Raw genomic sequence first — 72,089 nt, forward strand, 5'->3', positions numbered from 1 at the left:
CTTCTTCTTCTTTTTTTTTTTTTTAACATATAATGTATTATTTGTTTCAGAGGTACAGGTCTGTGATTCAACAGTCTCACACAATTCACAGCGCTCACCATAGCACACCTCTCCATATAAACTTTAGAAACAGGTTATTGATATGCATAAAATGACTTTTTGGAATTTTGATGGGAATTGCGATTGGATTGGAATTTTCATTGGAATCTATAGATCAAATTGGGAAGAACTGAGTCTTGAAAATAATGAGTCTTCCTACCCATGAAAATGGAGTATACTCTCTTTCTTTAGTTCTGTGATTTTTTTCATCAGTTTTGTAGTTTCCTCATATAAATATAATTCAATATATACAAGATCTATAGCTAAATATTTCACTTTTTGGGGTGGTAATGTAAATGGATATTGTGATACCACTTGTTCATTGCTGTTTTGGGGGATTTAAAAATTTTTTATTATTTATTTAAATTCAATTAATTAACATATGATGTATTGGTTTCAGAGGTAGAGGTCAGTGATTCATCACTTTGGGGATTTTTAAAACTGGAAAATATTGGTGACCAATGACCTTGATTACTTCTTTGAACCATAATGCATGAAAATCTAACTTCTGGTTTACCAAAAAGAATCTACAATCTTACTCCATATTAAAAATTAGATAATGCCAAACAGCAAAGTTCCAACTAATTACTGACAGAATTTTATCATTTCTTTCATGTATTCTGTATGTTTATTCAACATCATCAAAAAATCACTTGTCAGAAGTTAGCAGACACTTTAGTAATATATACAGTTTAATTCATATAAGTTTAATTTTAAGTACTTTTAGTGTACATAAAGTATCATAAGACTGTATTTATTTTTTTGTCCATCCTTAGTATAAATAACATATATTATTTTCCCTATTATATTTCTAATTGAATGAATGATATTTATGTTTTTATAGTTATGGCATATATATTTGGAATTTTTTTAGGTAAATCTGGAGAATAGTAAATATACTAATAGTTTTTAAGGATTGTATGAGTCAACTTTATTTTGCTCTTTGTTCATTTGGATTAATTAAAAGTAGATATATCTCAACTATTCTTTGTAATTAAAACATAAAAATCTAGTTCCCAAATGAAACTCAAGGCTTTTATGAAGACAAGGAGAATATAACGTCCCTGTTAATGCACACTGTTAATCTGTGTGCTTGAAAAAAAAACAAAAAACAAAACTCTTTTTAAAGGAGACAATTTCACTACATGAAGAAAGCCTGTGTTTCTTGGAATTCCTCTTGTAATCTATTTCTTAGGGCAGTTAACTTCTATAAATACAAGTTTCTAGTGAAGATGCTGTCATAAACATAATGTTTGTAAAGGGAGCCACAATGGAATGAAAATGTATAGATGTTTAGTCAATGTGAGAATACAACTGATAAAATTATTGGCAGGAAAAAGCATAGGGACTATTTGCCCTACAATGGCTTTTTATATTTACAAACTCCTTTGTACATGTAGTTATGTAGTTTACTCACTCATAATCTCACATGCTACCTCTTTGGTTCTTTATTCTAGGTCAGCATTGTCTGAGTTTTATGTAATTCATTGTTCTTTTCAAGTTCTAAGTTCTATTAATTTACTGTTTTCCAGTATCTGTATCATTTCATCTTCTGCTGTTTATAAAAATTTTACTATTCTTAGTAATGTATATTTTATTCTATTTTTAACATTTTTTGAATTAATAAATTTTTACATGGGTCAAAAATTAAAATTTATATATAGAACAAGTTGTACAGTGAAAAATCTCCCTCCTTCCCATCTGGATAAAAACCCACTTCCTCCTCCCTGAGTAGTGACTATTAATAATTTTTGTGTATCCTTCCAAAGATTTAAAAGCAAATGCTAGCAAATATGAAGATATGTTAACCTCTCCTTATTTTAATGAAATAACTTCTATACACTGTTTTTTGGTTCACTTTTACTTAATATCTCTTGCAGATCTTTCTCTAACAATTTATAAAGAGCTTCTGTATTCTTTTAGCCAGCTATATTTTACTTACAGATTTACCATGATAAAATTAACCAGTATTTTATTGATGGATAGTCATATTTTTCATTTTTGGTTCTAGTATTTTTATAAACAATGGATGAATAAAGTCTTTTCATATAGTGAATATACCTATAGGATAAATCCCAGAAAGTGAAATTGCTGGACCGGAGGGTACAATTCTGACAGATATTGCCAAATTCACTCCAGATAGTTGTAGAAATTATAATTCCAACCAGAACCAAATAAGTGCATATTTCCCTATAGCCTTGCCAGCATAGTGTGCATTGGCAATTAAAAAAAAATTAAAACTGATAGGTGAAAAATATCTCAGTGTTTTAATTCTCATTTCCTTTTAGCAGTAAAAAAGAATGTTCTATATATTTAAGATTCATTTGTATTTCCTCTTCTGTAAATCATCTGTTTAGGTCCATTAACCATTTTGGGGGAGTGGTTAGTATTGAGATATTAGGGGAATATCCTTTTACTTGTGATATGAATTACAAATATTTTTTCATAGTCTGCTGTCTCTTGACTTTGCTTATGATATTTTTTGCTAGGCAGATTTTTAAATGATATGTACTTGAATTATCAGTCTTTCATATGTGGCTTCTAAATTTTGTTTAAAGTAGGAAGATTTTCCTCAATTCCTGATTGTACAAGAATTCTCCCAAGTGTTTATCAAATAAGTTTTTTGTTCTATTTTGTACATTTAAGTCTTTTTTTCTTCTGGAAATTGGTGTGTAGTATGACAGAGAGTTATTTCTTCCCCTACAAAATTACCCAGTTATCAAAACATTCTTTTATTTTATACCAAATTCCTTCTGACATTTGTGCCATCCTCCCCAATGTCTAGGCTGTGTCTGGCCCCTCTACTAATAAGGGGGGAGGAAGTAAGAGTAATTATGGGTCCAGAAAGTCTTCACTTGACTGGTATCCATGTGTCACAGGCTTCCTATGGCTGTGTCAAGTACTGAAGTCTCAGTCTATTTAGAAGGTATTTTTTTGCAGTTGTCCTCTAAGGAAATTACTTAATAAAAATTCCCTTGAAGTTGGTGAGGGCTTCTCCACAGTTGTCAGCTCAATATCCTTCCCATTGTCCTACACCATATTTTCGCTGAGGTTTTCTTGCTTGTCCATAAGGCTCTGTAAATTCTGAAATTCTCTTCCCTTTATGTTGCCCATATCTGTTCCTCTGATAATGCACATCAGTTAAAAAGCAGAACAATTACCTCTTTTTTAAAAAATCCTCTCAAGTGCTCAATATATTTTTTGCTTAGTACATGTACATCAGAAATTATAAATAATATAACTCACTATTTTTAAGTTTCTTCTTTCTAAACCCTGTATGGTCATTTTGTGACTTACCCTGAGCATAACTGGCACAGAGCTTAAATAGTTCAATTTAATATCCTGTTACATAAACTATTTATCATGCTATTTCTTATATTTCCTTATTACTTGTTCTTTCAAAAATTATTGCTATGTTTTAAATATTCTGCCATGACTGTGGTTTTCCTCATTTTATCTTCTATTTCTCTATTAGTTTCCCACTGTTGCTCTAACAAATCACCACAAAGTTAGCGGCTTAAAACAATACAGTTACATTATCTTAAGTAAGGGCTAAATAAACTGTAGCTATTATAATTTATTTTTTCCTATTCTCAGACCTCTTCCCCCTGAACTTCAATTCCTTCTTATGTTTGTGGAACTTTTGGTCACTTTTTGCTTACCTTTGGTTCTCTTTGTTCTCTCTTTATGGGATTCTTATTATATATATTGAATTTCCTGGATCTGTCCCCCAGCTCTCTTATCTTTTTACTCATCACCTTGATTTCATTAACTTTTTCCTCTGACTTCTGAGAAAATGTCTCAGGTCAGTCTTTTAAATTAATTATATGAACTTTTGCAGTATGGAGTTTGTTGTTTACTGTCTGTTGCATTTTTAAATTTGATCAGCATGTCTACTGATCTATAAAGGCTGAAAGAGATATGTTGAAATCTCACTGTGACTGCAGTTTTGTCAATTACTTTAAAAATAATAATTTTGGATTTCTGATTGATTCCTTTCCACAGTTAAAATAACATGGTTCATTTTAAGGCTAAAAATTATAGATTTTGAAAAAATTTCTTCTTTTTTTTATAGGAGAATATTTACTTGGAGTCATCAACATTGTAGAATATTTATACTCTTTCTTTTCTCCTTGCTCCATTCTCCTTTTTAACCTTTTTCATCCTTCACATTAAAGATAGATTTTACAAGAAATCTTGTTTGTATATTCAAATGTTGTAGAACTAGACAAAGAAGAAAGAATAAAGTTCATATTTTGTTTTTATTTTGCTAAAGTGTGATTTTGAAAGCAATTTAACATAGATTATTACTTTGTTGTACAGTTAGTTTTCAGCATTTCATATGTAGGAACCATTGGGTGAAATTCCCTACACGTTCTTGGGATCAAGATTCCCTTCTTACCAACTCTTTCCAGCAAAACTTTGTCTCTTACCTTATTGAATCTGAGCTTGGGAGACCTATATTTGGCCAGAGCTCTAATGACCTTTAGAAATGTGGAGGTAACTACCACACAGGGGCAATATCTTTTACTTCATCCTATGCTTCCATGTCTGGTTAAGTGGGTGGCTGAGCATGAAGCTTAGTGTGAATTACATTTCTTGTAGAAGCCTGACACTGACATTGTCTGGGTTGCTACAAGAGTTTCTCTGAGTGAGGTGAGTACCATCTATGAATGACACATTGGACCATATGGACTTAGCAGATAGATATAGAATAATCTATCCAAAAGAGTGGAATACACATCTGTTCAAGTGCACATGGAACATTCTCCAGGATAGATCATATGTTAGACCACAAAACAAGTCTCAATAAATTTAGGAAGACTAAAATCGTATCAAGCATCTTTTCTGATCACAATGGTATGAAACCAGAAATCAATTACAAGAAAACTGGAAAAAAAACAAAAACACGTGGACACTAAACAACATGCTGCTTAACAATCAGTTAGTCAATGAAGAAATTAAAGAGGAAATAAAAAAGTACCTTAGACAAATGAAAATGGAAACATAATGGTAGAACACTTTTGGGATAAAGCAAAAGTACTTCTAAGAGGGAAGTTCATAGCAATGTAGGCCTATCTCAAGAAACAAGAAAAATATCAAAACAATCTACTTTACATCTAAGGGAACTAGAAAATAAAGAACAAAGTCCAATGTTAGTAGAAGGAAGGAAACAAAACATAAAGATCAGAGCAGAAATAAATGAAATAGAGACTAAAAAGAAATAAAAAAAGATCAATGAAACTAAGAGTTGATTCGCTTGTTCTTTGAAAAGATAAATAAAACAGACAAACTTTTAGCCAGACTCACCAAGAAAAAGAGAGGAAGAGCCCCAATAAATAAAATCAGATATCAAAGAGGAAAAATTATAACCAATAACACAAAAACACAAATGTTCCTAAGTTAATACTATAAACAATTATATGCCAACAAATCAGACAATCTAGAATAAATTCCTAGAAACAAAACAATCTTCCAAGACTAGGTCATGAAGAAATAGAAAATCTGAATAGACTGATTACTAGTAATGAAATGGAATCGGTAACAAAAAACTCACAAACAAAAGTTCAGAATCAGATGGTTTCAAAGGTGAATTCTACCAAAAATCTAAAGAAGAGTTAAAACATGACTTTCTCCTGTTCAAAAAAAGTACAAGAGGAAGAAATGCTTCCAAATTCATCCTACGACACCATCATTACCCTGATACTATAACCAAAGACACTACACACACACACACACACACACAAACTATAAATCAATATCCTTGATGAACACAGATGCAAAAATTCTCAACAGAATATTGCAAACCAAAACCAAATTCAACAATACATTAAAAGGATCATACATGACAACTAAGTGGGATTCATTCCAGGGATACAAGGATGGCTAACATCCACAAATCAATAAATGAGATACACCACGTTAGCAAAATACAGGACAAAAATCATACAATCATCTCAACAGATACAGAAAAACCATTTGACAAAATTCAACAGCCACCCATAATAAAAACTCTCAACAAAGGTGGGACAGAGAGAATATACCTCATCATAATAAAGGCCATATATGACAAATCCACAGATAACATCATACTCAATGGTGAAAAACTGAGAGCTTTTCCTCTAAGATCAGAAACAAGACAAAGATGCCCATTCTCACCACTTTAATTCAACATAGTATTAGAAGTCCTAGCCATAGTAATCAGGTAAGAAAAAGAACTAAAAGGCATCCAAATTGATAAGTAGCTGTCACTGTTTGCAGATGATATGATACACAGAAAACCCTGAAGACTTCACCAAAAATCTATTACAAGTAGTAAATAAATTCAGTAATGTTTCAGGATACAAAATTAATATACAGAAATCTATTACAATTATACACTAAAAACAAAGTAGCAGAAAGAGAAATTAAGAAAACAATCCAATTTACAATTGTATCAAAAAGAATAAAGTAGGGGCGCCTGGGTGGCTCAGATGGTTAAGCATCTGCCTTCGGCTCAGGTCATGATCCCAGGATCCTGGGATCAAGTCCTGCATCGGGCTCCCTGCTCAGTGCAGAGCCTGCTTCTCCCTCTCCTTCTGTCATTCCCTCTGCTTGTGCTCTCTGGCTCTATTTCTCTGTCAAATAAATAAATAAAATCTTAAAAAAAAAAGAATAAAGTATCTAAGGATAAATTTAACCTTCAGGTAAAGGCCTATACTCTGAAAACTATAAAACACTGAGAGAAGAAATTAAAGACAAAAGAACTAAATAGAAAGATATGCAGTGCTTATGGTTTAGAAGAATTAATATCATTAAAATGTCCACACTACACAAAGCAATCTATAGATTCAATGCAATCCCTATCAAAATACCAATGGTATTTTTCACAGAACTTCAACAAATCATCCTAAAATATGTACATGAGCACAAAAGACCCCAAATACCCAAAGCAATCTTCAGAAAGGACAAAGCTAGAGGTATCATGCTTTCTGACTTCCAAATATACTAAAGTCATAGTAATCAAACAGTGTGGTATTGGCATAAAAACAGACACAGAGATCAATGGAACAGAGAACCCAGAAATAAACCCACACTTAGATGGTCAATTAATCTACCATAAAGGAGGCAAGGCAAGTGCACACACTGAGGATGAGATGGTCTTTTTAATAAATGGTGCTGAGAGAACTGGACAGCACACGTAAAAGAATGAAACTGGACCACTTTCTTATACTATATATAAAAATAAACTTAACTGGATTAAAAACATAAATGTAAGACCTGAAACTGCAAAACTTCTAGAGGAAAACAAGGGCAGTAAGCTGCTTGACATTTTCTTAGCAGTATTTTTTTTTTGGATCTATCTCATCAGGGAAGTATAACAAAGCAAAAATAAACAAATAGGACTATATCACACTAAAAAGCTTTTGCACAGAGAAGGAAATCATCAACAAAATGAAATAGCAACCTACTGAATAGGAGAAGTTACTTGCAAAGGACAGATCCTTTAAGGGGTTGAAATCTAAAATATAAAAAAGAACTCCTATAACTCAATACATACATAAATACACAAAAGAACAAAAATAACCCAATTAAAAAATGGACAGAGGCCCTGAATAGATATTTTTCCAAAGAAGACCTACAGATGGCCAACAAGTACATGAAAAGATGTGTAACACCACTAATCATCAGGGAAATACAAATCAAATCCACAATGAGATATCATCTCACACATGTCAGAATGGCTGAAAAACAACAACAACAACAACAACAACAACAACAAATAACAAGTTGGCGAGGATGCAGAGAAATGGGAGCCCTTGTACCCGGTTGGTGGGAATGTAAATTGGTACAGTTCCTACAGAAAACAATATGGAGGTTCCTCAAAAAATGAAAACTAGAACTACATGATCAAATAATTTCACTTCTGGGTATTTATCAACCCCCCCACAAAACACTAATTCAAAAATATATAGGTAGCCGTATGTCACTGCAACATTATTTATAACAGCCAAGATATGGAAATAATGCAAGTGCCCATCAATAGATGAATGGATAAAGAAGATGTGGTGTGTGTGCATGCAATGGAATATTACTCAGTCATAAGAAAGAATGAAATCTTGCCATTTATGACAATTATGGGTAGACCTAGAGGATATTATGCTAAGTGAAATAAGTCAGACAGAGAAGGACAAACACTGTATAATTTCACTTACATGTGGAATCTAAAAAACAAATGAACCAACATACAGAATCAGAAATAGACTTATGGACAGAGAGAACAAACTGGTAATTGCCAGATAGGAAGGAGGTGGGGGGATGGGCAACAGGCTAAATAGGTGGAAGGGATTCACATGTACAAACTTCCAGTTATAAAACATGGAAGTCAAGGGATGTGATGTACAACACAGGAAACATTGTCAATAATAGTGTAATAAATTTGTATAGCACAGATGGTAACTAGACTTATTAAAGTGAACATTAACAGTATATAAAAATATCTAATCAATATTTTATAATCTGAAATTAAAATATTGTATGTCAATTATAATTCAATAAAAATTTGTATGTAAATGAATTAGGCTAAGGGTTGATCTTTATTTTTATCAAGTTCTAAGAAGGTGAGAAGGACTTGGAGAGTTATATACAATGTATTACCCGTCCACAACAGTGTCAACAGAATAAAAAGTGATTCACACTAATTTGTTTCCTTTTGCAACCCATTTCATATTCTTCCTAAGCAACTGTATCCTTGACTAAAGCTGTAGAAAAGAATAAAAGTTGTATTGGCTCTTATTTTCTTTAATGCTGTTCAGATAGAGAAATACTAAACCATCATCCCTAACAGCAAGAAACATTTATTGCCCCAACCATCGTGGATGGACCACTAAGGTCAATGGAATGGATTTGGATGAATCAGCTTACTAGAAATATATTTATTGAGAGCATTAGGCATTAGTACAAACTTTCTATGACAGCTTAAAAAGAAGATACATGCCAAGTAAATCATCTCTCCAAAGCTTTCTAAATTTTAAAATAGTATAGCAGTAGAGGTATTTGGAATAAACTATGCACACTGGGATTACAGCAATGTGACTATTTGGGAAAGAGCAGGTTTCAGGCTAAATAAAACAGTGGGACTGAGGAAAATGACCTGTGTGCAGATACTGGCTCCTTATTAAGAGTGGAGATTGTGTCGATGTTATCAAGGGGCAAGTACAAAAGAGCTTAGAAAACTGTTGTGTATCTAGATATGTATGCTTTATCAGTCACTAGGCCCTATGTTTAAATTTTTAAAAAAAGACAAGGACAGCGACAAAGATTATGAGGAGGGAGGGAAAGGAAAGGAACGAAGGAGGCAGAGAACAGTTATGCCCCTTTTCATGTTAAAAAAGCATATTTTACTATTCCAAGCAATTAGTTATATTTAAAATGAGTTTCTGACATTACTGACCAATTATATTTTTTATTCAACTTCAAACAACAAACAACTTCCCATCAGAATAGAGCTTGTGTTGAAGAATTTGAAATAGGTATCTCTTGGGGTTGTTGCCAGGTCCAGCTTCCAATGACTTCCCATTCTCTAAAAACTCCACAGTAGCTTTACAGACCACAGCCTTCATAGTCAAGTGGGTGGCCATTCAGAGCAATCACTGCTCCTGGGAAGGACAAAAAAAGAAAGAAAGAAATGGACGCCTGGGTGGCTCAGTGGGTTAAGTGTCTGCCTTCCGCTCAGGTCATGATCCCAGGGTCTTGGGCTCCCTGCTCAGAGGGGAGTCTGATCCTCCCTCTGCACCCCCGTCCCTGGCCCATGTGCTCTCTTTCTCTCTCAAATAAATAAAATCTTAAAAAAAAAAAAAAAAAAAAAAGAGAGAAAGAAAGAGGAGAAAAAAAAAAAAACTGCCTGGCTGCTGGGAAGCTCATTTGTATTTTGTGACCCTAGATCTTTCGTTATACCTGAATGAACTTGGGGTAGAATCAGGACCAAAACTAGGCCAGTCAGATACTGGTAATTTCAAGAAGGAAAGAAGGTCAGAGTTAGTTGAGTTATGCTAACTGAATTGCTTAGCATAATTGATTAGGTCCTTGAACTCCTTCTGCAGAGGTCCACTGGCCTCCTTGGTTTTTCTCTAAGCTCTTCCTGCATCCTGTTGATGAATTATCTCTTACTGGTGTTGCTAGCCAGAGTTACTCTCAACCAAGAGAGTCAGAATTCATTCACTCCATATCACTGATGCTAAGAACATTTGGTGGCTCAACTGTGGACTGTGTAATTTCAAATTATAAAATGACAGAGATACCAAATGCTGCAATTTGGTTCAAGGAAATGTATAAACTCTAGCACATGTCACTAAACTGCAAGCATTTCCAAGAATATCAAACATTTTGCTTGGGTTCTCTTTGGGAGTTTGACACATCTACTTATAAGAGTAATCAATTATTTCTGCAGAGCCAATCAAAACTCATTTCAAATAATTTATAATTGGATTTTTTGGAAGAAAAAAACATCTACTTTGTATTACTAGAATATCGGATCTCTAATCCTGACCATGCTGGTTAATATAGTCTCAAATAAGTAATTTCATACAAGGAAACTCAAGCACAGAGAAGTGTCCTTAACTCAGGTTTTTAATCAAGATTGTTGCTGAATCAAGAGAACTCCCCAGCATGCAAATTCTAGGCCTGTGAAATTGAATCTAAATTATAACAGCTTCCTTAAAACTTGACAAATACCCTCAGTTAAAATTCAAGGGCATGTAGTATCACGGGAGTTACTTGCCCAAATGCATTACAATATGACCCAACATGCACGTTGCCATGTGAAGAACATGAGGGTTGTGAGTCAAGAACAGATACAGTTGTGTAAGAATTACGGCACTGCTATGTCTCTAGCACTGACTTATTTTCACATCCAGAAAGATACAGACTCCATCTACTGCATCCACCATTTTATTGGGGAAGTTACCATAGAGATCTCTAAAGATTTTGTTTCCTCTGTGATTTGGTTTTATGAGCTTTGAAACAAGATAAATGATAGGTTTATCAAGATATCTAGGTATTAAATACTTGACCAAAAACCACCGGAACAGGACATAACAAAGCCATTGTCCTATCTTTTACCACACATAACTACTTTTACTTTTCTCAGCTTGTGAAGAAATATCACTTATGCAACAAGTCCAAATTCTAACTCTAACCATCTTATGCAATTATTGGTTCCACTGTAAGAATTCCAGGATCGTCCTTAGACTGACACCCCTTATTCTCCTTGTATTCTGTAAAAGCTTCTATTATAGTTCTATGTTATATTCAACCCCAAAATCTCAGGGGTTCACAAAAAAGCATTTTCCGACCATGGATCCATAGGTCAGCTGCAACTTCAGGTAGAAGTTCAAGTTACTTCTCACTCTGGGACCCAGGGTGAAGGAACATCTCCTATTTATAATGGAATGTTGTCATGGAGAGGTGGGAATTTAACAGGGCTTACAGAAACTTACAGTACCTCTCAAAGCTTCTTTTCAAGATGGCTCCAATTTAAAACTGGCATGTTGTCACTCTCCCCCGCAGTCCATTGGTCAAAGTAAATGACATGGTATGCCCATCATCAATGGGGTGGAGATGTATACTACTCTTATCATGGGGTGAGGGAGAGGAAAGAAGATTTTTCTCAACAATACTGTTATCTGTTATATATTTTCTGCCCAAGACACTCCCAAAATTTCATATCCTGCTAAGTTTTCAGACAAGGACTGGGAACCACAGGCAACTGGCAGGTTTGAAAGGATACTTTTCAACAAAGAAAAATGAGAAGGTTTGAGAAGCTCCATGAGCTTTGGTGGGAATATGAAATGTTAACATCAAAGTTATCAGCATATGTGGAAATCACTAAAATCTAGTCTCCTTTCGGTATCTTGATCTATTATCACCACTCAATTCAGTATTTATTTTCTTTGGCGCCTATCAATACTATCTAATATATCCTAAGGAATAACCTGAATATATCTTTAAACTTGTATTTTAACTAAAAATAGCATGTGCTAAGCACTTGATCATGCTCCCTCTCATCCCAGGCATCTTGCTCAGAAGTGTGTCATTTGATAGGACATGCATACAGAGCTGAAGTTCACTATGTTGTTTATTGCCTTTTTTATTTTTTCCCTACTTTAATTAAAGCTTTCACTGATGGTGAAATTATTGGTCCTGGAATGATCCTTGACAATGTCTTAAAAAAAAAAAAAAACACTTAAACTCATTGTTATATGGTGCTTTTGAACTAGCTTAGCATGAGAAGAATAGCTATTACATCGCACAACTAAATTTTTTTTTAAAGATTTTTTATTTATTTATCTGAGAGAGAGAATGGGAGACAGAGAGCATGAGAGGGGGAGGATCAGAGGGAGAAGCAGACTCCCCGCTGAGCAGGGAGTCCGATGCGGGACTCGATCCCGGGACTCCAGGATCATGACCTGAGCTGAAGGCAGTTGCTTAACCAACTGAGCCACCCAGGTGCCCTGTCGCACAACTAAATTTTTATTTGATAATTGCCTCAAGGAATTTAACTCATAAGATACTAAAATATCTGTGGAGCCCTAGTTTTCTGACAATTTATCTTTTGTTTTTTTAATGCAGACTACTACATCTATCATTTCATTAGAATTTTTACATCTGTGGAAGAGAAAGAATACTGCGCATGATTTCTATTTTGTTGGAATTTTAAAAGTTTTTTACTTGAACAAGATGATGTTGTTAAATTTAACTTTTTGTCATCATGCAGCATTTAGTTTTCAGTAACTGAAGTTTTCATTTATTAGTTTGGTTGGGTTTGGGAGGGGTTGTTCTTCTGTTGTGTTTTGTGGAGGGCTTTTTTTTTTTTTTCAATTTTTTTTGTTTGAAGTCCTTACAGACACTCCATGTTAGAGTGCCACTTTTTCCTTTGGTGAGCTTGAAAGAGATTTCCTGGCTCAAATTTAAATTCAAAATTCCATCCATCTTCTAATTCCAAGTATATTATTATTAAATATTTCAGTCAATTTCTCTGAACTCTATATATTGTCTTTTGAGAACGAAACATGCAAAGCAAAAGTAGAGTTTGCTATTGGATTTGCAGTAAAGCAAAGCAGAATAACTATAGTTTTAAAAGATACATGGAATGCCACCAAATTAAAAGTGCAAAGCTGCCAAACTCCTGTTCTCCTTTTCAGAAACATGTGCAACAGGATTAGATAAGCTACCATCACCTGAGTGGTTTCTTCTAATTAAGGCAGAAGCCCCACAAGGCCACAAATGGCCATTTCTGCAGGAAAAAAGGAACAGAAAAGCTCTGTCCTATCTTCAGAATACAGACTTTGTGTTCCACTAAATTTATTTGGAACCCCACAATTTTGAAGCTTGGCATGACCAGATAGCTTGCCTGAAAAACCTACCCCTTGCTCAGACTGTCTTGGCTGATTTTCCTAACATATTTTTAGTCAAAGAGAAAGGCAAGAAAGTAAAGTATAAAGAAAGGGGTTTGGGCTGAGATCCTGACATTTCCACGTTATATATCCCTTTTTAGCAAATAAGTTGGGGCATGGCTCACAGCTGCAGAATCCAAATGTCTGTTTCGAACGGCTGTTTAATGTATGGGGTAGAGAAACAGTTTCTAAGTTTGACTCTTAACTCTGCCAGTGTGTGATCTTTGTCATATTACTTATCAGTGCCTCAGAGTCCATGTTAATAGGAGCAATTTCTTCATAGTATCCACTTTATGGAGCTATGATGACAATTCAATGAAAGGATATATAGAGACAGCATTTCACATGGCATTCAAGTCAAAGTAAGCAAATGATAATTTAGAAAGATTGTTCAGTGAAACTACAAGTCATCCAGGAAAGAAAAACAAAACACACTAAGCAACAAAATGTTTGTCTCTTGTCATAGATTTTACTTAATAAGAATCAAGTTGGTCAGGTTAAAGGACACAAGCAAATTATATTCTTGGTTGACCACCCCTTCTTTCAGATATGCTGCTCATAACATGAGTGAACTATTTGGAAAGAATTGCAGCTTTTAGTGCTTCCATTCTGAGAAATAGGGAAAGGACTAGAGCCATGCTGTTCAACAGAACTACAGTGTGAGCCACATAGGCTCACTATATTTTAAATACTTTAGTAGCCACATAAATAAAGTAAAAACAGGTGAAGTTTATTATATTTTATTCAATATGATTTATCTAAAATGCTGTAACTCATATAACTCATGAAAATTGTTGAGATATTTTACATTTTACTCCAATTCTGACCAGCCAGCCACATTGCAAAGTACTCAATAGCTGTATATAGTTAATGGCTACCATACTGAACAGGGAAGGTGTGAAGGATGGGGAAGATAAGGAAGAAGAATTGGGAGAGGAAACAGGTTATGAGGCTGTCCAGTGGCATTCATGTAAATTTTGTGACCTAATACTTTGTTTGCAAGCTGAATGAGATCAGAGAATCATTTTCAAGGCTGCAATAAGCCACATTATCTAAAGATGCTGGTATGTGTACTAAAATAACTTGACCATCTTAACAAGACATTAATCGGTTATGAGTTGAGAATATCTTTTGTTGCCTACTTAATAAATTTTAAGAGCTATAACACCTTGAAACTGCTCACTTTTACTATGAAGGGTCTAATGAAAGGGGAAGATGGTTCTTCAAAATGGTTTATTAAAACTGTTGTAGTCTCTCCTAGCCTTACCTTAGCATTCTTCTCAAGATACACCACTGAGGATGGCTCTATAAATGAGGCTATGTACAGGGTTCTGCATATAGGAATATTGATCAGTTTTATCTTCGTCTCTTAAGAATTGCATATTTTATTGTACTAATGTTTCTTATAGTAACTATCATATTAAATCAGAACTTTAACATTATGATTCATAAATATCATGAAACTTGGCACCCATAAATCACAGCACTAAATTGGAAGTTTAAAGTTAAGATTTATAAACTAACATACTAAATCACAACTTTAAAATTTAGGATTCATTAATAAGAACTTTTATATGCATGATATATAAATCAAAGCACTGCACCTGATTCTTGGAAGTTAATGCATGTAAATCAGAATTCTGAAAGTTAATATTAATAAATCAAGGAAATGCATTTTACTTGGTAAATTTCTTTTTTAATAGAATAGTTCCTACATTCCATAATGGGCACTATCTTCTGAAAAATATGCATCTCAAAATTTCCTTTGATAGCCATTTCCAGAACATCTTTTTTTTTTTCTGAGAGAGAAAGAGAGAATGACAAAGAGTGAGAGCGAGCATGAGCAGGGAAGGGGGGAAGGGAGAGAGAGAATCTAAGCAGGCTCCACGCCCAGCACAGAGCCCCACACAGGGCTCCATCTCATGACCCTGAGATCATGACCTGAACAGAAATCAACAGTTGGACGCTTAACACACTGAGCTGCCCAGGTGCCCCTCCAGAACATCTTTTCTTATTTAAGCCCATTGCTCTTATGTGAGCATGGAAATATCTGACATGCACCTTGTTCTTACAGATGCTCTTATTTTTGAAAACAGTAATTAAGTCACACTACAGGTTTTCCATTTCCAGGCAAAAAAATGCCTGCAAAACAGCCTTCCTTCATAGGAGTCATATTCTGCACCTTTGATCATTTTTAACAAGTGACTACAAGTCCTTCTGAAGGTGATGTGAACAACATGGACAAAATGTTCTTACATGGGTCCCATTAGCATATAGTGTAGTAGATAAATTACCTCTGGACCCTAATATGTCATGCCTATTTGTAGCAGTCCATTTATATCTCACAGCCAAAATACCAGAAACAGCTTGAGTTTCCCATAGTAATGTGTTATTGTGAGCTCAGAGGTTGAACTGCTTCACTCCCTTCATGCTTTAGATTCCGTGGGCTTCTGAGTAACCCAAAGCAAACTAGATTCTGTCTTTTCCACTCCATTAAAATGGCCCTTTTTAAAGTTACTAAAGACCTACATGCTGTCAAAGACCAAAAACCAAGTTGAGTTCCTATCATAAATGAATATTCATCAACAGTTCTCACTGTTGTTTCCCATATCACCAGGATCTGTGATCCTTCCTTTCTCCTACCTCTCCAGCAGCATCTTCTAGTCTTTATGGCACCTCCTTCCTAAGACCTCCTACTTTCAGTGTTAGTGTTCCACACAGTTCTCCCGTGAAGTATCTTTTCCCCCCCTCACTATACAACTGCCCATCTTTTCTTACAGGATCTACTACCACTTAAATGCTGATTATTTATGGGGCTCTTTTCTAAGATCTAGAAATATTTACCAGGTATTTTTTCCTTATTGCACTACTAGCCTCTCTAAATTTACATACTCAAAATGAGATTCCATATTTCTTTGGACAAAGCAACTTTTTTCAATCCCCAATGCCAATTCCTAACTCTAAATGGCTAAGACTTCTTTCAAATTTCAACCATTCATTCCATTCATACAGCCACTGTTTTAATTTAGGCCCTAATTAATTCTTTCTTGGACTGTTCCACAGTTTCCTAACTGCTATCTCAGCATTCCACAATGACCCATTTTCTTCTACCTTCTCATCTCTATCTCTGTCTCCCATCATATTCTACACTTGAAATGAATGGTTCTCAATCTGGGAAATTTTGGTCCCCAGGGAACATTCAGAAGTATCTGAAGACATTTTTTGTTGTCATGAAACTGTTGTGTGGATCTTTGAATATGCCATATAGATGCTATCTTCTTCACCAGAAGTGGCCCTTCCTCATTCATACTCAGGCCCAGGAGTCTTCAGCTGGTAAGCCCCAGTTCAATGTGGCTTTGAACTGTGAAGAGTTTCCTCCTCTGTGTAAAGTTTGGCTCAGCTTTTAAGCATCAGTGACCTACCAACATGGTTTTGTGGAAACAACATGCATGGGATTCAGTCAGAATGATCTTGCTTTGAAATAGCACCCCACCTTACTAGTGGTGTATACTTGGGCAAATTAACCTGTTTGAATCCTAGTTCCTTCTTAGAATTATGAAAATACCAAACAAACAAGTTTATCATTAGGACTTAATCAGATATTGATGCAAGGGAAATCCACCTCCACATTTGTCACCCTACTGACCACTAAAATTAGTGTGGCTGGTTTTACAGGTTATCACCTACACAGTAAATGGAAAGGAAGGATCATCTCACATAAAGGATGTACATTCTTCAGTGAAAGGAATACGAGTAACTTGGCTCCCCAAATTGACTCTCCTAAGTTGTTTCAAAGTCTATTTGCAGGTGAATATAAAACAAGAAATCTAATTCTAAAATGTGTATTATCTGTCATGAGGTATACTTGCATATTTGGGTTGTTCCAGCAAGGAAACTCTATGGCACCTGATTCATCTACTTTTGGAAATATGCTAATTTATGTGGATTATATAATAAAACATAAGAATTTGCAGTTTAGTTGGAAAACATAGGACTGGAATTTTAAAGTGAGGAGAAAATAGAATGCTATAGCTTACTGTCAACTAGTAAAATGATGGCACAGAAAAGTACTATACACTTTTCTTTACAATTTAGGTAATGAAAAGGTAGTACTTGTAACTAATGTATGAAATTGAAGATAGCATAGCCATCATTTTGTGTGTGTGTGTATGTTTCCACTCTTTTCTTTCCTCTCAAAAAGATTTTTCCAGCTAATTTTGTAGCATGGAAGATGCAATATGCACAATCTAGAGCATTCCAATTTACCAGGGTTACAAATATAAATTGATCAGAGTGATGTGGAACTCTAAGGAACATATACAAATGTATTTGAAATAATTCTCAAAAATGTGGTGATTAATTCTTCTGCTGAAGCTCCCACAACAAATGTTTACTTGAGAATTTTTTGAAGCTGTGTTTTTTAAAACTTCAGATGAATTCAACATTACAGTAAGCAGAGCCATCCTCTCTGCAGTAATGCTCTTGCATCATCTAAGCTATTCCCAGAGGAAATAATGGGTTAAAGGAAAACCAAGTGAAAAATAACTTTTATCAGATCTACTGTAAAAGGCTTTTCTGACATCAAGGGCATATGCAGATTCCCTTGATAGCCTGATTCCATGTGATTTAGTTTAGTAATCTTCTTACTTCCCATCATTTACTTTATCTAAGTAACTTGCCTTCTGAATATATACTTTTATGCATAAAATTACACACATTATGAGGGAATACAGCATTGATACCATTTCGAAAATATCACAATGCATGCCTCTTGAGAGTTTAGTAACGTATTTGTGATTCTGAGAGAATTATTTGTTCTAAAATTTGAAAAGGATTAGTTCTCATATTTAGCTACTATTTTATGTCAATTAACTAAACTCTGAAAGATGTATAGTATTATGTGAAACTGTCTGAAGCTTTCTGATTTTTATCTTTAAATGGCATTTATCACCAAATGAGAAAAAAATTAAAACATGTTCCCCTCTCAAGATTTAGTTCACATGATAATATCCTATAGTCAAGGAAGAATCTCAAAATATAAAGGGACATGCTTCAATGTTAATTTATAAAAAGCCTGTATGCCATGAACATTATTTTAAAATGAAAGGTGAATTATAATCTAAAAGAAAAATTAAACATTAGGAGAAGGCATTACTAGTTTAATACATAAATGTTCTCATAAACAAAATTGGGTAAATTATATTTGTAGAAACATGATAGAGGATAGGAATAGATAATTAAAAAAAAACCACAAAATACAGATGGTCAGTAATGTAAAAATAGCATTGGGTTTACCAGTTAAAATTGAAACAATCACATCATTTACCTTCCACATGGTTCACCTTTTAATGCACTGTTACTACCCAGTATTGACATGCATATGAATAAAAAGGAATGGTAGTTTTATATACTTGTGGTAAGTATATAAATTCATACAACTTTCTAGGGAGAAATGGGTCTTTAAAATGGTATTATCTTTTTTTTTTTAATTTATTTATTTGAGAGAGAGAGACAGATAGTGACAGAGATAGCAAGAGAGAGCACAAGCCGGGAGGAGAGGGAGAAGCAGGCTCCCCACTGAGCAGGGAGCCCAATGTGGGGCTCGATCCCAGAACCCTGGGATCATGACCTGAGCTGAAGGCAGACGCTTAACTGACTGAGCCACCCAGGTACCCCAAAATGGTATTATCTTTTGATATAGAAAGTTTCTAGGAGTTTATCCTGAGAAAATACCTACAGCCACAAGATTGTTGCATTATTTGGTATCCACAATCAGAAAGAACCTAAATATCCAAAGAAAGGGAATGATTTGAATAAATTATGGTATACCCATAGAAGGATTACTATGCAGCCATGAAAAAGATATCCTGGAAATATACTTACTGATGAAAAACATGTTCATAACTCATGGTTGTGTGTGTGTGTGGGGGGGGGGGAGTTCCCAAAAAAATGCAAGCCATTTTTTAAAAATGCAAACCATTTTTAAAAAATGCAAACCATGATCCTGTATTAGAATCTTTTAGCCATAAAAATTGTTTCGTTCTACATAGGTAATAAAATTTTATTATAACATGTGTCCAGCAAAAGGAAGAGCCATAGAAAACCCTGCTCAACAGCTTTCTGTTCAGGACTCATGAATAAACAAGACAATAGTCCTTCACAACTCAGGATAGGAAAGCAGCTCTGAGGATCAGTTATTCCAACATCCTTCAGTAGATATTTATTGTTGTCTTCTCCAATGATTCTTTTATTGCCTTCCCTCTCCCTTTTTATTTCTCTCTCTCTTGTTTCTTATTCATTATTTGTTTCTTTTTCTGTGTACTCTACTTCTCCTGTTGTCATTGCTTTGGTTTCTTTGTGTGTCACAAACAAAACTCCCTAAGTGAGAGGATCCTATTGAGCTTGGTATTTGGCACCCAGGAAGGTGTGCCATGCCCACAATGGGTAGAGTTCTTATGCTAGGCCACCTATTGAGCTCCTGGTCCAGTCTTTAGTTCGTTATCTTTGCTTTTGCAAATGATTCATGGTCCAATCAATTTTGTCTGGGACAATAGAGTCACATGACAAGAAACTATGGTAACTTATGCAGAAGAAGCTACTCCTTCTTGCTTACTTTGAAAGGGAATTGTAGACTTGGAGGACACTTAGGGTTACCTTTCTGTGGTGAAATTAAAGACTGTAACATAGAATCTATAACAAAGATCATTTTATTTTGTTCTTATTAATGGTTTACTTTTTTATATTAAACATCTCCATTATCTGCCTATAAGAAAAAATCAAAGTAAGTTTTTATAGTTTAAATGACTTGATCCAGTCTCCTGCCTAAAGGCTATTATAACCCTACCAGCAATTATTTGTAAACAGTCTTCTTCAGAAACATCCATTCTATCTCATTTATCATTCCATCAGCTATTCTCATTCCTGTTTCAATCCTGATTCCTATAAGAACCCTGTTAATAATGCTTATGAAGGTCAGTGATTTCTAAATACTGAAACACTCCCATTATCCACTTTATGTTTAATTTCACCTTTCTCTAAAAAAAAAAGTATGTGGATATTGCAGTTAAGTGATTACTTACATTTTATGCAGAATCTTGTAGAACTCAGTTTTGAGGCCATATGAGTCAAGAATACATTGCCTTTTCAAAATTTGGTGGTGCTTTTCTATCTTAACAATTTCTTCATTCTCAAAACCTCGGTCTTTCCAAATTGATTCTTTCCTAGCTTCAGAAATAATTCTCTAAAAATTCCCATATCTGTAGGGTAATTATTTAATATCTTACTTAATGTCACCCTAGTCTATCTATTTTCATTTCTTAAGCCTGCTGTTATGGTTCATTTTCTTCCTGTTCTAACGTTAACACAATGAGTAGTGGGGTTTCTTTATTTGGCCTTTTTATTCTTTCATCAATTTGATCCTGTTCTTTATAGACTTTCCATAATTTAAATCGTGTATATTATTATCACTCTACACACAACTTTGTGCTAGAAATTCTGAGTCATACAGGTCCCCTGCTTATTAGTGGAGGGAAGGAATATATATAGTTATAATATGGGGAAAGGGGACAAAGAAGAGAACAGAGAGCTAAGGACTCTACTAGAGAGGCAGAATAGGGAAAATCTGAGGAGCACAGAAGTCATTGATAAGGGGTACTATATTTTTTCTTTTGTGTCTCATGCACATAATGAGATCAGTATTAAATAAATCATTTCAAATAGAAATCTACTTATTCAGAACAATGTAATATCAGGATGCCAGTATGGGGAGGGGGTATAGAAACTTGTTCAGGATAGAATGAGTCATGGTCAAATGTAGCAGATGAAAACTAAGTAAGGAAAACTGTTAAGAGAAGCCATTAAGAAGAAACTTCAGGAGTGCCCATTCAATAGGATGCAGATATACAAATGCCATGTTGCAAAGAAAATGTTGGAAGGATTGTTACCCAAGCAACTGAGCATTTTGGTAGTGAAAAGAGACAAGAAATCATAGAGGACAAAATAGATAAATGACATGATAATGCCCAAAGATTAAAAATGATTAATAGCAAGATGACCAGCACCTCTAAGAACAACGTTGGCCAGCTCAAAGCATGAACTGAGATTTAAAAAAAAAAAAAGAAAAAAAAAAGTACTGTCAACACCAAAAACTTTAAGAAATATTCAAATGTTTACATAAACCAAATATTAAAATAGGAAAGAAAGAAAAGGCTCTTTCAAGAGCCTTTACATCTGTTGTTAAGTACTACAACAACAAAAACAAAAACAATTACAGGGAAAGGAAAGTCTTCCAAACATGTTGTTGGAAAAAGATGGATATCCATATCCAAAAGAATGAAGTTGGACCTTACTTTATATACAAAGATTAACTCACAATGGACCAAAGACTTAAATGTAAGGAATAAAACTATAAAACTCTTGGGAGGAAACAGGAGAAAAGCTTCTTGACAGTGAGTTTAGCAATGATTTGAATATGACACCAAAGAAAAGATAATTTAAAAAAATAGACAAATATTACAATTTAAAACTTTTGTCTTCTTTTTTAAAATTTTATTTATTTATTTGACATGTTGGGCGATGAGAACAAGCACAAGCAGGGGGAGCGGCAGGCAGAGAGAGAAGCAGGCTCCCCGCTGAGCTGGGAGCCCAATGTGGGGCTCAATCCCATGACCCTGGGATCACAACTCAAGCCAAAGGCAGACACTTAACCAACTGAACCGCCCAGGTGCCCTAAAACTTTTGTCTTTCAAAGGACCAGTCAACAGTGTGAAAAGGCAACCAGAGGAATAGAAAAAAAAATTTGTAAATCATTTATCTGAGAAGAAATATCCAGAATATATAAAGAACTCCTATATCTTAAAACTGAAAACAAAAAAATGGACAAATGACTTGAATGGACATTTCTTCAAAGACATACGAATGGCCAATAAGCACATGAAATGAAGCTCAACATTAATAATCATTAAGAAAATGCAAACCAAACCACAGTGAAAACCACCTCACATCCATTAAAATGGCTAGGAAAAAAAAAAAAAACAGCAGAACACATGTGTGGGCGAGGTTGTGGAGAAATTGGAACCCTTATGCACCGCAGGTGGGAATATAAAATGGTACAGGTATTATGGCAAACAGTAGGAGGTTTCCTCAAAAAATTAAAACCAGAATTACCATCTGGTCTAGCAATTCCACTTCTGGATATATACACAAAATAACTGGAAGTAAGCTCTCCAAGAGGTATTTCTACATCCATGTTCATAGCATCATTATTCACAATAGCCAAGAAGTGAAAGCAACTCAAGTGTCCATTCACTGATGAATGAGTAAGCAAAATTTACTACACGCATACAACCAAATACTACTCAGCCTTAAAAAGGAAAGAAGTTTTAATACATCTTACAACATAGATGAACCTTAAGAACATTATGCTAAGTGAAATAAGCCAGTCACCGAAGGACAAATACTGCATGATTCCACTTACATGAGGTATGTAGTGTAGTGAAATTCATAGAGACACACTGCCAGAACATCAAGGAGTTCACTGCCCAAAACTTAGGCAAACTCTTCATGGCCCAGGCTCTTCAAGAATACAAAACTAAGTAAAGGAAGTTTCCAGAAAAGGAGTTAACATGGACTCTTGAGATCACATTGGGGCAAATCTTGGAATAAATACACTTGCATAGTAAAAAGTCTTTCTAGCTAACAATAAAAATAAAACAAACAAACAAAACAAAAGAAAGTAAATTGGTGATTGCAAGGGGAAAGGGAAATGAGGAGTTGTTTTTAAATGGGTATAAATTTTCATTTGGGGAAGATGGAAGATGAAAACGTCTGGAGACCGGTTGCACACAAATGCATATTTAACACTACTAAACAGTACACATTAAAGTGGTTAAGATGGCAAATTTTATGTGTATTTTACAACTAAAAATAAAAACATATACAAATGGTAAATTTCATGTTATGTGTATTTTATCATGATTAAACAAACAAACAAACAGAGCTCATCATGTCCTAGAAAGCCTTTCCACCCTCCCTTAGCCACATATCCTTTTACAATCCCATGAAAGTTCCAGGATCTTTCTCATCTCCAGCTTTTGCTCCTATTCTCTTGATCTGCAGCCTTCCTCCCCCCTCTCCCATCCTTTCCTTCTCCTTCTCTGGCTATCTTCAAAGCTTTCATATCATGTTACTCTTTTAGGGAAAAAAACACTTTTCTTGACCATCCAAATCAAAATTATACTCCCAAGTGTTGATGTTTTAGCTTACCTCCTACTTTGTCCTACAATAAATTTCAGTATACCTTTGGGGATGATCATTTCCTACAGCCTATCTTCTCTTAAGGACAGGGACTACCGTCTGTCTACTCAATACATAGCTGCATCCCCAACAGCTGGGAACTTGCCTGGCACAGAGTTAGTTTTCAGTAAATAGGTCTGGTGAGTAAGGGAAGCTACTTGCTAATAAAAGCTGTTTAGTATTTAGGTTAAATATAGTGAAATAATTTATTGTCAAAGCTGACAGAACTCTAAAAAGGTGTTAGTAACATTTTAGGAATAGAAGTGATATCAGTACAGTTGGCTGATAGCTGTCATTTATTCACATTTCCTTCTATATGCCTTCATACACCACAATGCAGAAAATGAAAATTACATTCTCATACTCTCTTCAAATTATGTGTCTAAATGCTAACAAGTTTCCACCACTGAGACCCACTCTAAGGACCAAATGGCACAGAAACCATCTTTTTACTATGGGTGCTATCAATACTTGCAAAGTATTCATAAAGATATGTCTGTTTGTGGCCTGACACAGAGTCTCAGGGACAAGTCAGTAACTCGTAGGTGTGAGAGGCAGATGTGACACAGCATCTTCCTCCTCTTTGGACCTCAGCTGCAGTGAGTCCAGTGGCAGGCTGTTGACCATTGCTCCTCCATTTTTAAACACCTAAGTCTCTGTATTAAATCCCTTTCTGCTGAAAATACATAGAATTGTCAGTGCACTGCACTGAACACATAAAGATACATATAAAGCTTTAAAAAGATCAGAATTGGAAACATGTTAAGTTTTCCTATTATTGACATACAGCTATAACCTCAAGCCATGGCAAAATTCCAACACAACAACTAAATCAACAAGAGGTGATCATTTTAAGATGGAACAAAAGTGATCATGCAAAGCTAGCAGCAAATTACTAAATGAGTGCCATGGCATTGTTAACATTGTTTCTTGACAGAGCCTTTACATTAGATCAGTTCAATCCCACACTCAGAGTGTACTTGCCATCTCGGCAAACATTTAACAAAAATCCCTCATGCAACTTCCTCTGAGAATCCTGTCCTGATCACTCAAGTATACCTGATACCTATCTTCCATGCTCCTATATCATTGTGTTTATTCTTCCATGAGAATTATCATCATATTGGTTCACAGTTACATTTTAACGTGTCTGTCCCTCATCCCACTCCATTTGGGGCTCGGACTGTCAATAAATGTATTTTTCCAAAGAACCTTAAGACCTAGTACAATGCTTGTCATACTGTAGGTGTGATTAATAAAACTGAATTTTTGTTATTGTATTATGACATAGCTAGGTAAACTTAATTGACTCAATAATAGTAACAACCAATGCACGGATTAATGGGTCTATACAAACTGAAGATCATTCTCAATTAGAATCACCCAGGCTTTTTCATTCTGAGTAGAAAGTAATATTGCCTCGTCTTGTGCCACTGTGTCAGAATGTATTAAATTGGTACAGTAGGATTTTTATTTTGCTTCACAATTGAGCTTATCATTTTGTGTTGGTGGTGCTCAACGTCATCAACTGGATTTATAAATTTGCAAAAAGTTCAGATTTTATCTACCTCTTTCCCTCTGCCCACTTCATTACCTTCAGAGCTATGCCCACAGTAGGTGTGCAGTGGGACCTTTTTGCACAACCCTGTTCTTGTGACTGGCTGCCTCCCTCTTAGCTGATACATCTGCTGGTCTCTAAACCTCTATGGCAGGTCTTCTTTCAATTTGCGAATTAGTAGGGGATCAACAGAAGCTATTGTATACTGCCTCTCATTTCATCCTTTAGAATAAACTGACTTTTTTGGACAACACCCATATACTTAAGACGCCCACATATTTGGAGTAAATCACTGTAAATAGGCGACCAGGAGAAAACAACAGCCTGTAGAACACATTACCAAGGAGTAGCAGGCAGCCAAGTTTTTCTTAACTGGGCCACTAGCCACCAATTTAAAGCTTTCATCTGAACACACTTTCACCACACAGAAGTCTGTTTTTCTGCACAACATAAATGGAAGGGGACAAAACACTGCTGCTTTAAGTTATATTAAATTGATATTGTTAAACACAATTCTGGCTTTCAGTCGGTAAACATGCTTTCAAAAATGCATCTTCAAAAAATGAAGGATGCTAAAGATAAAAGAATGTATGTAAATACACACGAAGAGAGGTCTTTCTTGTAAATTACTCCCACTCTTGCCATCACCCTTCTATTTCTTAAGATGAACTTGAAACTAACTGGTTGGGGGAGGTATTGGAGTCGGTCCTTACATAATGCCACTGAATGTTTTCTCTGTCATTTAGTTTCTAACAACACTAGCTGCCAAAAGGAAGGCAAACAACCACATTCTACTCCATTTGAATGCTGGAGAGCCTTTTTAAATTTTTTATATTTTCAGTTCCAAACCGAAAATAAGCATTTTCCTAGAAAAAAACTATTGTGGAGGTGAGTTATTGAGAGTGTTCTATTATAATGATATTCTACCATAGAGCAATGAATGTGAGCTTATAATCATAAAAATACTTGATGATGCCTTATTATCCAAATATCCCAGAGCATTAAAGGAAATTAAAATTCCATCCATTTGCATACTACTTCTGATAGAGAATAAAATAAACAGGCAGAAAATTGTTTAAGGAGTTTATGTGCAATTCATAGTATCAAAATCATCGCCAAGAATATTTCTGATTCCCTGCCACCAAGACTAACCAAACAGACGATTTTCCACGGAAAATTTATATGCGACCTAAAACCTATATTCTGGTTTTAATTGTCAGCCCACTATGTACATTTTGTTCCTTAAGAGATTCTTCATAGATACTGTTTCCTTCTTATCCCTTTTTCCATCCCTGTACTTCCAGAATTTCAAAACTTTGTCCTGAGATGCACATTCAAGGGGCTTTACATGAAAAACCTTTGGGGATTTCAAAGAAGCAGTTAACCCATTCGCTATTCTCACTGTGTGCAACTAAAGTCTTTTCAAATTAATGGAAAGATCTACTTTGTTGGAGAGAAGAAAAAGCAACATCACCAATGGCAACTTAACAACCCAAAGGAAGGTCAACCCAGTGGTCTGGGAGCCAGGTGGTCCCAATCCTGCCCCAGGAGACCTGCTTTTGGTTTTGTTTCCAAACCCTTAATCCGCAGAAAAGAGATAGAAAACCTCCTTCGCTCAGACAAGACGCATTCTTTTTTTTTTTTTACTCTTTTTTTAAGCTTTTACTTAAATTACAGTTAGCACACAGTGTAATATTAGTTTCAGGTGTGCAGTATAAGACAGGATGCATTCTTGTAGTTCTCCTTACCTGTGACAACTGGAGCTGGAAGACTTGCAAAACACCAACGCCTGAAAAAACTACCAAGAGTAACTTCACCTTAAGAAGAGCTTAGAAGATTCGAGAGCTAATCATGAAGCTCTTTCAGTCTCCTCATTGAGACCAGTCATTCCCTTCAGCTCTTCTTCAGGCCCTTGCTACTTAGAGTGTTGTTCAACAGCATTGGCATCACCTGGGAGCTTTTTCGAAACTGCCCAACTTCTGATCTCCAAACCAGAAACTACGTTTTAACAAAATTCCCGGGCAGTCCAAATTCACAATACAGTTGGGTCAGCACTGAAAGTGTATTCAGCTTCTCACGTTATGATTTGGCAAAATTGTCCTTAGACCAGAAGATAGTTAAAGAACTTTTTAGGGGTGCCTGGGTGGCTCAGTCGGTTAAGGGTCTGACTCCTGATCCCAGCTCAGGTCTTGATCTCAGAGTTGTGAGTTCAAGCCTGGCATTGGGCTCCACACTGGGCATGGAGCCTATTTTAAAAGAAAGAAAGAACTTTTTAGCTCTCAGAGATTTTGGCTATATACATTCAAGCCTTAGACGGTGGCAACACTGCAATGCTCTACAAAGTCTTTGGCCAATGAGGCTGAAGTGTGAAGGCCAAATGGGCTTGTTAAGTCTCCCTGGTCTTGCTTCTAACTTGCTGCTCTCCAATTCAGACTTTTGGACAATAGTTTTCAAAAAATTTCAGAGCTGACACCAAGAAACACACCCTCATGTGAGGGAAGGAAAGAAGACACAATGCCCAGTGTTTACTGACATCTAATCAATTACCTCAATCACTTTTAAACACAGGGAGTTTTTAAAGTGTGATCTTCAATTAGCGGGGAGAAATGTGTCTGGGGCATAAGGCCAGAAGTGTTACCCTGGGAAAAGCCCTTCCAAGTGAACTTCCTGATGTCTTTTAGGATATCTTCTCCATTTAAAAAAATCATTTATCAATCTGTATATTCAAATGTACAAAAATCCAATTTCTACCAGAAATTATTATGGATTGTTTAATCATTTTTACTTAGAAATATGTTAGGAACACAAACACACATGCTTAAGTTTCATGGAGTTCAAGACATCTCTATAGAGGAAAAAACACATATTTTTGAACTAAGTAGGTAATTAATAAGTTCTTGAAATGAACTATGATAGTAAAACAGAAACTTAAAAGATGTTAGTATATCCTCATTCAGAGGTTTAAGATATAGTCAGAGATTGTCTGGGCAAGTCACAGGAATGGAGCTCAGTTACTAAGAAAGACTATGATTTTTAAACATTTAAGTTGGGCCTTGTGAATCAAAAGAATGATGGACTAGAAATACAGACATCTTAATTCCTGTTCCACCTTTGTTGCCCACTGACTGTCTGACCTCGTCATGTTTGCTGTTTTCCCATCTGTGTTTGAAGAAGGTAGACTAGCTTAGGAGACATTTCCCATCCCAGCCTGCTGTAAAATTGTTTCCAATGGCTTTGAAGACTTAAATATTATTAGCTATATTATACATAAAAGAATGGGCATTAGTAATTTTCTTTGCTTGCTTTGTTCATTTCTTTTTAACTTTGGACAACTAGCAACTGCCCCTTAGTTAGCATTATGGAAAGGGACATGTAGATGATGACTTCATCTTAATAAAAATTCTGTCAAAGTTTTAAAGCCACATTTCCCAAGAAGATTTCCATAAAACTGTAGTAAGCGCTGTGCTTAAAAAATTGATTCCACTGTCAAATAAGTTGGGAAATACTGGGTTAAACAAGAGAAAAAGAGATATGCACTGGTATTTAGAGCTTTAACATGTTCATGAGAGCTGAGCATCTACAAGAACTGAAGTATGGTACAGTTGCAAAATCCTCCACATTTATTTGGCCAATGGAATACTTTTGGGGTGGAATATCCCAAGGGATTGGTATTCTAAGGGAAGTGGAAGTGGAAGTTGGGCCCTTACAGTTACAATGATTTTCAAGTGGGGCACCTAACTAAACAAGGAGAAAAAAAAACTATCATAATTTACATCTACTTTATGCTTGGAGAAGATTGTCAGAAAAACTGACCTTTCCCAGCGTGAAGAAAAGGATCCCCATGGGAATTTCTTTTCTACATAAAGGGACACACTGCAGAGGATTTAACCTTAGTGGCTAAGCCAAGACCATTCTAATACATAAGAAGGATGACCTGCAGATTTGGGACCTTAACAGTGGAGCTATTTTTAGATATAATTCAATACTTGAATTAAACACAAAACATAGCTGACTATATAGAAGTGCTGAAAGCTCAGCATTTATACTCAAGTAAGCAAATTGCAGCATTATGCAGCACCAGCATCAAATTCTGAACACTTTTCACCTAGATATCCTTCTGCAATTCAACTTAAATGGTAGAAAATTACATATTCCCAAATAAGGGTGGACACATAAGAAGCCAAGGACGCCAAAGAGCTGATCAGAAAACCATGATGACCAATAGGTTACATTATATCAAAATTGTTGTTTCTCAATAAAGCATAATTTTAGATAAACAAATATTTATGACATGTGAAACATTTATGCACTCCTTTAGAAAGTGAAGAGTTTGTTTACAAGAAAACCTACTGAAATGGAATCATATGTTTTGATCTTTGCAGGGTAAAAAAATTTTAAAAATTAAAATGCTGCCTTAAGGCCCCAAAGACAGCCATATGCTTTTGCATACATTTTCACAACTCAGCAGCTGCTCACTGAACCTCTTCCATTTCAAGTTTTCCTGTTGACCACTCTCTTCTGCAAGGCTTCTGTGACTGCCGGATGGAAATATTTATGAAAACACTGGGGCAGCCAGGATCGTCCAAGTGTTTTCAAAATGTTTGCTTGGCAAAGAGTTGCTGGCAGGCAAAATGTGCTCCTACAAGGGTTTCAGTAAGTGTTTATGCTTCCTCAGTGTATTCCATTTGTAAATGTGGGCAGAGACCTAAACTGTGATCTCTAGAAGCTTTAAATGAAGAAGCTGAAATTCACTTTGCCTTAAAAGTCTTTGCACCTGCCAACCCTACCCTTTCCAAATCATGTTAATGGATTCATAAGCAGGCTCCATTTTTAACCACCTCTATAATCACAGGCACAATTTGAGAAATTTGAGGTTCCCCATAATCTCCATGAAAGAAATCAGTGAATTTGTTTCAGGGGAGTTGTTCCTTGAATGCTTGACATATAACTTTAAGTGCTAAGAAAGAGAATGACATAGATGAGGAGATGGGGGGGTTCATATAAGAGGGAAAAGACATAGAAGAACTAGAGAGGATGATGCATTCAAGGAACTATAATAATATGCTATGACTATTAGAACATTGGTCATCAGATGGGTGAGGCAGAAGATTAATCTAGAGAAGTAGACAAGAACCACATCATAAAGAACTTGCTAAATCATATGCAAGAAACAGCACCAGCATTTCTCAAAGAGATAGAACAAAAAATCCTAAAATTTGTATGGAACCACAAAGACTCTGAATAGCCAAAATAATCCTGAAAAAGAAAAGCAAAGCTGGAGGCATCACAATTCTGGACTTCAAGCTATATTACAAAGCTGTAGTCATCAAAACAGTATGATACTCGCAAAAACCAGAAAGACTGGACCAAAAAATTGCCAGAATACATGAATTCAGCAAAGTTGCAGGATATAAAATCAATGTACAGAAATCTGTTACATTTCTATATACTAATAATGAAGCAGCAGAAAAAGAAATCAAGGAATTGATCCCATTTACAATTGCACAAAAAAATAAAAAGATACCTAGGAGTAAACCTAACCATAGAGGTAAAAGATCTTTACTCTGAAAACTATAGAACACTTATGAAAAAAATTGAAGAGGACACAAAGAAATGGAATAATACTCCATCTCATGGGTTGGATGAACAAATATTGTTAAATGTCTATGCTACCCAAAGCAATCTACACATTTAATGCAATCCCTATCAAAATACCACCAGCATTTTTCACAGAGCTAAAACAAACAATCCTAAAATTTGTATGGAACCAAAAAAGACCCCAAATAGCCAAAGCAATCCTGAAAAAGAAATGCAAAGCCAGAGGCATCACGATTCTGGACTTTAAGTTGTATTACAAAGCTGTAGTGATCAAGACAGTATGGTCTTGACACATAGATCAATGGAACAGAATAGAAAACCCAGAAATAGACCCACAAACATATGGTTAATCTTTGACAAAGCAGGAAAGAATATCCAATGGAAAAAAGACAGTCTCTTCAACAAATGGTGTTGGGAAAACTGGACTGCCACATGCAGAAGAATGAAACTGAACCACTTTCTTAGAACATACACAAAAATAAATTCAAAATCAATGAAAGACCTAAATGTGAGACAAGAAATCATCAAAATTCTAGAGGAGAAGAGAGGCAGCAACCTCTGTGACTTTGGCCACAGCAACTTCTTACTAGAAACATCTCCTGTGGCAAGGGAAACAAAAGCGAAAATGAACTACTGGGACTTCATCAAGATAAAAAGCTTCTGCACAGTGAAGGAAACAATCAACAAAACTAACAGGCAACCTTCAGTATGGGAGAAGATATTTGCAAATGACATATCTGATAAAGAGTTAGTATCCAAAATCTATAAAGAACTTATCAAACCCAACACTCCAAAAAACCACAAATAATCCAGTTAAGAAATGGGCAGAAGACATGAATAGACACTTTTCCAAAGAAGACATCCAGATAGTTAACAGACACATGAAAAGATGCTCAACATATATATGTGTGTCTGTGTGTATACATGCTATATATATATATATATATATATATGTATATATATACACACACATATATATATATAATAGACTATTATAATGTATGGATTATAATGTATGAATTATAATGGACAATTATAATATATATGGAATATATATATAATGGAATATTATTCAAAAAGAATGAAATCTTGCCATTTGCAATGATGTAGATAGAGCTAGGGTGTATTATGCTAAGTGAAATAAGTCAAAGAAAGACAAAAACCATATGATTTCACTCATATGTGGAATTTAAGAAACAAAACAGATGACCATAGGGCAAGGAAGAAAAAGAGAGAGGGAGGTAAACCAAAAGACACTATTAACTATAGAGAACAAACTGAGGGTTGCTGGAGGGGATGTGGCTGGGGGACGGGCTAAATGGGTGATGGGTATAAAGGAGGGCACTTGTTGGGATGAGCACTGGGCATTATGCACTAAATCTAAATCACTAGTAGAATCACTAAATTCTACTCCTGAACTGTTACTACATTGTATGTTAACTAACTGGAATTTAAATAAAAACTTGAAACAAAAAAATAAATCATATGCAAGAACCTGTAGAATCATTGAAATGGTTTAAGCAATTCTCTGGTATGATTTTATTTTTATTTTTAAAGACCATTTGCTTCAAATGGGCCTGAAGCTATATTGGAAACTGGAGCAACACTGGACTTGAACCAAATAGGAAAGGATGGGAAAGTTCATAGTGTTATATGGATGGCATCATACAACGAGCAACCTTTTAAGAATAGGCTCTTTTACTCAGCCTGATGATTATAAGATTCATCCAAGTTGTTGATTGTACCAGTAGTTCCATCCTTTACATTACAGAGTAGTATTTCATTACATGGATATACCACCATTTGTTTATCCATTTATCCATCTAAGGGCATTTGAGTTGCTTCCAGTTTTTGGAGATTATGAATAGAGCTACTTTAAACACTCATGCACCGATGGAACTGTTTTGTTTTCTGATTACTGTGGTGGGTACACAAGTCTATACATGGGTTAAAATCTGTAGAACCATATACCATAATGTTAATTTTGTTGTATGTTAATTTAAAAATAAAATTTTAAAAATTGATAATGAACTGAACTAAATGGCAGTGAGACTGAAGATTTTATCTATCTATTTATTTATTTTAAAATTTTTATTTAAATTCCAGTTAGGTAACATACACTGTGGTATTAGTTTCAGGTGTACAACATAGTAATTCAGCACTGCCATCCATCACCCTGCGCTCATCACGACAAGCACACTCCTTAGTCCCCATCACCTATTTCACCCTTGCCCGCCCCACCTCCCCTCTGGTAACCATCAATTTGTTCTCTATAGTTAACAGTCTGTTTCTTGGTTTGCCTCTCTTTTCTCCCACTTGCTTGAAAGATTTTAAACAATTCCAAGGTTGATTCAACAGATTCAGTTTTTCTAGACCACAGAAATTTCAAGGAAGTAGATTTCAGCAACTGCAGGGACAATAGCTTCATCCATTTATTCATCATTTGTTTTCTGCATTTGATGAGATCTTAAGAACAACAATAAAAATAAATAAATAAAAACTAACCCAGAAGGCTCTTATGTAGTTGGTGTTTCTGTTGTCAAGTCTTCCTGGGAGAAACACATTCACAGTTTATCAAGTCACAGCTGCCACACCAACCCATCTGGACTCTGGAACTTGCATGACACAGGCCCAATAACTTCTTTGATTCTAATAGGCATCTGCATATCTGCCTATATAATCATTGCTTTAAAATCAAGTAACACCTGGATAAAGAAACAGAAAGGAAAAATCTTATGTAGAAAAAGCAGCATGCAGCATATGGTCTTTTCGTCCTCAGCTAAACTGTGTTAGAAAGAGTTCAGAAAACTTGGGATAACACCCCATTAGTAATTCCACATGGATGAGGCTTGTTAAACCTGGAATCACATATTGAAAAAGCAATTGGCAAAAATTGTTAAACATTTTGCCATTAAAAAGTCAGTGTAGGTGAGGGTCAAAGGGGGGCAAATTTCACCAGGTAAATAGCTATGAATTCAAGTGAATTCATTAATCAGATCTTTACTTTTTTAATCAGATCTTTTCAAAAACAAATAGCCAACAGTGGGTTGTCAGCAATTTGTCAGTATATGGGTATTATACAGAGAGAGGAAATTATGAGATGGTTTAGGGATGGCCAAATGCAGGAGCTGAGAAATCAGGTGAAACTCAAGATAGATGTTTTTCCAAGAGTGTGTGGTACATTGATTACAAAAATAACTCAAATTCTTCACCTTTCTATATCCACACCCTTCACCATATGACAGCAGCTTCTCCCACTAAGCAGTGAAATCTGTTTCACTAACCACTAAAACCTGGGCTAGCCTTGTGACCTGCCTTGGTAGAATGTGGTGCATATGACAGCATGCCAATTCTAAGCTGAAGCCTCAAGAGGTCAAGCATCCTTCCTGTTCTCTCTCTTGGAAATCGGTCAACCCACCATTTGAAGAAGCTTAAGCTAGCTCTTCTGGAGAGTATGTGAAACAGAGATGAATCTCCCCTCCCCAGCTAAGGCTCCCTAGACCAAGCAGCTCACAGCAATGTGACTTGAGATGCATTAGTAAGCCCATCTGAGATCAGCCAATCCCAGACCAGATCAGCAGAACCCTACAGCTTGCAATCCAAACACTTGCAAGCTAAATAAATGCTTGTTATTTTAAGTCGCTATGATTTAGAGTGGTTTATTACATAAGCCAGCTAAGAGATACAGACCTCAAATGGCTTCATCTCTACCTGCATTAGTTTCTTGTTGCCCCTGCAAAAACTAACACAAACTCAGTGGTTTTAAGAAATACAAATTCAGGGGTGCCTGGGTGGTGCAGTCGGTTAAGCATCTGATTCTTGGTTTCGGCTTAAGTTGTGATCACAGGGACATAAGATTGAGCCCTGCATGGGGCTTCGTGCTCAGCGCAGAGTCTGCCTAAGATTTTCTCTCCCTCTGCCCCTCCCCCATCCTCTCAAATAAGTAAATCTTTTTTAAAAATACAAATTTATTCTCTTATAGTTTTGTAGGTCAGAAATCTGAGATCAATTTCAATGATTTAAAGTCAAGGTGTTGGCAGAGGTCGTCCCTTCTGAAGCCTCTAAGGAGGAATCTGTTTCCTTGTCTTTTCCAGCTTCTGATGGCTGCTTATATTCATTGGCTTGTGGCCCCTTCCTCCATCTTCAAAGCACATCACACCAATCTCTGCTTCTGTCATTACACCATCTTGTCCACTGAATCTGACCCCTCCTATGTCCTTCTGGTAAGTACTCATATGAATACATCAGGGCCATCTGGATACTCCAGGATCATCTCCCAGCTCAAAATGCTTCATGTAAACAGATCTGCAAAGTCCCTTTTGCCATATAAGGCAACATATTCAGACTCTGGAGATTAGGACATAGATATATTCTAAGACCATTATTCAGGTTTCACACTACCTTTTCCTTAAAGCTAATACAGCCCCTTTTCCTCTTTTAAATTAGCAGTAAAAAGTTCACATATGGGAAGAGAAATGAATACCACGTTCAGTTATAGCAAGATGAGGGAAAGAAAGAATCATAATTTCAGATTTAGTCAGGAGAAAAGTCAACTTAATAATACCAATAACTACCACTTACTGACCTCCTACTATGAATTGGAAACTGTGCTGGGCATTTTACATTGAATTTCCATAATTGTTAAGTAGTTCCTTGCTTACCTGAAGCCGAGACTGGAAATTTAAATAGAATTTGTCTGCAGCTTCTAAGTGGCTGAGCTAGGATGTGATCCCATATCTTTCTGCCTCCAAAGTATATTATCCACATTGCTTAATTAAAATCTCTCTTACTCCTTGATACTGGTCCCTCAACTTGCAAATCTAATAGTCTACAGGCAAGATTTATACAATAGAAATATTTCGAAGCAAGAATTAGGAACACTCTCTAATTCCAGTGTAGGAGGGTTCTACCACAGTTTAATATAACTAGAAGTCAAATGCATCTTCAGTCATTTTTTTAATGTTACTGGATTTTAGTCTAACAAACTGTCAGTAACTAAAAGTTCTTCTGATATTTTTTAAAGATTTTATTTATTTTTTTAAGAAAGTGTACATGCTTGAGCTGGGGGAGGGGGAAAAAGGGAGGGAGATGGACAAGCAGACTCCTGGCTGAGCACAGAGCCCTATCTAAGGCCCTGAGATCCTGACCTGAGTCAGGCAATTCACCACTTTACCTACTGAGCCACCCAGGCCTCCCTCTTCTTCTGATATTTTAAAACAAACTTTCACATTTTGACTCATGGCACAAATTATTTTAATTATCCTATGAATCATATTTAGTATTATTATAAAATTGCACTCAGCTTAATTTATTTTCACTTTGGCCTAATTTTTGTTCAGGCAACAAACTTCCAAGTTTGGGTTACTTTACAATTTCTCTGAAATTTTTACTTTGAGAAGTAAATATGAAGAGTCTTTCTGTTAATGAGGAAAAACTGCTGCTTTGCTGAAAAACATCTCATTTGTAACTGAAAAGTGAAAAGCTTTTCTGACTGGGTATGTGTCAGGGGCAAGGAACACAAGTGCAAATGCATGGCTAAATGAAAACAATTTAAATATGTGCATGCTAAATGCACCCTTATTTGAAATATTTGTTAATAAAATATTCATGCACAATTGTTACCAAATCCTGACTTCAGTGCATTTTTAAAGACTTGAAGCTATTTTGGAATTTATAAGATCATTAAGAGGGAGAGGGTATCTTGTGTTGCATTGCAAACTAAAGCCCACCGATTTATTTTGTGGTAGCGTCAAGAACTGTGAGACAATAAATTTTTTTTGTTTCAGCTATCCAGTTTGTGGTAGCGTCAAGTTTCTTCACATCTCACAGTTCTTGAAGCTGAAAGTCTAAGATCAAGGTATTGGCATGGGTGATTCCTTCTAAGGTCTATGAGAACTAATCTGTCCCCTGCCTCTTTGCTAGCTTCTGATGGTTTGCTGGCAATCTTTGGCATTCCTTGACAAATCACCTCAATGTCTGCTTTTATGTTCATATAACATATTTTCTGTGTACACGTGTGCCCAAATTTCCCCTTCTTATAATGACACCAGTCATACTGGATTAGGAACCCACCCTCTACCAATACCACCTTATCTCAACTAATCACATCTGCAACTATCCTCTATCCACATAAGGTCACATTTTGAAGTACTGGGACTTCAACATATGAATTTGTGTAGGGGGGGATAAAATTCAACCCCTAACACTTGGTAATAAACAACTTCCAGAGTTGAAGCTTGAGTGTAGCTTTAAAAAAGCAACTAGGAATAAACGAAGACCTACCATAATGATGAGAAAACCCCTGCTGCTGTTGCAAAGCGAAGGGGCATTTGAGAAACAAAAGGTTTTAATCTGGGCACAGAAGGAACCAAAGAAGTTTGAAGCTGAAATTCCAAAATATTTTCATTACATAATGGTGATGTAAATTTATAAATTCTAGGGTCCAAGGTTTCATGCATGCTAGATAGTATATCCATCTAAACGAAGATGAGAATTACTAATAAAGAACAGCACAGTGGCAGGGATAAAGTAATATTAGAATGGTTGGCTCATCTATTTCTACTCGTTAGCCCTCAGCTTCTATTTCCTCAAAAATCTTTAGCTACCTGTCTATTTTAATCATTAACAAATCTCCCACCAATTCACAGTACTAAATGCAATAATAGAAGAGCTTCAAGATGTGGGAGCTTCATAGAAGAAAAGAATCCTTGATTTGAAAGAAACATGAAAAGCTATCTAGTTAGAATTTCCTCCACTTGCCAAAATCTCCTTAGAGCACCCATGACAGAGTCAGGTATGCCTCCGCTAAAGTTCTTCCAAAACTGATTCCTGCCAAAGATAAACCATTTTACTTGTGACAGTTCTTTATTCTACTTAGCAAAAATCTACATCTTTATAAATGTACCTATTGGAACTTCTATTGCACTCTGTAACAAGTTAGAGCAAGTTTATTCATGTTCCATACAGCAGCTCATAGAGCATTTGAAATGATGGGCATGTGCCTTTAAGGTTTCTTTTCTGGAGTTAAGCATCTTCATTTCCCCTCCCATATAAGGTTCCATTTGATAATGTTCCAGGAGCATCTCCCCAGTGCAGTATACAGTGGGACTGTCACTATCATTTATTGTTTACTTTTCATCAGTGCATACCAAGATTGAAATAGCTATTGTATATACTAGACCACATTCTTGGCTTAATCTAACATATATTAGAGAAAAGAAAAGTCAACTCAAAGAATGGTTATGATTTAAGCTAGAAGCCCCAAAAAGTAGGAGAATTGCAGTTAGATGTTCTGGTCTTTGCTTTGGAAGATTACCTTCATAAGGCTATTAGAGAAGACTCATTTGGAAGATAAGAAATAAACAAATTGCTCTGCATAACCAAGAAGCAGAAATTTAGAGCTAGTCCTCTGGCAGTTCTAGAGGGAGATCATCAAGTCCATTGTGAAAAGATAACAACTAAGATTAAGAAAAAACAATAGCAAAAACAAAACTCTAAAATCACCTGGGAATCCTGGCTATAACAACAAAAAATTTAATACATAGCTGATTTCATGAGAAAGAGTAACTCATACGTGGAATTTAAGAAACAAAACTGATGAACACAGGGGAAAGGGAAGAAAAATAAGATAAAAACAGAGGGAGGCAAATCATGAGACTCTTAACTCTAGGAAACAAACTGAGGGTTGCTGGAGGGGAGGTGGAAGGGGGGATGGGGTAATTGGGTGGTGGGCATTAAGGAGGGCATTTGATGGAATGAGCACTGAGTGTTATATGCAACTGACAAATCACTAAACTCTACCTCTGAAACTAATAATACAGTATATATTAACTAACCTGAATTTAAATTTTTAAAAAAGTAATCCCACATTCCAGTTGTCAGAAATAAAGAGAAAAATGAAAGTGCTAATTGGTTCAGTTGTTACTCTGTAAAAGGTGATTGGATACAAAAACCAAGGTCTTTGTTTCTTACATCACATAGGAGATGACTTGTATGAGAGAGGAAGTGGAAGCAAGGCCCCACGAAATATTCAGGACACCCGAAAATCTGCATCCTTGGTTAAACTATTAGAAAAAAAATTACTAACCAGCAAGGAAACTTTGGCTGTCTACTGAGTGTTACAAAAATACCTCCTCTAAAAATTCAAAACCTTTTCCTTGGGTCAGTACAGATTTGGAAAAATAAAAACAAAACTTAAATTTAAAACTATTTAATATCAAAAATATCATCAATGAAATGCACATGTTTGTGTTCCAAAGCAAATTAGGCCCAGCTGAAAAGTGGTGATCTGAATAATAGGTGTGAAAAATAATTGCTCCAAATGCCATATAGAGAAATAGAGATGGAAAATAGAAAAGAACATCTAAGAACAATTGGGGATAAAATGTAAGTCCAATATATTTTTAGTATATGTTCCTGAAGGGAAAAAGAGTAGAGAGAATGCACATTAGGTAATATTAGAGGGGAAAATGTCTGAGACTCTTCCAGTATTGACTGAAGATATTGATATTTAAAAAAAGAAAAGAATAAGTCCTGAGTGGAATAAACAAAAATTACTCCACAGTTATATGAATAATATGGAATTGTAGACCACCACTGAACAATCTATATATCAATACTTAGGATGACGCTAAAAAGCACTTAGAAGGACATTTTAAAAATTAAACACACATATTAGAAAAGAAGAAATATCAAACAGAGCAACCAAGTCAAGAGTTCAAAAAAAGAAAAAACAAACAGAAACAGAGAGAAGTGAATAAAATAAAATAATCATTGACAAAAGAGAAAACCAGTAGAAAAAATCAATCAAAAAACGTTGTCTATAAAAATAGACTAAAAATATAAAAAGCTCTAAAATGTTTGCTTCGTTTGGGAGAAGAGTGTATTGTGTGTGTGTGAGAGAGAGAGAGAGAGAGAGAGAGAAAGAGACAGAGATGGTACATACCCAATATTAAAAGTAAAGAGAACACATGACTGCAGTAGTTATGGCAAAAATTTTAGCATATTAGAGTATACCATGAACACAATCAACAGAGTGAAAAGGCAACCTATGGAATAGGTCAAAATATTTGCAAATCATATATCTGATAAGGCATCAATATGCAGAATATACAAATAATATACTCTTATAACTCAACAACAAAAAACAACCCAATTAAAAAAAACGGGCAGACTCGAATGGACATTTCTCCAAAGATGATATACAAATGGCCAACAAATTCATGAGAAGATTTTACTCAACATCACTCACCCCAGAGAAATCCAAATCAAAGCCACAATGAGATACTATCCTACATCCTTTGGGATGGCTACAATCAGAAAACAAAACAAAACAAAAAAAATAATAAGACCCGAGTGTTAGTAAGGATGTGGACAAATTGGGATCCTTGTGCACTGCTGGTAGGAATGTCAAATGATGCACCCTCTATGGAAAACTGTAAGGTAGTTCCTCAAAAGACCAAAAATAGGATTACCATATGATCCAGCAATTCCACCTCTGGATATATATCCAAAAGATTAAGATGCAGGAACTTGAAATGATATTTGCTCGCCCAAGTTCACAGCAGCATTTTTCACAGTAACCAAGAAGTGGAAGCAACCCAAGGGTCCCTTGGCAGGTAAATGGATAAGCAAAATGTGGTATATATACACAATAGAGTATTATTCAGGCTTAATAAGGAAGGAAATTCTGATACATACTACAACACAAATGAAACTTAAAGACATTATTCTAAGTGAAACAAGCCTGTCACAAAAAACAAATGTTATATGATCCCACTTAGTTGAGCTATCTTGAATAAAAATTCATAGAGACAGAAACTACAATGGTGGATGCCAGGGGCTAGGGGAGAGGGGGAATGGAGAATTGTTTTTTAATGGCATTGAGTTTTAATTTTGCAAAATGAAAAAAGTTCTGGGGATTGGCTGCATGACAGTATGAGTATACTTAACACTACTGAACTGTTCACTTAACAGTTACGATGGTATGTTTTATGTTATGTGTTTTTTACAAAAAAAATAAGAATCAGAAAAGAGTACACCACATACATCTTTATGTCAATAAAGTCAAAATGTTATAAAGTGGACAATTTCTTAGAAAAAAATGTAATACACTAAAATCCATTCAATAAGAAAATTTTAAAAACTTAAATTACTCCAGAATTTTTCACTTGACGGTCTAACAAATTTTTTGAGGGACTGGTTCATTCTTATTTTAGACAAATAGTTCCCAAGAATGGAAAATAGACAAATCACCTAAATCATCCTATCAAGTGAATATAACCCTCATACCTAAATCAGCTCTGGCAGTATGAGAAAGAAGAAACACAGGGGTGACTGGCATACAACTCTTGATCTCAGGGTTGTAAATTCAAGCCCCAGATTGGGTGTAGAGATTACTTAAAAAAGAAATGTTTTTAAAAAAATACAGACAAACCTTGCTTATAAAAATAGACAAAAAATAAGAAAATCAAACTCAGCTATATTTTAAAATAAACCAAAGTTTTTAACCAACTGTTTTATATGAGAAATACAAGGATGGTTTAAAATTGGAAATTTTGGGGTACCTGGGTGGCTCAGTCATTAAGCATCTGTCTTCGGCTCAGGTCATGATCCCAGGGTCCTGGGATCAAGCCCCACATCGGGCTCCCTGCTCAGTGGGAGGCCTGCTTCTCTCTCTCCCACTCCCCCTGCTTGTGTTCCCTCTCTTGCTTTCTCTCTCTCTGTCAAATAAATAAATAAAATCTTTTAAAAAAATTAAATAAATAAAATTGGAGATTTTGACTGTAATTCACATTCCTATCTCAAAAATATATTGTCAAGTCAAAAATTAGCACGTGAAAATAAATATAATGATAAAATTTCCTGATTATTAAATGCAGAACAAAAAAGGATATATTTATACAGACATTTGCATTTGTAGTAAAAGTACAAAAAGATATTTGGAAAGAATATATAATGACTTCAGGGCAGTGGTCACTTTTGGACAGAAAGAGGACAAGAAAAGAGGGGTTTGAGACTTTAATTGTATGTATTGTAATTTATTTCTTTAAAAAAGGAAATCTGAAATAATAAAGTAAAATGTCCTTATCTTTTTTATAGGTCATATGCATCTCTACTGTAGGAAAAATTACATCTCAATGGAAAACTGTACATTTTCTACAGTACACTCTTCTGATTTATCAGATTCTAGCTCTGTTCACCTTCTTTGAGCTATTTTGCACCTCTTTATAATCTGCAGGTAACTGATAGGTACAAGGCACAAATAAAGTTTGATGTTGTCACATTAAATTTCTGCAGTCTATTAAACTGGTAGAGATTTAATTGACTTCCTCTCCCATTGCCAACTATAAAAACCACAGTTTTGTCTCCATTTATAATCAATCTCTACTTTACTCTGTATAAATTTGTGCTACTTTGATTTTTCCTTTTTTACCACTTTATTGAGGCATAATTGACATACAGAAAGCTGTACCAAAAAAACCCTGTACATATTTAATGTATAAAACATGATGAGTTTGGAGATAAGTATACACCCATGAAACCATCAACACAATCTATGCCATGAACTTATGCTTTGGACTGGTTATAACATCTGTCTGGTTCCCTCATAGCATATGAATGCAATAAATTATTTAACATGTGTTCACGTCTGTATGAGAGTCATGATTTTAACTTTTCTGAAAATGATCTTTTAACACTATCTTCCATGTTTGTAACATTTCACAACTTTTAAAAATTAAGTGATAGAGGTTCAGAAAGATGCAAGATCTAGAAACAAAAGAAAGAGAAACTAGAGTTATCTTAGTGGCAAGGAGCACTGGATAGAAGGAGAAGCACAGTCAGTGAGGGGGTTCCCACAGCGGGGGTCACAGAGAAACTTTGGGGCAATGATTTTATTATATATTTTAAATTTATTTCCTCTTCTATTTTCTGTTTTACTTTCTCTCCGTTTTGCCAAACCTTTAGCAATATATTTTACTCAAAAGAGCCTTGTAGAAATGCTTTAGGAATAAATAATATTTGGGCAAAACTAGTTAGAGAACACAGCAAACACTACTGTAGGCACATTGGTTATTTCTCCATAGCAAGTTTCAAATTTTCAGTTATTCGTGCCAATTATCACTTTCTTTTTGTCCATGGGGATGATTAAATGACAGGTAAAGTATTTTAAGCCAAAATTTTAAAATAACTTAGCTTTTTAGTGAATTATTTCACAATATTTATAGTACAAGATTTACTGGATTATTATAGAGTCACATTAATTTTTTTCTGATAAATGTCATGAACCATGATAGTAAAGGGGTTATTTTCTATTTAAGAGCCTTTGCTCTTGCCTATGAAATACAATGTGTCACTTTATTGGATCTTGACATTTGTGAAAGACAGATGCAGTGGACAATTAAAGAAGTGATTTTATTCAGACTATTATAACAGGGAGCATGTTCATTAATGAGAAACATCTCAAAGAAAAAAAAAGGAGGCCTGGGATTTTATAGAGGCAGGTAAAAAAGGGAGTCATTAGTGAGTTTTATGAAAGTCATAGGAGGGATGGAGAGGGATGACTCTTAACTGAGTTAATGAGAAAGGGTGGAGGTGGTCTTATCTCAGAATGTGGGAGAGCAGGGGTGCGTCCTTTATGGTTAGCCTATTCTCAGAACACAAAAGTGTGGGGGATTTTTCACTTCACTGCTTCCCAGGAGCATAGGGCTCAGATAAATGTCAACATTGCTAGTTCTCTTTTTTTTCATGATGAATGAGTATCATTGCTGCTGAATAACTCAGAAGCATTCATAAACGTGAGTGGGGCAAATCAGAGTTTAAGACAATAGTCTCCCAAATATTCTTGTTGGCATTGTTCCTGTAACACCAGTTGAATGATATCTTGAGAGTTAGTGACAGAGGTCAGTGGTTTTAGGGTTCTGGGGAACAGGCATCTTAAAAGAAGATTGTCTAAATGAAAAAGGAGAAATATATAAATGGTTGCCTTTAAGTAAAGATAAAGAAATTGAACTCTGAGAGTAACTAGTCTAGTGGATTCCAAGAGGCTGGTGGAAGAAAATTTTCAGTCAGGTAGCACCACTCACTGAATTTCTTGAAACTCTCAACTAGGATGTCAATGCTCTTAGTAAAGTTGTCCACAGTCCTGGTTACCTCTCATAAAGGACATGCATGACTAAATGTCTTGCTAGAATTCCTTAGTGGTCCAGATAGTGGTTTTCCAGGGGAGAATTCCAGCTCATGCATAGTCTGCTGTGGTGATGAGTTCTTCAAAGTTTACAGCAAGTTATTGAACTTCAGCTGGCAAGGCTTCTTCAGATCTTGAGGGAAAGTGTCAGCTACAAGGCAACCCAGAGTTCCAATGATGGTCTGAATGATGAGATTTTAGCTCTTAGCGACTCCAAGTCAGGTGGTGGGGAGAAAAGTCAGAAATATTAGTTGGGAGAATTGTAACCAGATATTGAAGGAAACATGAAGAATTAAAAATTTGATAAGGTTTGACATTTTGGACAAGATAACAGAATCCATTTCAATTTGCAACCAAATACCAAAACTGGGTTTTGCATACTGGGAGAAGTCAATATAATCTCCACCAGGCAAGAGAGTTGGGTATCTATCAGTTACTCACAGTTTACAAAAAGGTGGAGAATAGCTCAAAGACAATGAATATTATTAACATCTGGTAACCCAGAAGATTATACTAAAGATATTGCATAGTTTTCCATTGAAACTCAAAATTCCTCTCTATAATCTCTACCTTTTTCATCAAAAATAATCTCAAAGAAAGATTATTCTTGATCATAGAATAAGATTGGTCTCATTAATCTCATTAATTATTTACATAGGTGAAGCAAGACTGTTAATTTACTATATAGACTTCTTATACTTTTTCTTTTCCTGGAAACTTTTATAAGGAAAATCGGATTGGACTTTCAAAAGCCCTTGAGGCAGAAGAGCCAAGCCGAGAACTCACCATAAGATTCCATCTGCAGTAATATAGATTTGAGCAAATTCCTCTCTTCTTGAGGTCCCCCAAAATATCCTAAGTTTCCTGGGCCTGTCTGTAAGTGACCCTCCTTACTCACCTGTAAGCCAGGCACCAAACCAGTTTTCCCAGTAGGACTTGGTAAATATTGGCTCCACAAAGTTAACCTTAGTTCATCAAAAGCGTCTGGTAACATTTCATTACATGAGTATCATTCTTAAATATGACAGGCCATGCAAGGCCTTGATTGTATAATCAATGTTTCCATATATGTCCTGTTATTGTCTAATATCAATCAAAGCAGTACTGGGGCTCCAATAAATAGAAACATTTGGACAGGTGGGGCATTGACAATTCTCTAGAATTCTCTAGAAACTTCCCATACTGCATACACCATCTGAAATATATTAATAATGTTTTACCCATATATATTTAACCTAGAAAAGGATAAGCATCTCTTCTGATTTGACGATCCTTCCCATGAAACTCATCAATCAAATAAATCAATAATCATACAATCAAATCAAATAAACCTAATTATTTTGAGTACTATTTTGCAAGGTGAAAAAACAAATGCTTTGTGATTATCTAAGGGCCCATAGGAAGACAATGGTATGTGTAAAAGACATCAATTAGGATTTCATTTTGGGAAGGCAAAATATCAAAAGTTGTGAAGATATTTGAACACTTGATTAAGATAGGATCATGGGTTAGTAAGAAAAAATATTTGGATACCTATTTCAGCCAAAGTAACAATCATATATATATAAGATAAAGATTTTATTTATTTATTTATATATTTATTTGAGACAGAGAGAGTGGAGGGGGGGAGGAGCAGAGGGAGAGGGACAAGCAGACTCTGTGCTGAGCATAGAGCCCAACATGGGGCTTGATCCCACGACCCTGAGATTATGACCCAAGCCAAAATCAAAAGTCAGATGCTTAACTGACTGAGCCACCCAGGTGTCCTGATGATAATAATTTTTAAAAAGTAAACATAGGAGGCAAAGAAACTTAGCTGTTTTCTAAGTGAGAAACCTTTGTTTTCCTAAATAATTAAGGATTTAATAAAGTCAACACAAACCATAAATGGTTATTTTGTTATGACACAGAATCTTTGCTATATTGACAGATTACATAGAAGATAAAGAATAACCTTTTACACCAAGCTCAGAGATACAGAGAACAGATTGGTTATTGATAGAGGTTGGGGGGTGGAGGGTAGGAGAAATGGGTGAAGGGGGTAAAAATGTATAAACTTACAGTTGTAAAATAATTAAGTTCATGGGGACATATTGTGCAGCATGGTGACTATAATTAATAATACTGTATTGCATATTTGAAAGTTGCTCAGAAAGTCTGAAGTCCTCACCACAAGGAAAAAATTATTAACTATGTATGGTGACAGATGTTAACTATAACTAGGGTTATTGTGGTGATCATTTCACAATACATACAAACATCAAATCACTGTTATACACCTGAAACTAATACAATGTTGTATATCAATTATACCTCAATTTAATAAAAATATTTAAAAGAATAACATTTTACAGCCTCTGATTAAGAGCAAACCAATAATCTAAGAAAATTTTGTCATTTTAACAGAAAGAAACCAACCTCTAGTTTTGCATCAGTGTAACACTTAACACTAAACCTCTTTTTGAATATATTATCTTAAAAACCCACTAAATTTTGGCTGGCTTTGAACACAACATATAAAATTCCCTTTCTAAAAATCTCCTACAGATGTCGATATCCATAAATATCCCTTATACTACAACTTCTCATAGTGACAACAATCAATATGTTCATTTGCAGATCCAAATATCTATAACCTTTCAGTAGTATATATAAATAAGAAGCAAAAGTATATAAACTTGTTATGTTTACTAATCAATATTTCAGTATTCCATTTTACCTAGGAATGAACTAGATATACAATCGACATCCACTAAGTAACCCAATTTAGCATCAGTACAAGACTTTGTTGTTGTTGTATCAGAACAAGACTTTAAATTACCAAGAGATCTTGTAAATTATGTTCAAGTTATTTTCTATTTGAGAGAAATAGAATTTCTGTTGAAATAAAGCTTGTCAAAATAATTATTTGACTCAGTTAAATACAAGTTTACATTTTTCATAATCTTAAGCATTTAGTACAAGAAATGCTAGCCTATTCAATCAGTAAACCTGTATAATTTAGGAAGAATATACCCAAGTAGAATAATAGTCTAGCAGTGTACTATACTTAACACTCATAAATCAGAGAAGATATAAATTTTATTAAACAAAAAATGTCAAGCTAGAGTCATTTACCAAAGACTTACCTAAATTAGGTAAATTTGATTTCTTAACATATTTCTGAAATGATTTCTATAAGGATACTTTTTAAAACAAGCACACTGAAAGTTATGAAAGTTAAATCACTTCATATTCGGAGAGTTTTAAGAATCTATTTACATAAATTGTTTCTTTTTAATCTTTATAAACCAATCAGAATAGAGTTCCTTTAAGAGGTTTTATAGTTTTATTTATTATTTATTTATTTATTTGTACATACCATCTGGGGGTGGGAATATATTACACACTCACACAATAAAGGGTAAATTATATGAATTACAGACATACAAACATACAGACACAGACAGAGAGAAATCATATAGCTTAAATTCTGAAATTTCAGCCATAGGTCAACCATAAACACAGAAACATAAGCCTTACCAGTCTAGGTGTCTACTTCCTGGTAAAAGTGAAATTCTTCACTGATTTGGACTTAAAATAGACAAATAGACAAACTGAAAAGAATAACAAACCACATTTCTGTCATCTTTCACCCAACAAAGATCTCTATAAACTAGTAATTTGTTTACACAGGTATTAAATGGTCAGACCATGAAACCAAAAGAACAGGGCACCAGAAGTCAAACCAGTACTCAAAAAGAATCAAATCAAATACTTAAAATGGACAAGAGTCTGAAGCACTAGAATAGGAGTCAGACTCATCACTGGGTCACAGATCTCTAGCCAGGAATGACTACAAAAGGCTCTAAGAGGCCTTTTTATTTGTGTGGAGTAAATGGGGATCTGAACACAAGGTCCAATTCCATCTGAGTCATGGTTCCAAACTATGAGAGACAAAATGTAATGGACAATTAAGAAGATTATTTTATTCAGGTTATTGCAATAGGGAGCGCATTTGTTAATGAGGAATATCTCAAAGGAAAGGAAGGAAACCTGGAGTTAATGTGGAGGCAAGTAAACAAAGAAGTAATTAGTGAGTCTTAAAGGAGCCATGAGGAAGGAGGGAGATGGGTCTTACCTAAGTCACTTATAGAGGGTAGAAGTAGATCTTATCTCAGATATTCAAGACAGAGTGGTCCTTTGAAGTGGGAGGTTTTACAGAAAACAAAATGGTGAGGAGATATCTCAACCATCCATGCTTTTGAATTTCAGCATTGTTACATGAAATCTCTTTAAATCTATTAAAGTTGTCATATTAGTATAGAATACTTTGGACGTGAAATTTGACTTATAATTATCATTAAATGTTACCCTGTCAGACTGGGAAGGTGCTCCCTTAATATCATGCCATGTACATGGTACAAATTTAATAAACACTATTAGCTTACCTATGGGCTAAACTTCAATTTCTTCTCATTTCTCCAGTCACAAATTCTGATCTACTTTGACCCAATTTTCAGATCACAATTCTGTAAGTTGAATGGTTGGTTATTTTCCTGTTAAGAAACAACAATACTTAAATTCATATATGTAGATATAATGCTAGAAAACTCCTATTTTGATTTTATGGCAAAGAAAAACCAAGGATATTTTTTCCTAATAGGGAGTTATTCCACAGAAGCTAAAAATATAAGTTGGTATGTCAAAGATGTATATGTACTTTCTTCCTCCTTGAATAATACTAATATTGTACAAAACTACTAGCAAATATCTTTTTTTTTTTAAGATTTTATTTATTTATTTGAGACAGAGAGAATGAGAGACAGAGAGCATGAGAGGGAGGAGAGTCAGAGGGAGAAGCAGACTCCCTGCCGAGCAGGGAGCCCGATGCGGGACTTGATCCCGGGACTCCAGGATCATGACCTGAGCCGAAGGCAGTCGCTTAACCAACTGAGCCACCCAGGCGCCCCTCTTTTTTTTTTTTTTTTTTAAGATTTTATTTATTTATTTGACAGAGAAAGACACAGCGAGAGAGGGAACACAAACGGGGAGTGGGAGAGGGAGAAGCAGACTCCCTGCCGAGCAGGGAGCCCGATGCGGGACTCGATCCAGGGACTCCAGGATCATGACCTGAGCCGAAGGCAGTCACTTAACCAACTGAGCCACCCAGGTGCCCGCAAATATCTTTTTTAAAGTTTTTACTTAAATTCCAGTTAACATCCAGTATAGTATTAGTTTCAGGTGTACAATATAGTGAGTCAACACTTCCATACAACACCCAGTGCTCATCACAAGTGCCCTCTTTAATCCCCATCACCTATTTCCCCCATCCCCTCACCTCCTCCCCTCTGGTAACCATCAGTTTGTTTTCTCTAGTTAAGAGTCTGTTTCCTGGTTTGCCTCTCTCTCTCTCACTCTTCCTCTTTGCTCATTCGTTTTGTTTCTTAAATTCCACATATCAGTGTAGTCATATGGTATTTGTCTTTCTCTGGCTAACATTTTGCTTAGCATAATATTCTTCCAGCTCCATCCATGCCATTGCAAATGGCAAGATTTCATACTTCTTTATGGCTGAGTAATAGTCTATGTATGTGTGTATATATATATATATATATACATACACACACCACATATAGTATATATATATACCACATCTTCATTATCCATTCACCAATCAACAGACACTTGGGATGTTCCCATAATTTGGCTATTGTTGATAATGCTGCTAATCATCATGGTGCATGTATACCTTTGAATTAGTGTTTTTGTATTTTTTTGGTTAAGTAGCTAGTAGTGCAATTGCTAGATCTTAGGGCAGTTCTATTTTTAATTTTTGAGGAACCTTCACACCATTTTCAACAGTGGCTGCACCCACAGTGCAAGTGTTCCCCTTTCTCCACATACTCACCAATACCTGTTGTTTCTTGCGTTGTTGATTTTAGCCATTCTGACTGGTGTGAGGTGATAGCTCATTGTAGTTTTAATTTGCATTTCCCTGATGATCAGTGATGTTCAGTATCTTTTCATATGTGTGTTGGCCAACTGGATGTCTTCTTTGGAGTAATGTGTGTTCATGTCTTCTGTCCATTTTTTAATTGGATTATTTGGTTTGGGGGTGCTGAGTTTTATAAGTTCATTATATATTTTGGATACTAACCATTTATCAAATATGTCATTTGCAAATATCTTCTCCCATTCTGAAGAGCTGCCTTTTAGTTTTGCTGAGTATTTCTTCTGTTGTGCAAAGCTCTTTATTTATTTTTTTATATTTTTTATTTTGATGTTGTCCCAATAGTTCATTTTTGCTTTTGTTTCCCTTGCCTCAAGGAGGCATATCTAGAAAGAAGTTGCTTTGTCACAGAAGTTACTGTGTTCTCTTCTAAGATTTTTATGGTTTCAGGTCTCACATTTAGACCTTTCATCAATTTTGAATTTATTTTTGTGTTTGGTGTAAGAGAGTGGTCCAGTTTCCTTCCTTTGCATATTGCTGTCCACTTTTCCCAACACCATTTGTTGAAGAGACTGTCTTTTTCCCACTGGATATTCTTCCCTGCTTTGTCAAAGATATAGTGGTGGGTTCATTTCTGGGATTTCTATTCTGTTCCATTGATCTATGTGTCTACTTTTGTGCCAGTACCATACTGATTTGATCACTACAGCTTTGTACTATAACTTGAAATCTGGAATTGTGATGCCTCCAGCTTTGCTCTTTTTTTTCAAGATTGCTTTGGCTATTTGGGGTCTTTTGTGGTTCCATACAAATTTTAGGATTGTTCAAGTTCTGTGAAAAATGCAGTTGGTACTTTGATAGGGATTGCATTAAAAGTGTAGATTGCTTTGGGTAGTATAGATTTAACAATATTTCTTCTTCCAATCCATGAGTATGGAATGTCTTTCTATCTCTTTGTGTTGTCTTTGATTTCTTTCATCAGTGTTTTACAGTTTTCAGAGTACAGGTCTTTCACCTCTTTGGTTAGGTTTATTCATAGGTATCTTATGGTATTTGGTGAAATTGTAAATGAGATTGATTTCTTCTTTTTCTGCTGCTTCATTATTGGTGTATAGAAATGCAATGGATTTCTGTACATTGATTTTGTATCCTGTGACTTTAATGAATTCATTTATCAGTTCTCACAGTTCTTTGCTGGAATCTTTCAGGTTTTCTATATATATTATGTCATCTGCAAATAGTGAAAATTTGATTTCTTCCTTACTAATTTGGATGCCTTTTATTTCTTTGTGTTGTCTAATTGCTGTGGCTAGGACTTCCAGTACTGTGTTAAATAACAGTGGCGAGGGCGCCTGGGTGGCTCAGTTGGTTAAGCGACTGCCTTCGGCTCAGGTCATGATCCTGGAGTCCCTGGATTGAGTCCCGCATCGGGCTCCCTGCTCGGCAGGGAGCCTGCTTCTGCCTCTGACCCTCCCCCCTCTCGTGTGCTCTCTCTCTCTCATTCTCTCTGTCTCAAATAAATAAATAAAATCTTAAAAAAAAAAAAAACAAACAGTGGTGAGAGTGGACATCCATCTTGTTCCTGACTGTAGAGGAAAAGCTCTCAGTTTTCCCCATTGAGGATGATATTAGCTGTGGATATTTTATAGATGGACTTTATTATGTTGAGGCATGCTCCCTCTAAACCTACTTTATTGAGGGTTTTTATCTTGAATAGATGTTGTACATTGTCAAATGTTTTTTCTGCATCAATTGAAAGGAATATATGGTTCCTACCCTTTCTTTTTTTAATGTGGTGTATCATGTTGATTGATTTGGGTATATTGAACCACCCCGGCAACCCAGGAATAACTCCCACTTGATCATGGTGACTTACTTTTTAATGTCTTGTTGAATTTCATTTGCTAGCATTTTATTGAGAATTTTTGCATCTATGTTCATCAGGGATATTGACTTGTAGTTCTCTATTTTAATGGTGTCTTTATCTGGTTTTGGTATCATGGTAATGTTGGCCTCATAGAATGAATTTGGAATTTGCCTTCCATTTTTATTTTTTTGGAATAGTTTGAGTAGAATAGGTATTAACTCTCCATTAAACATTTGGTAGAATTCCCTGTGAAGCTGTCTGGCCCTGAACTTTTGTTTGTTGGGAGATTTTTGATTACTGATTCAATTTTTTTGCTGGTCATTGGTCTGTTCAAGTTTTCTATTTCTTCCTGTTTCAGTTTTGGCAACTTATATGTTTGCAAGAATTCATCCATATCTTCCAGGTTGTCCAATTTGTTGGCATATCGTTTTTCATAATATTCTCTTATAATTGTCCTTTCCCTTTTCTTTTTGATACATCTGGCTAGGGGTTTATCAATTTTATTAATTTTTTCAAAGAACCAGCTCTGGTTTCGTTGATCTGTTCTATTGTTTTTTAGTTTCTATATCATTTATTTCCACTCTAATCTTTCTTATTTCCTTCTTTCTGCTGGCCTAAGCTTCATTTGTTGTCATTTTCTAGCTCCTTTAGGTATAAGGAGAGGTTGTTTATTTGAGATTTTTCTTGCTTCTTGAAGAAGGCCTGTATTGCTATATACTTCCCTCATAAGACTGCTTTTGTGGCATCCCAAAGCTTTTGGACTGCTGTGTTTTCATTTTCATTTGTTTCTATGCATTTTTTTATTTCTTATTTGATTTCCTGCTTGATTCATTCATTTTTTATTAGCATGTTGTTTAGCCTCTATATATTCGTGGTCTTTCCAGATTTTTTCTTGTGGTTGACTTCTAGTTTCATTGTGTTGTGTTCAGAAAAAGTGCATGATACATTCTCCATTTTTTTGTATTTGTTGAGGCCTGTTTTGTGACTTAACATGTCATCTATTCTGACAAATTTCCTATGTGCACTTGAAAAGAATGGGTATTCTGCTGATCTAGGATGGAATGTTCTAAATATATGTTAAGTCCGTCTGGTCCAATGTGTCATTCAAAGCCATTGTATTCTTCATGATTTTCTGTTTAGATGATCTGTGCATTGATGTAAGTGGCATGTTAAAGTCCCCTACTATTGTTGTATTATTATCAATGAGTTCCTTTCTGTTTGCTATTAACTGTTTTATTTATTTGGGTGTGCCCATGTTGGGTGCATAAATGTTTACAATTGTTATATCTTCTTGTTGGATTACCCCCTTTGTTATTATACAGTGTCCTTCTTTGTCTCTTGTTACAGTCTTTGGTTTAAAGTCTAGTTTGTCTGATATAAGTATGGCTACTCCAGCTTTCTTTTGACCTCCATTTGCATTTAAATGTTTCTCCATCTCCTCACTTTCAATCTGCAGGTGACTTTAGGTCTAAAATGAATCTCTTTTGGGTGCCTGGGTGGCTCAGTCATTAAGCGTCTGCCTTCAGCTCAGGTCATGATCCCAGGGTCCTGGGATTGAGCCCTACATCAGGCTCCCTGCTCTGCAGAAAGCCTGCTTCTCCCTCTCCCATTCCCCCACTTGTGTTCCCTCTCTTGCTGTGTCTCTTTCTGTCAAATAAATAAAATCTTTAAAAAAATAAAAATAAAATAAAATAAAATGAGTCTCTTTTAGCATATAGATGAATCTTATTTTTTAACCATTCTGACACCCTATGTCTTTTGATTGGAGCATTTAGTCCATTTACATTTGAAGTAATGATAGATATGTATTTATTGTCATTTTATTACTAGTTTTGTGGTTGTGTCTGGAGATTTTCTCTGTTCTTTTCTTATCTTTGTGACTTCTGGTCTCTCCTTTCCACTCAAAGAGTCCCCTTTAATATTTCTTCCAGTGTGGTTTAGTGGTCATGAACTCCTTTAGTTTTTGTTTGTCTGGGGAAACTCTTTATATCTCCTATTCTGAATGGTAGCCTTGGTAGATTTTTCACATTCAGTACTTTTGATATATCATGCCACTCCCTTCTGGCTTGCCAAGTTTCTGTTGAAAAGTCTCCAGCCAGCCTTATGGGTTTTCCCTTGTAAGTTAAGGACTTCTTTTGTCTTGCTGTTTTAAAGATTTTTTCTTTATTGCTATATTTTGCAAATTTAATTACAATATGTCTTGTTCTTGGTCTGCTTTTGTTTGATTTTGATGGGAGTTCTCTGTGTCTCCTGGATCTGGATGTCTGTTTCCTTCCCCAGATTAGGAAACTTTTGAGCTATTATATCTTCAAATAAATTTTCTGCCCCATTTTCTCTTTTCTTCACTGGGACTCCTATAATATGAATGTTATTACATTGATGGATTCACTGAGTTCCTTAAGTCTGTTCTTGTGTTGCATAATTCTCTCTCTCTTTTGTTCAGCTTCACTGCTTTCCATTACTTTGTCTTCTAGGTCATAATCTGTTCCTCTGCTTCTTTCAAGCCTGCTATTCATTGCATCAAGCCTATTTCTAATCTCATTTATTTCCATTTATTTCACTCTTAATCTGTGATCCATTCTTTTTTTTAATTCTTTTACCACTGTGGTAAGGATCTCACTGATGTCTTCTATTCTTTTCTCAAACCAAGGGAGTATCCTTATTGCTGTTGCTTTAAATTCTCCATCCAGTATGTTACTTATAACTTTCACTTAGATCTACGGCTGTGGCCTTATCTTGTTCTTCCATTTGGGATAACTTCCTCCATGATTGCATTTGTCTAAGTCTCTGCCTTCTTCTCTGTGTTAGGAAAGGTAGTTAAGTCTCCTGCTCCTGAAATCAATGGCCTTATGAAGAAGAAGTCATGTAATGCCCACAGCCTGGAGCTTCAGGGAGTCTCTGGTGTGTGTGCTGCTTGCACTCTACTGTTGTGTTTTGGCTATTCTAGCCTTCAGGCCAGTCATCTGCAGAAGCTCTCTTTGCCTACATTGGGCAAGGTTTGGTCCTTAGTCGGAATGTGGTGAGTTTTAACTAGCTGTGCTCTGGTCTGCCTGTGTAATGAGACCTGATAGCATGAGGACTAAGGCATACTTGACTAGGAAGGATAGTCCCACCAGGGTGCAGGGCCATGGGACTTGGTGCAAGCAGGCGAGGCAGCCAGAGGGCAGCTAGGCTCTGCATTTATGCTGAGAGGCCGGGGAAGTAAATGGCACTAGCCAGTGGTGTCTTTGTCCCCAGAGAGGCATCTCCATAAATGCTACCTCTCAAGGATGTGCTATAAAAAGAGGGAATAATCTTCCACCTGTGTGCTCCAGGTGTTCCTCAGATCTGTTTCCATGCCTGTCTTCCCCTGAAGTGTTTGTCCGCCTTCTCTCCAGGAGCAGAGCTGCACCCTCAGGGCTCTTTCCCAGCCAAGCCCGCTAATCTTTAAAACTCTAGTCTTCAAGCCTCACTGGTTGCAATAACTCAGGAGATTCAGCCCTTCTCATTTTCCAAGCCAATGGCTTTGGGGAAATGTTCTTTTCTGTTCCCCTTCCTCCCCACCCTTCTCCATGGCCATAGCTCCCTCCCCTTTGCAGCATCCATGATCCATGTCTCCCTAAAACCACATCTCCACACTTCCTACCTTCCTCCATTTGGCCTCTTCTCTCCTTCTAGTTGTGGAGTTTGTTCTGTCAGTCCTCAAATTGATTTCCAAGGTATTAAAAATGATTTGATAGTTAACTAGTTGTGTCTGAGGGACAAGACTAACCTAGAGTCCTCCTACTCGGCTGCCATCTTCCTCTCACAAATTTTTTTCAACCAAATTACTTTATAATTTGTTTACTACCCAAGAAGAGCATTTTTGCCCACTCCATGGACTTTATATATCACCTAAGATGAAATTCTACCCTAAGAGCCCAGGTTTCAGTCTTTTCAAAATTTGCAATTTAATCTGGTTCCTATTATGGGACACCATTCAGTATAGGAAAAGAAAGATGCTGGAGGGCCCACATGTTTGCTACCTATATGGAACCATTAAAATTAATTAAATTTATTTTTAAAAATTGTTTATTTGACAAATTTCCTTTATATGGGAGATAAAGGTAAGAGGATGAAAAGTAAGGAAATAGAGGGTCAAAGAAATCCAAAACATAAATTGTCAAGCTTTGAAGAAATAAGTTTATACAAAACCGAAACTCTTAAATTATTTTCCAACTCTTCAAATAGCAATTTGATTTATGAAAATCTGGTTTTTTTTTCAGTTATGCCTCTTTCAATTGTCTCTACATAAGTTAATTAATTCAATTTGTGATTTGTTTGATTGTAGAAAAATCAGTTTAACAACAATTTATCATTTTCAAAGCTTCCCAAGATGTCTTCTGGATAGATAAATATGTATCATCTTTAATACAAATGCATTTTATAAGCTTCAGATGATTAAAAAGATTCATAGTAAACCTCCATAGTTTTTCTGTCAAAAATCTTTTCAATAGTTTCAATGATGAATGAAATAGAAGATTCATATGTGAATTTTCTTTTTTATGCATAATACATATTTTGTACCCATATTAAATTGTTCTTTTAAAGGAAAATATACAATAGGCTGGTATTCTATTTTTGTACTTCTATGAGAAACATTTCTCTACAACTGTTCTCAGAGATTCTTGCCATTATAAATGTATGGTTTCAGGACATAGTGGACAACTTAGAGTAGGTCACAAAACTTCCAGAACTTCTCTTTTTCACAGTTCCTACTTATGCCTGCATATTAATAAATTTTGTCTTTGAAATTCCTGAGTGAATGATGAGTTTTACCCCTCCCAACCAGCTTAATGAGTTAATTTAAAATTTTCTCACCTCTTTGGTGTACTGGCCAGGACCCATAAAGTTTGTGGTGATGTGTTTTAATCCAATTAAAAGGTCCTTTTTTCCTGCTGTGAGGTAAGCTGCACTTCTTTTTTGTTCCAATTTTCTGGTATTCTTCCCAAAGGGTGCCAACCCTAGATTAATTAACAACTTTGTAAAGCCTTCCTTCACTGAAGTGACTTCAGGACAACATCCTGAGTCTTTCTGAGGTCAGCAGACCAAGAATTCCATTCTTTTTCTGTCATATTGGAGTTGTATATGTGTGTCTTTTTCCTGTCTTTGGATAGCATAGGTCTATACATAAAGATTATAAAAACATGTCATGCAACATCTTCCCTAATATGCCATTAAACCTATTCAATAATATTGTGAGGCAGTTCTGGTTTATGATGATGAAGAAGGACCTTACCAGGAAACTATAGAGCAGTATTTTATCTACATTAATTGTTTGAGCTGTAGCTTTGGTAAGAAAAGTCTGTGAGCATTCAACAATTCACAGATGTGGTTGTTAATGGTGTTCCATTTATTCTATCTGAATGGAAGATACAGCTCTACAAAGCATGAGATTTGAACATCTACTAAGTGTCTGTTTCTTAGAAATTTATGATTTTTTTTTAAGATTTTATTTATTTATTTGACAGAGAGACAGCAAGAGCAGGAACACAAGGCAGGGGGAATGGGGGAGGGAGAAGCAGGCTTCCCGTGGAGCAGGGAGCCAGATGCGGGGCTCAATCCCAGGACCCTGGGATCATGACTTGAGCCAAAGGTAGACGCTTAACGACTGAGCCACCCAGGCAACCCCTTAGAAATGTGTGATCTTCCCTGGAGTGGTAAGTCCTTAGACCATGAGGACTTTCTCAAGTCTTGTCAAAGGTGAGAGTGCTTTATAAAATTATCCTCTCCTCATAATATTAAAGTTAATGTTTTCTATTTGCTTGGTAATGTTAAAAGCTAATGTTCAGAAAAAGGTAGAATCATGACTCTCATACAGATATAAAAAATGAACATGTGATAAAGATTTCTCTTACTCATATGAGGGAATCAGGCAGATATTATAACTAGCTCAAAAGAAGCCAAAAGCACAAACCTGTATGGTGTAAAAGAATTTGCAAGAAGAGGCAAAGCAAGTTTTTCCAGTAGAAAAGTGAGTGTGTGTGTGTGTGTGTGTGTGTGTGTGAAAGGAATGTTAATTAAAACTCTATCAGAGAGGACAAAATTTACATGTGTATCAATTATCTACAGCTCAAAAGGTTGTAAAATGGCTCAAAGGTAAGGAACAAGGCTAGAATCCAATAGCCTAGATGTATAGTTTTCCATGGAAACATAAATTTTTTTCTACAACAACTTCCTAATCCTATTTGCTTTTTTTTTTTTTTTTAATTTCCTTACTGGATTTATATATCATGCTACACTTACTGGAGTTATAATGAAAAGGAAGAATTATATATTCAATACTGGATCCTAATCCCTTATGTTACTTATTAAACCTATCATAAAAGAAGAGTTGCTTTCAAAGATTATGAAAATTCCTTGACAAATTTTTTAAAAAGGATTAATCTTATGAAAATAATATTGAGCAAAAGAAGTGTGACATAAAAGAATACATTGAACATGAACTAAACTATTGTTTATAAATTTACATATATGAAATTTAATTATAAAGACAACTAAGGATATAAGTATCATAAAATCTACACATAAGAGACGTTCTTATTTGACAAAATGTTTTTGCTGATAAATTAATTTTTAAATACTACATGAAAATAGAGTGGCATTTGAACAGCACAAATACACCACTCCCCATTCCCGTACCCAAGTACCATGGTTTCTTTTAATGTTTTTGCACTATTTCAGATCCTGTGCATGTCTAAAGCATCAGCATTTATGTGTAGGGATAGAACAGAAGTTTTTTTAATCCAATCAGGAAGTGTTCTAATGCTTCCCCTTTCCTCTCCTATTATCTGCTACTATTATAACAGAAATCACATAGATGCAGATGCACTGAAGCGTGGCCATAAAACATTCTGTTATAGCGTTTTCCTCCACAAAGAGTGGAAACTTAGATCCAGGTATATAGGTAAGGGCCCTAGCATGCACATTAAGTGAAAGCCAGCTATATACTGGCTTTAAAATTCACTGAATTTTGGGCAGAATTGAGTCCAATATGTTAACAACCACTTGATTTATTTAGAATTTCTCAGTGGGGGTGCTATTGGCATTTTGAGCAGGACAATTCTGTAATATGAATCATCTGTGCTCTAAATATTGCATGATATTTAGCAACCTTGGCAGTTGGGCAGTAAATGCCAGTACTGCTCAAGTCATTGTGACTTCCAAAAACTTCCTACATGTTACCAATTGCCCTGGGGGGGGGGGGGATGTACCACATCTGGTTGAAAATATTACCATCTACATAGTAGCATTATTCACAATAGCCAAAAGGTGGAAGCAACCCAAATGTCCATAGACAGATGAGTGGATAAACAAAACATGCTATATACATACAATGAAATATTATTCATCCTTAACAAGGAAGGAAATTCATATATAGGCTACAACATGGATGAACTTTGAGGACATTATGCTAAGTGAAATAAGCATTTCGCTTAGCAGTGTCTTTTTGTGACAAATACTATGATTCCATTTATATGAATTATCTAGAGTAGTCAAACTCACAGGAACAAAAAGTAGAATAATGGTTATCAGGAGCTAAGGGGAGGAGAAATGAAGACTTGTTGCTTAATGGGTATAGTGTTTTGCTTTTTCAAGAGGAAAAAGTTCAGGAGATTGGTTGCATGATAATATGGAATATACTTACCACTATTGAACTTTACATTTAAAAAATGGTTAAGATGGTAAAATTTATGTTATGTGTATTTTATCACAATTTTTAAAAATGCTACTACCAATTTGAAATTTTAAGCAAACATTATTTTAAGGTATATAATATTATATAGCATTATGTAATGGGGCACCTAAATAGTGACTTTTTATAAATAAATTATAACTTTAAATTTGCAAGGGAAGATAATTAATCATACTTTTCAACATTTCAAGAAATATTTCTTTTAAATATATCCTTTACAATAACACCAGTTCTTTACTTTGTGGAGTGGCCTAGAGAAATATTCTATTAAAGTCCTAGGGATTTTAGATACAAGTTATTTCACAGAATTTTTGCCAAATAAATGTATCCAGGCCTAGTTCTGGACAGATGTGTGAAGTTGTGTTAAAATTAAAATCTATTAACACAACTTTCAGAACTTAAAAAATGACTATACAGGATTTTAGACTCTGAAGAATCTTGTATAATTTTTTTCATGCCTCCAATCTTACCACAGTTATTATAGGTACTTATAAGCTAGCTCTGCATGTATCATATTACTTGTATAGAAACATGTTAAGGAGTGATATTTCTTAAGGATGGAACATATTCCTCAATTCAACAAATCACGTCAAATCTTGAGTTTTCTACATGTCACATTAAGAGAGAAACAAAGAACATATTTAAAAGGCAATAAACTTGCATCAAGAGATTCAGGTTTACTTAAGTAAGATTAAGTTACGTTAAAGTTTAGGCTACAAGTAAATTAAAGGCTAAGCCTAAGATGTTGGTGTCTGAATGAGACAGAGCCAAAATATCTCCATAGTGTTCAATATTGAGATATGAACTTGGCCATAACATAGTACTAAAATGTGTATTAGCTTTTCTAAAAGAAAATTTTTTCTTTTATATATCTGGTTCCCATCCTCCACTGATGCATAGAATATCCTTCTTCATGTCTACCCAGTTTATTTCCTTTGTTACTCTTCACAGAATAGTGCAAAAATGTAAATGTAGGGGAAGGAGATATGTGATCATAAATGTTATTTATAAGAAGTCATTGAATTAAGAACAGAAAGTCAGTGTGGTGTCAAATAGCAAACAACTAGGGATTTAGGTAAAGAGAGACTTTACTCAATAAAAAGACTATTGCAATAGGAGGAGGGGAATTATTGCAGTAGGGAGAACACTGACCCCATGGTTGGTAAGCATCTCAAAGGTCAGGCACAAGACTTTTCTTTTACAGGGAGGAGTAAACAAGAAAGAACTGGGCATGGGGACTTGGGTTAAGCAGGTGGAATGATAGGGCAGTTAAGCAAGAAAGATTTTTCTTTGAGCTCAGCCAGTTCTCTGGGAGGGACCACTAAGGAGAGTGGGTTATGCATTCAATGCTTGTTTAAGCTCAAGGGTGGGCCAAAGTTCAGTGGTCTGGGGGAAGGAGAGAAGCCTAACAAGTTTGCTCATGTCAAGTTAGCAGGCATCTGTCCATCTGTGAGCAGTTACAAACAGTTCAGCTAATCATTTATGACATGAAGAATAAAAATTCAGAGGATCTGTGTCTGGTCTTGCCAAAGGTAAACAAAGGGGGCATCTGGGAGTCTTACCTCAATCTTACGCAGAAGGGTGGTTCTTTGTAGTAAGCTCTCTCTCAGAACACAGAAGAGTGACAGACATCTTAACTGTCACTGTTTTCTAGGAGTGCAGGGCTCAGGGAAAGCTCAACACTGTCAGTAGGCACAGTGAAAAGCATACAGATGCTCAAACAAAGCATTGGGCTGAAGTCTGAGCTCTTCAACCTACTGGTAAAATTTTCAACAGTCTTTATGGGATCAGCTACAGCAGATATCATCTGTACATTAAGCATAATACTTTATTCCTTTAAAATGTGCTTTATCCTCACTCAAGCTGCTTGCTGCCCATCAATTTCTGGTCCATTCTACTCCTGTTACTCTTTACCATGGAGATTAAGTAGGCAAGGGTCTCTTTTGCATTCACAGTTATATCAGCTGACAGTTTCTGCTAACTGGGCCTCAAGGAAGCCCAGGCCGGCCTGGAATGTATAGTGTCATTTAGGACATCACAGAGTTTTCACCTGCAGCTGAAACAGATCAACCTCAGGAATGTCAGTATTGTGCTCAGAATTTCTGTCATTGTCACTTATCTTCCTCTTCCTCTTACTTAATACACTCTGGATGGTTTGACTTGGCCCAATCCCCTTGACATTTTTGGACCTCAGTATCATTAAAGATAACAGTACATGCTCAACTTGCTTACACGATTGTTGCAAGGATCAAATGAAATGCATTTTAATGGTCTAAATATAGTTGCTACTATGAAGTCATCTAGAGTCAGGCCATTTGAGGAACAACTGTTTCATGGTTATCATTTGTCCCTGAAAACATCAATTCCTATTTGTTCAAGTTCTGTACTGCTGCCATGAAAACCAATTCACTATTACAGACCCCCAGTGTTTTGGTTCATAATTCTCACTTGTTCACTGTGCAGTAAAACTCTTATGGGGCCATAAACACTGATAGGACTGGCTTTTCATGTTCATCCATTTATTCAATTATCACACTTTCGTTGGTTCTGGGGAGAAAGGCTCCTAGACACAATAGGAGAGAATTGAGCTCAGTGACTCATTGGTTGGGAAAGAAGAGCAGTGTTACAGGTTTCACAGTGAACCTCCCCATATTCTCACCCATGTGATACAGTTATATGAAAATTTTGCAAAGTATTTATAACAAAATACATAAATGGAAGCACTGTAATGATTTTAGAGATTACAATAGGATACCATGATATCATTTGGAATAAAATGGATATTTATCAAATCTTAAAATCGAAATTCATTTGTTTTCTCAGCAAAACTACCAAAATCTCAATAATAAATATACTCAAAACTCACCCCAGTGTTATAAAAGCTCATATCTCAGTATATCTTGGGTTATTTGGGGCCCTGTTTTCTTTCTTATAAGTAAGCACCAATAGGTCTCTTGAACTTATTACTGGCAGGGGCTGCATTTTATGGAAACCTGGCAGTGAGGGATGGCAGAATACACCATCCCAAAATACGCCACTTTGGCATATTGATTATTTTGAGCTAAAGACAACTGAGAAGAAGCACATTTAAGAAAATCTCTCTGCTTTCCTCCTATAAGCCTAAAAGCAGGACATAAATTCATAAATGTGTCCCTCCTCCTCTCTCTATCAAGGACAGACCTTATTTATCAGAGATGACTCTAGACCTTACTCAGCCCAGAGACAGCACTGAGGAATGTGCATTACAAACTTTGCTAAAACTAGCCATGACTTTTCCCATATATTTGCCTTTCTACAATTGGCCACTCTAGCTCAAAGTCATTTCCCTTTGTCTTGTCACTTCACTACAAAATTATTGGGCAAGTCCCATCCAAACATTGCTCTTTACCCAGCACAGTTTCTATGGTTCGTATTACAATCACTTCCTTAAAAATATTCCCCCTCCCTTGCACTCCTTCACTCCCTTAATTACTCTCACTCAGTAAATCTCAAACATTCAACTATTTTCACCCAAGCAGCTTAACGTTTCTGGGAAAAATAAAATCCATACAACTTTGCTGACCCTTCCCACTTCAAATTCCTAACAACAATCTGAGAAAGGGCACTGAGAGGAAGTGTATTTGCCTACTTCCCCAAATGGCCAGTTTATAGCTCCTTCTCTCTCTTCAAACCCCTACTCTCACATGCCATCCCATTCCCAGCTGTTCAGGTTGCCTCCTATGTCATGAATAAAAGAGAAACAATCAGCTCTTTCATTCTCTGAGTTGACCAACACCTCAGTGTCTTCACTCCTTTTACAAGGTAGCAAGAGCCCTGCTCTCATCAAAAGCCATCACTTCCATTTGAGCACTGAGTGGCATCTCTTCTGCCTTCTCAAGGTCAATGCCTCCGAGGGCAATCCCATCAACATAAAAAACACTTAGATGGGCGCCTGGGTGGCTCAGTTGGTTAAGCGACTGCCTTCAGCTCAGGTCATGATCCTGGAGTCCCGGGATCGAGTCCCGCATCAGGCTCCCTGCTCGGCAGGGAGTCTGCTTCTCCCTCTGACCCTCCTCCCTCTCATGCTCTCTGTCTCTCATTCTCTCTCTCTCTCAAATAAATAAATAAATAAATAAATCTTAAAAAAAAAAACACTTAGGTAATTCCCTACTTATAAAAAGAAAGAATTCCCTTTCCAATATCCTCCTCCAACACCTTTTCCTCTGTTCTTCTTCACATAAAAATTTTTCTTTTTTGGAGCCCCTGGGTGGCTCAGTCGGTTAAGCGGCTGCCTTCGGCTCAGGTCATGATCCCAGGGTCCTGGGATCGAGCCCCACGTCAGGCTCCCTGCTCGGTGGAGAGTCTGCTTCTCCCTCTCCCTCTGCCTGCCTCTCTGCCTACTTGTGCTCTCTATCTCTCTGTCAAATAAATAAATAAAATCTTTTAAAAATTTTTTTTCTTTTTTTTAAAGATTTATTTATTTATTTATTAGAGAGAGGAGAGAGAGAGCAAGCAGGGGAGGGGCAGAGGGAGAGGGAGAGAGAGAATCTCAAGCAGACTCCCTGCTGAGTGGAAAGCCCAATGCTGAGCTCGATCCCAGGACCCTAAGATCATGACGTGAGCTGAAATCAAGAGTTGGATGCTTAACCGACTGAGCCACCCAGGCACCCTTCACATAAAAACTTTTCAAATGCACTGTGGTTTTGGATGCCTCCACTTGATCACCACCCATCTCACCAGCTCATCAAAACCACATCTGTCAAGGCTTCTAACACTTTTATATCGCCTTATCCAAAGGTTCTCATCTTACCCAACTTCTTTGTATTCTGAATTCTGTTGACCTTCTTGAAATAGGTCTATCCTTCTCAAAACACTTCCCTCTCTGAATTGCACAGTCTAGCTTTATTTCATTGTTTACCCCTCAGCCTCTTTTTCTATTTTTACCTCTTCTGCATAATGGAATTGTCCAGAGATCACAGACCTATCTATGCTCTCTTCCTAGACCAGTGGTTTTCAAGTCTGGCTGCTCTCTCCAATCACTTGCAAAGCTCTTTAGAAGTATGGTACAGGGAATATCCCTTCAAAGATTCCAATTTAACTGGCCTGGGGCAGAGGATGGAATCTATATTTTTTGAAAGTTTCCTAGGTGGGATGCCTAGGTGGCTCAGTCGTTAAGCATCTGCCTTTGGCTCAGGTCATGGGTCCAGGGTCCTGGAATTGAGTTCCATATTGGGCTCTCTGCACTTCGGGGAGCCTGCTTCTCCTTCTGCCTCCTGCTTGTGCTCACTCTCTCTCTGGCATAAATTAAAATCTTTAAAAGTTTCCTAGATGATTCTAAGGTACAATCAGGATTGAGGAACACTGCCCTAGAAAATACTGAGGCCCATAGCTTTAAGTACCAACTGTATGCTGCTGATTCCAAATAGACATCACCAGGTCAGACCTCTAGTCCTGAGCTTTAGACTCCATCAACCTATATGATATCTCCCTTCAGACATCAAATGTCTCAAAAGGGATATATTCAAAATGGAATTTGATGTCCTACTTTCCTTCAATCCTACACAGCCAATCTGATCTGTCAGGTATTATTGACTTCCTATCCAAAATTTATCTTGAATATATCCCTTTCTCTCCATTTTTGCTACCACTTCCCTAATTTAAGCTGCCTTGATTTTATTCCTTGACTACCACAATAGCATTTCAACTGTTCTTACTTCCTTACCCCATTCCCCTCCATTCTCCATACAGTAAGCAGACTTTATGTCAGTCACATAATCTATTTCCTTTGTTTTAATGTCCTATAATTGTTTTGCATTGCTCTTACAATAAAATACAAACCTCCTACCATGATTTATAAGGCCCAGTATGATCTATCCCAAGGTGCTTCTCAAAGCAATTTTCCTACGACATTTTCAATTACTCACTATAATCCAATCCAACTTACTACTTTCTGTTCTGCAAACACATCATTATCCTTCTTGCTTTAAGGCCTTTGCACTTGCTGTTCCCTCTGTCTGTAATTTACCCCTTCCCTATACCTCTCCTGTCTGTGAGGCAACATGTAATTTCCTCAAAAATAGTATAGTGGTAAAAAATTTAAAAAAAAATAGTATAGTGGCTAGTAACACTGCTTCTGTGTCAAACTACATAGGTTCAAGCGCTATCTCCATTGTTTCTTTTGTTTTGTTTTGTTTTATATTTTTTAATACAGTTTGTAATCCAATGTACACACAAAACAAAACTGTGCTGAGGAAACCAGTTTCATAAATTAGTAAGTGTTAGGAAGCTGTGGGGAGAAGTCAAGGTAACAGGAAGAGGGGAAGCCAGGCCTTTTGTACAGTCTTTTTGTGTGTGTGTGACACTTCCAAAATGTGGAGGCAGGGCCCATGCTGTAATGAAATGCTCTTATGCAAATGAGTGACAATACAAAGTCTGAGCATGAAAATAAGATTTTCTCTTGCCATTTGCAATGACATAGATGGAACTAGAGGGTATTATGCTAAGTGAAATAAGTCAGTCAGAGAAAGACAAAGACCATATGATCTCACTCATATGTGGAATTAAAGAAACAAAACAGATGAACATAGGAGAAGGGAAGGAAAAATAAAATAAGATAAAAACAGAGATGGAAGGGAACCATCAGAGACTCTTAACTCTAGGAAACAAACTGAGAGTTGCTGGAGGGGAGGTGGGTGGGGGGTTGGGGTACTGGGTGATGGGCATTAAGGAGGACACTTGATGTGATGAGCACTGGGAGTTATGTGCAACTGATGAATCACCACATTCTGCCTTTGAAACTAATAATACACTGTATGTTAACTAAATTCAATTTAAATAAAAACTTTTTAAAAAAAGAAAATAACGGGCGCCTGGGTGGCTCAGTTGGTTAAGCGACTGCCTTCGGCTCAGGTCATGATCCTGGAGTCCCGGGATCGAGTCCCGCATCGGGCTCCCTGCTCGGCAGGGAGTCTGCTTCTCCCTCTGACCCTCCTCCCTCTCGTGCTCTCTCTCTCTCATTCTCTCTGTCTCAAATAAATAAATAAAATCTTTAAAAAAAAAAAAGAAAATAAGATTTTTTCTGAAAGCACATTTTTTGGCACAGATTAAAATAATGAGGGGCACCTGGGTGGCTCAGTCAGTTAAGCATCTGCCTTTGGCTCAGGTCATGATCCCAGCCCCACGTCAGGCTCTCTGCTCAGCAGGGAGCCTGCTTCTCCCTCTCCCTGCTGCTCCCCCTGCTTGTACTCTGCCTCTCTCTCTCTCTGTCAAATAAATAAATAAAACCTTTAAAAAAATGAATGTACTGGGAATTTTATTTTTTAAGTCAGTATTATATATATTTGTATATATTATGTATTTATATATACACACATCCCAGGTTCTGCATATCCCATCAAGAAAGAAAATCCTACTGTTTGCTCTTCTTTGATTGTAAACTGTACATCCAGGTGAATCAAAGATGGTGGTGGCAGGCGAATTAAGAAAGGTGACCCATCCAAATGAGCAAGGGGAAGGGTGGGGTGGGAACAAAACAACCCAATGAAATGTTCCCTGACCCCATGATCTCAGAAGAAACCTGAAGTCCTGTGTTGGAGTCCTCGATGTGTGCTCAGGTACACCAAGACATCCAAAATGTTATGGCCTGTCTTCACTGGGCAAAAATCCAAGTCACTAATTTAGCCAGTGTTTCTCTTTTTTTTAAAGATTTTATTTATTTATTTGACAGAGAGAGAGACAGTGAGAGAGGGAACACAAGCAGGGGGAGTGGGAGAGGGAGAATCAGGCTTCCCGCTGAGCAGGGAGCCTGATGCTGGGCTCGATCCCAGGACCCTAGGATCATGACCTGAGCTGAAGGCAGACGCTTAACGACTGAGCCACCCAGGTGCCCCTAGCCAGTGTTACTTTTCTTTTTTTTTTTTTTTTTTTTAGGTTTCGGTTTTGTTTTTTTTTCCAATTTTATTTTATTATGTTAATCACTATACATTACATCATTAGTTTCTGATGTAGTGTTCCATGATTCATTGTTTGGGTGTAACACCCAATGCTCCATTCAATACGTGTCCTCTTTAATACCCATCACCAGGCTAACCCATGCCCCCACCACCCTCCCCTTTGAAACCCTCAGTTTGTTTCTCAGAGTCCATAGTCTCTCATGGTTCATCTCCCCCTCTGATTCCCCCCTTCATTTTTCCCTTCCTACTATCTTCCTTTTTTTTTTTTTTAACATACAGTGTATTATTTGTTTCAGAGGTACAGGTCTGTGATTCAACAGTCTTACACAATTCACAATGTTCACCATAGCACATACCTTCCTCAATGTCTATCACCCAGCCACCCCATCCCTCCCACCCCCCACCACTCCAGCAACCCTCAGTTTGTTTCCTGAGATTAAGAATTCCTCATATCAGTGAGGTCATATGATACATGTCTTTCTCTGATTGACTTATTTCACTTTGCATAATACCCTCTACTTCCATCCATGTCATTGCATACATTTGTATCTTTGGGGTAAATACCCAGTAGTGCAATTGCTGGGTCGTACCGTAGCTCTATTTTCAACTTTTTGAGGAACCTCCATACCGTTTTTCAGAGTGGCTGCACCAGCTTGCATTCCCACCAACAGTGTAGGAGGGTTCCCCTTTCTCCACATCCCCGCCAACATCTGTTGTTTCCTGACTTGTTAATTTTAGCCATTCTGACTGGTGTGAGGTGGTATCTCATTGAGGTTTTGATTTGGATTTCCCTGATGCAGAGAGATATTGAGCACTTTCTCATGTGTCTGTTGGCCATTTGGATGTCTTTTTTGGAAAAATGTCTGTTCAAGTCTTCTGCCCATTTCTTGATTGGATTCTTTGTTCATTGGGTGTTGAGTTTGATAAGTTCTTTATAGATTTTGGATACTAGCCCTTTATCTGATATGTCATTTGCAAATATCTTCTCCCATTCTGTCAGTTGTCTTTTGGTTTTGTTGACTGTTTCCTTTGCTGTGCAAAAGCTTTTTATCTTGATGAAGTCCCAATAGTTCATTTTTGCCCTTGCTTCCCTTGCCTTTGGTGATGTTTCTAGGAAGAAGTTGCTGCGGCTGAGGTCAAAGAGGTTGCTGCCTGTGATCTCCTCTAGGATTTTGATGGACTCCTGTCTCACATTGAGGTCTTTCAACCATTTGGAGTCTATTTTTGTGTGTGGTGTAAGGAAATGGTCCAGTTTCATTCTTCTGCATGTGGCTGTCCAATTTTCCCAACACCATTTGTTGAAGAGACTGTCTTTTTTCCATTGGACATTCTTTCCTGCTTTGTCGAAGATTAGTTGACCATAGAGTTGAGGGTCCATTTCTGGGCTCTCTATTCTGTTGCATTGATCGATGTGTCTGTTTTTGTGCCAGTACCATACTGTCTTGATGATGACAGCTTTGTAATAGAACTTGAAGTCTGGAATTGTGATGCCACCAGCTTTGCTTTTCTTTTTCAACATTCTTCTGGCTATTCGGGGTCTTTTCTGGTTCCATACAAATTTTAGGATTATTTGTTCCATCTCTTTGAAAAAACTTGATGGTATTTTGATAGGGATTGCATTAAATGTGTAGATTGCTCTACGTAGCATTGACATCTTCACAATATTTGCTCTTCCAATCCATGAGCATGGAACATTTTTCCATTTCTTTGTGTCCTACTCAATTTCTTTCATGAGTATTTTATAGTTTTCTGAGTACAGATTCTTTGCTTCTTTGGTTAGATTTATTCCTAGGTATCTTATGGCTTTGGGTGCAATTGTAAATGGGATCAACTCCTTAATTTCTCTTTCTTCTGTCTTGTTGTTGGTGTATAGGAATGCCACCGATTTCTGTGCATTGATTTTATATCCTGCCACTTTACTGAATTCCTGTTTGAGTTCTAGCAGTTTTGGGGTGGAGTCTTTTGGGTTTTCCACATAAAGTATCACATTATCTGCAAAGAGTGAGAGTTTGACTTCTTCTTTGCCAATTCGTATGCCTTTTATTACTTTTTGTTGTCTGATTGCTGTGGCTAGGACTTCGAGTACTATGTTGAACAGCAGTGGTGATAGTGGACATCCCTACCATGTTCCTGACCTTAGGGGGAAAGCTCTGTTTTTCCCCATTGAGAATGATATTCGCTGTGGGTTTTTCATAGATGGCTTTTATGATATTGAGGTATGTGCCCTCTATCCCTATACTCTGAAGAGTTTTGATCAAGAAAGGACACTGTCCTTTGTCAAATGCTTTTTCTGCATCTATTGAGAGGATCATATGGTTCTTGTTCTTTCCTTTATTAATGTATTGTATCACATTGATTGATTTGTGGATATTGAACCAATGTTGCAGCCCAGGAATAAATCCCACTTGGTCGTGGTGAATAATCCTTTTAATGTACTGTTGGATCCTATTGGCTAGTATTTTGGTGAGAATTTTTGCATCCATGTTCATCAGGGATATTGGTCTGTAATTCTCCTTTTTGACGGGGTCTTTGTCTGATTTTGGGATCAAGGTAATGGTGGCCTTATAAAATGAGTTTGGAAGTTTTCCTTCCATTTCTATTTTTTGGAACAATTTCAGAAGAATAGGTATTAATTCTTCTTTAAATGTTTGGTAGAATTCCCCTGGGAAGCCATCTGGCCCTGGCCTCTTGTTTGTTGGGAGATTCTTGATGACTGCTTCAATTTCCTTAGTGGTTCTAGGTCTGTTCAGGTTTTCTATTTCTTCCTGGTTCAGTTTTGGTAGTTGATACATCTCTAGGAATGCATCCATCTCTTCCAGGTTATCTAATTTGCTGGCATATTGTTGCTCATAATATGTTCTTATAATTGTATTTCTTTGGTGTTGGTTGTGATCTCTCCTCTTTCATTCATGATTTTATTGATTTGGGTCCTTTCTCTTTTCTTTTTGATAAGTCTGGCCAGGGGTTTATCAATCTTGTTAATTTTTTCAAAGAACCAGCTCCTAGTTTCATTGATCTGTTCTACTGTTCTTTTGGTTTCTATTTCATTGATTTTTGCTCTGATCTTTATTATTTCTCTTCTCCTGCTGGGTTTAGGCTTTATTTGCTGTTCTTTCTCCAGCTCCTTTAGGTGTAGGGTTAGGTTGTGTACTTGAGACCTTTCTTGTTTCTTGAGAAAGGCTTGTATTGCTATATACTTTCCTCTTAGGACTGCCTTTGTTGCATCCCAAAGATTTTGAACAGTTGTGTTTTCATTTTCATTGGTTTCCATGAATTTTTTTAATTCTTTAATTTCCTGGTTGACCCATTCATTCTTTAGTAGGATGCTCTTTAGCCTCCATGTATTTGAATTCTTTCCGACTTTCCTCTTGTGATTGAGTTCTAGTTCAAAGCATTGTGGTCTGAAAATATACAGGGCATGATCCCAATCTTTTGGTACTGGTTGAGACGTGATTTGTGGCCTAGGATGTGATCTATTCTGGAGAATGTTCCATGGGCACTAGAGAAGAATGTGTATTCTGTTGCTTTGGAATGGAATGTTCTGAATATATCTGTGAAGTCCATCTGGTCCAGTGTGTCATTTAAAGTCTTTATTTCCTTGTTGATCTTTTGCTTAGATGACCTGTCCATTTCAGTGAGGGGGGTGTTAAAGTCCCCTACTGTTATTGTACTGTTGTCAATGTGTTTCTTTGATTTTGTTATTAATTGGCTTATATAATTGGCTGTTCCCATGTTAGGGGCATAGATATTTACAATTGTTAGATCTTCTTGTTGGATAGACCCTTTAACTAGGATATAGTGTACTTCCTCATCTCTTATTATAGTCTTTGGTTTAAAATCTAATTTGTCTGATATAAGGATTGCCACCCCAGCTTTCTTTCGATGTCCATTAGCATGCTAAATGTTTTTCCATCCCCTCACTTTCAAGCTGGAGGTGTCTTTGGGTCTAAAATGAGTCTCTTGCAGACAGCATATTGATGGGTCTTGTTTTTTTATCCAATCTGATACCCTGTGTGTTTTTATTGGGGCATTTAGCCCATATGCATTCAGGGTAGCTATTGAAAGATATGAATTTAGTGCCATTGTATTGCCTGTAATGTGACTGTTACCTAGCCAATGTTTCTTAATAGTGTAATCTTCAAAGACTGAGGTAAACAATTTGTGTCTCAGTATCTGCCTACGTAAAATTAAGTTGACAATAGTATCTACATCATAAAGTTGCTAAAATCACCTAATCTATGTGAACAGTCACCAGAGAAGGACATGGTACATAATAACTGTCCAATTAATGTTAACTATTATAATTCTCTATCCTATATAAAGTAGGGTATCTAGTCCATCACCCTGTTTTTTCCTTCAAAACACTTATCTCCTTTTTCTTGATTAATTCATTAAGTAATTTTATGTTTATTAATTTTTATTTTATGTCTTCCCAAACCACACCCACCACCACAACCAGGCCCTGCTAGAATTTAAAT

Source organism: Mirounga angustirostris, unplaced genomic scaffold (assembly GCF_029215605.1).
Source record: "Mirounga angustirostris isolate CCGP_5_RB_7025 unplaced genomic scaffold, mMirAng1.0.hap1 SCAF_11, whole genome shotgun sequence".
NCBI lineage: Eukaryota > Metazoa > Chordata > Mammalia > Carnivora > Phocidae > Mirounga > Mirounga angustirostris.